We start from the raw sequence: 72,089 nt of genomic DNA, 5'->3' as shown, positions 1-72,089 counted from the left end.
TCCAGAGGCATCTTCCAGCCTCAGCTGGTCTGTGAGTCTGTGAAATTTCATCTGTTTATAGGCTGAGCAACAGTTTCTGGAAGCACTCCAAGACACACAGAACACCACTTAGGAACTCATAGCCTCGTCAAAAAAAGCCTCCATAGACTGACTTATTACACCAGGAAAAAATGAATTCCTTTGTTACTATTTAGGGCTAAGACATTTTTCACTTTCTAGATAAAAATTTACCAGATAAGAAGCAAATACATTTGGTGTCTAGAGTAGGCAGATTTAGGAAAAAAACTCTGTCCACATTTTGAACAAGTTCTTGTTCAAATCACATCCTTCCTTCAGTGAAGGGGAGGATTATTGGTCAAGTAAACTTCTGCCTGCAAAATCTCAAGAGTAAAATGAATCAATTCAGCAGTAGCAGCGGCTGGGAAGAATTGGGAAGCAACTGTTAAATCAGCTTAAGATAACATGCAAAAATTAGCAAGCCTTCTTGGGGAAGGAAAGGGCTTATTTAAAGTAGTATAAGCAGTACAGCAATGGACTTGCATGACTCAGAGAAATGGTAAAATGTCAAAAGGACTAAAGACAAAACAAGAGAGCTGACAACAGTATTGGTAGAAAGAGTCTGGGCTTCACAATTCAGCTGCTATTCCCTAAGAAAAATAGGCTTGTCCTTACAAGATTAAAGATTAAAGGGTGAATGTTCACTGTCATTCAGTTTCTTTCAAAATATAAAATGTTTCCAATTTTGGTGTCCAGCTGTAACAGTTGAAAAACATAATTAAGTTAACGCCTGTGCTAAAACCAGCAGTTATTCTGAATTGATTCTGTCAAGACATGCCTTGTTTTGAACAGGAAATAGAGATGGACATCATAATCCAATAGATTCCTTTCCCAAGGCAAAAATGTGCCCCGACTTACGTTCTCTAAAACTTTACATCAATCAGGTAATCAAGACAGAAATACCATTTCACTGTAGATAACTTCTAATAGAGGAATTTGATATAACTAAGTACAGGTCTACTTATCTGCTTTCTAAAAAGCGTCTTGATTCAAGCAACATCTTTCAAAGCTACACTATTATCACTGAGCCATACTGTATGCACGGATACAGGGTATCATGGAACTTTAAACAGTTATGAAAAAACCCCTAGATTTATGATAATTTCTTATATTTATAAAGCTTTTTGTTTACAATAAATGTCATACATTCTAGTGTTAGATAACTGCTCCTGGAATCCACCATTTATTTCACAGTTTTAAGTTTCCCTCCATGCTCTTGTTAGAGCTTTCAGAGCTGATATATTTAATTATTAGGAAAAACAGAAAGGTCAGAATCAAGCTTACAACATGCTTGTCCTTTAGAGACTACTATAAAAGGAACTGTTCTCATGCTGGCGAGAAAACAAGAATTCCTTTTTGTGAAAAGTTACTTGGCTTCACCTTTGGTTTGCATTCAACATCCAATGCAACTGAAACTTTCTCCTCTGTAAACAGAGTATAAGCAGAGCAAACACTTTAATCTGGATCTTCTGCATTTTTGGAGAGTGAGTAATCATCAGTCAATCAAGCATTTATAAATGTGACCTTAGAATTTGGTGTAAAAATATACTGATCTCTATTTTCAGCATCGTTTGCTGGGCTTGGAAGGGTGGGGCAGGGAGTAAATAGCAAATATGTACTAAATCACGATAGGAAAAGGTCCGCAGTAAATAAAGTCAAATGAATAAAAGAAATACTGTTGTATTCCTGAAATCTAGTGGAAAATAATTTGGGGTTTCTAACAATCTTCACTTAAAGCAGCACAGAAAGCCACTAAACTGAGGTTTTTTGAATTAATAAGCCTGTACACACCACATCCGCAAGCTCACCATCAGACCATCACAGGTTAGTAAATTCTCAGTTTCCTCTTCTTCATTTTTATGAGCAGTTCCCCTTTTTAGTTGGGCAGGATCATGAGGTAGTCCCACCTGGATCTCTCTGAAGCAAGGAGTACCTCTGTCCTTCTCGCTTCCCTCAGACCCAAAGAGACTTTCTCATGTTTTCCTTTCTTATGAGTTCATCAGCTTTGGGATGAGTTAGGCAGCCAGGAAGGGTGGGGGACTCATACCTTCTAAGCACAGGAATGTGACAGGATGGCTTTATGTCTAACAGCATTTTTCCCCGTATTGAAGAAATGAGCACAAATGTTTTGAGTTATTCCTATCCTCAGCATCAACCATTTACATCAGAACGTGTCAAGGGATCCTATCCATATATCTACAGAACCCACCATCCAGGAACTTCATAAGGTGCTCTTTAGCACCTCCAATAATGCTACCTATATAATGTTATTAACTTTTTAGAAAATACAGTGCCTGCATTAATCTTGCACAAACTCAGCAACAGCTAAGAAGATTTGAGGTTTGTTCAGAGAGAAATAATTCATGAACAGTCTTTTCCAAATAATAACTTTGAAATACTGGGGGAAAAAACCCAAACATTGAGAGAACAAGGTGAAGGGAATCATCGAAGTATTTGTGTGTAATGAGCACGGAGAGGCTTAGGAGAGAGGAGGACCTTTTTGTTATACACACCATCAGCAGAGTGCAGGCTGTGTCAAAGTAGTAAGAGGTCTCACCGCAGAAATGTTTCTTATGAGAAGCTTGTACCTGGCTAAGACCAATAAAGAAATCTTTTTTTCTTTCATTCTTTTCTTTCTTCTCCCCCCTCCCGCCCCTTGGTTTTTCTCCCCCTCTCCTGCCACTGCAGTACATGACCTTCACAAGAAAGCACTTCTTCTTTGACAACAGGCTACAAGCCTCCAAGGACTAGCACTGCTTTCTGAGAGAGAAAACTGTTGCCTCATTCAGAATCCAATCAAAACCTGAAAGTACCAAGTGAAAAATAAACCAAGGACATCATTATTCTGTTTCACTGTGATTTGGCTTGCCTTCAAATCTCATACCCTGTGTATCTGAAATAGCAGCAATGCCTCCATTATCTGGGCCTTCCAACACTTTAATCAAAGTATCTTTCGGAAAAAAAAGGCAGAGATGTCAAATTCCAATCACCCCTTAAATTCCTTCAATTCCCTGTGCTACACAACATTAAACCCCATGGATAATTTCATGTAAAAACCAGTGTGCATGTGTGCAGACACTCGACCACGCGGGCGGGCGCCAATTTTAGAACGAGCAAGCACCAGGGGGGTGAGACAGGGAGGCTCCCCCACAGACATCAGTGCTCACGGCCATGCTCCTGCAGCCAGTGGAGCTGATTTTCACAAGTGACAACAACCTGTACACTTTATAAGAAATACAGGTTATTGTGCATCCAGCAGAGCAATGCCATGTGCCTAGTCCAGTGCATATTACTAAATTTTTGCCCCTCTTCTTTCAAAGTGTATATAAAAAATATCAGATGCTGATGTTCCTTTTTTTACTGGCACACTTCTGGAGGACAAGAAATGTACAGTTTTCTCAGACTTTATTGACAGCCAGAGGAATTAAGTGGTTAAAAGAAATAGGCACAAAAGGTTTAATTAGCCTGACTAAAACTCACTCTCTCTCTTATTCTGGGGTGCTCATAATACCACTAGGCCCCCGGGACCTTTCAGAATCTATTAGCAAAGGCAAGGTAAGCAAAATGTGATATTCTGGATTCACTTTTAGGTCATCTCTACACACTGAAGATTATTTAGCTTTTTTTTTTTTCCAAACCAATTCTCAAAACATTATGTTAATTCATAGAAAAATACTGTAGGGGAAGAAAAAAAACCAAAAAAACCCCCACCCTTGGGTCTAACATACTTCTATAATGCTTTCTATGAGGAAATTTTTACAATTGTATCTTTTTTTATTATTAAACTATGCTACTTTGTTCCTGCTGAAGATTATTATCTTTTAAAAGTGTTTCAAGAAAGAAATTCAGTATAAATGTGACAACTGTTATCTTGTATGAACATATGCAAAATTACAAGAACATAGGTTTTTGCTCACATAAAACCATTTCTTTCTCCTATTTTGCCTTTCAGAGTAAAAGTCTGCATATAACTGAAAAAATTATATAGATACCCATTATTTTAAAAATATAGAATGAGAGACAGAAAGGACCAGAAAATCTGCCAAATATCAGTCTCATGCTCTAAATAATACCCTAAAATTAAAATATGTCTTGCAAGAAGGACCAAGAAAGATTACGACTTTCTTAAGATGCAGTCTATCTCTGCCTCAAAACACGCTATTAAGAATGTTCTGACTTGTTACACATGTGGCAAGTAACCTAGAAGGGAAGTTTCTGTGGTCTCTGGGAAGTTTCTGTGGTCTCTACAGCAAAGAGCAACTCCTTTGCTCCACATGTGCTTTTCTGGGAAGATGAAGGAGCTTGTTCCCTTGTGTGGCTCAGTTGGCAAGACATTCTGCAAAGCCACACTCCACTAACCATTATTTCTGCTTTCCACAAAGCTCAGTCTTTGATAAGGCACAATAATTTAAAATTCCCAATGCTGTTCTGCTTCCCCTGACAGTGATACAGTATTATCACAAGTGCATCCTCCTCGACAGCAATGTGATGCTATAAAGTTCCGCTAAATTTATTGAGGAGCCTTTTTCCAGCAGTTAGCTATAACACAGTACAATGGTTATGCTCCTAAATGATAATTAAGCTTTGGGGTAACATTTAATTGAAAATGTACTGTGAAAATCAACAAGTCAGCTTTTTCAAGTCAAGGCTGCTTGGTTCACAATACCTTTCAATGTGATTTTGTTTAACAGTAATCCATGACAAAAATATATGGATCTAATCCTGTTTCCTCTGGAGATCATTTGAAAACACTTAACCCTCTGGACAGTTCTGTGGTTTGAATAATTTCACAGTATTAGTCAAGGGTTAACCTTTTTCTACAAATATTGTACCTTTTCAGTAAGAAATAACATGATCTGATCAGTAACTATATTCTATTAGTAACATAATTGACTTGTTTCCTTAAAAAAAAAAATTAAAAAATGAAAAAATCAAGAGGATTTTCACAGGATCACCAATTATGTATGTAACATGCCCTGTTCCTTGAATATAGTCCCTTGATCAATAATCATGTTGAAAAGAGCCATGGGCAGCCTGGGGATGAGGGGGGATGGAGCAGACACTACACAGGAGCAGACAGGATGAAGCACCCACTTGCAATAGCAAGGGAGTAACTTTCCAAGCAGTTCTGTCCTCCCATCCAAGATCTAAAGAAATTTGTTGCCATCTTTTTCCTATCTCACTATCTTGAGCATCAGCAAATCATACAGCCCGACGGCAGCAGGTGCCAACCCAGTGCTCCCCCCCAAGGTGTGTGGGGGTGTGTGTGTGTGTGTCACTGAGCTCATTTTGGAGGAGCTTCAGTGTGACTCCAGTGCCCCACACACCTACTGAGAGTTTGTGACCAACAGCCGAACCCAGAGTGTATCTTTGAGTTCAGGTTCCTCCCAAAGGGATGCAGGGCACATCCTCTGGCACATGGACTGATACACAGTTGTAAGAAAGGAATCTGACATCTGAGAATTCGCCTCAGAAATGCACTTCTGATCCGAGCTAAAACATGAACCTGGATGGACCTCTGCTACAGTACACCCATGGCATCCTGTAAGAGACCCCTTGTGGCCACCAACTTTCAGGCAGGATTAGTTTCTTTTCCATGCTGGATGATTAATTCTATTTTTAGTCGCTACTTTGTGCAAATCCAAGCAGAGAAAGAGGATGCCTGTGTGTGACTGAAAGCTGAATTTGGTTCCATGTCAAAATAAGGATGCAGAAAGAGGATTATATCTACTAGAAGGAAGAAATAGAGCATATGATACTGAATCCCCTAGGGAGACTGGTTTCTGAGCTGAAGTTAGCAGTAATCTCATCATAATTAAAACAAAATGAAATTTATGATACCTCATTTCCCTGCCACTTTATTGTTTAGGTGTCATTGTCAAAGACTCTGCAGAAATCTAGGAAGAGACAGCCTCTGCCCCAAGGAGTTTTCAGTCTAACTCAGGAAGAAGTAAACACTGAATAGCTCAGGAAAGAAAGTAAAGCCTTCGGCAGTGAATAAATACCTTTATGTTTTCACAAAGGTCATTCTCAGCAAAAGTGAGACAAAATAGGGAGTGGAGAACCTGTCTTTACTGCTGTGGTATGGAAGAGAACAGAACAGAAAAGGGAAAAGGTGAATGCAGAGGTGGATTGAGGGTTGAAGAGGGGACTTGAAGAGAAAGGATGTATTTAAAGAATAATGCAAAGGTGACCACTGTCACCTCCAAGAGCAAAAAAGTTTTCATCCAATAATAGAGAAAGAAGGAAAGGAAGCACAGGCAACAAGTAGGAGAAGTGACACATACTGAATGAAGGCTGTGGATAAATTTGAGAGCATTATTTTGGGCACACTTTGTCACAAAGTGCAGATATAGATTTTCCTTTTTTATTGAAATACAACTATAAAAATCCTTGACAATGTTATACAAAATTATGTAAAGAAAAATGTCATTTTAGAAGAGTGAGGATACAGGTGAGGAAATCAATTCAACTAAATAATTCCAAAGAAGTGCTAGGACATCACCCTTTCATTTTAGATATGAACATAGTTACGTAACATGTAACTATGCAAGTGATAGCAAGTTAACATAACATGTAACATAGCAAGTGATTTAAAGGCTCTTGTCATGAATGCTATTTATCTACTAGATGCAACTTTGGTTTTCCATTCATATTTTATAGAAGCTCCAACAGAACTATTTTTTTTTTCTTTCTTTCATCTGCTACATCTTCAGAGTGCAATTACAACTTTTATACTAAGCAGCAAATATCTTTCCTCCTTACTTAGTAAGCACCTGCCCAGCTGTCCTTGCAGCACTGTCTCTTTCTCAAGGCTGACGACTAGAAATCTAGGCTGACATTGTGATTAGCTTGGAAATGGAGTATATAGAAAAATTAAGAACACAAATTCTCCTTATTTCTCTCCAAAGAGGACTTGTGAAAATGGTTGGGCACTGTGTGGGTTGCTCTAGAGTACATGATCTTCCTCTTGCTAACCAGGAGTAAAATCCCTCAGGAGAAACCCACAACATTTCTTCTTCCCAACTGCATCCCCAATATTTTCAGAAGTCTAGTAAACTGCCTCATAATGATTTAATAGGTGATAATGGCGATCTAGTTATTCTACCTTACTTGAACTGCCAGAATGTGTCCAATAAGTAAAGGGTGCTATCACTGCAGGAGCTCTCTTAGGAGGACAAAACTGTCTAGAAAATTTTTAGCTTATCCAAGTCTTATTTATGGCACAAGAAAACACAGTTTGAGTTCATCTTGCATAAAGGGAAAGCGTATGGCAAAAGGTCACACCTGCACCTTGAAATTTTCTGGTTTAAGCTTCTTTCCTGTCAAACATAACAAAATCTAACATTATTTTTAGACTGTCTTCACTGCATGTTAGGGACCATGCAGTCCATTATATGTTATGGGGGTAAATGACAGTGTGTATAGATTTCTCTGCCTCTTATGATCAGAAAATAGAGAAAAACAGACATTCTATTATTATAAAGACGCAAGACTAGGCTGAAAGTGCAAGAGCCAAAACAGATTATAAACCAGGGGTCAGGGACCATCATAGATTATGTACAGACAACACTGACACTTCTTTTTTCACCAGCACAGTCTGTTCTGAGAGCCTGTGTGGGGAAGGAAGAAAGATCATCTGTGAGCATGGTAGATGGATTTTTGAGCTCTCTGTCATTCTTTTATTCTTGGCTCTCTTCAGTCTCCTACTCTTGTCATCCTCTGTTTTATTTCTTATTGCCCAGAAAGAGTAGTTCTAAACCAACAAACAAGTGCAAGTCTGGAAAAGGTGCCTGTTTTTCTTCTGGGAAGTGCATGGGAGAGCTCAGCTGCTGCTCCCTTTGAACAAAACTGACAGCCCCTCATTTGGTTGATCCCAGACAGCTCAGCAGCCAGAGAAGAACTCTCTTACTCTGTAAGTTAATATTAGGCAATGAAACTGCGTATGCCATTTCAGTTCAAAGAAACTGATTACTCCTCTGATGTGTTGCCAAATTATTAGAATAATGACACTATTTTTTTTCCAAGTGTACTGGTGTGTCTTCTCAATTCTTTCTTTTTTAACCCTATGCTTTAATAACTGTTGAACTTCAGAAAGAAATGTTTTATTTTTATTCAAAGGCGATCTGGGTGCTGTTTCAGGAGGACTTCTTTTATATATATATAATGTACAGGATATTAGCCCCCTAACAGAGACAAAATAAAATCTCTTTATTTTCCCCCTCTGGTGTTATCCTCCTTTAGACTTGGAAAGTAAACATTTAAAAATGCATGCTGTTAGTGGGCTGTGTAGCACTACACTGCTCTGTCAAAGTGAATATTGTGATAAATTATGTCAGTCTGTTCATACTTACAATCATCTTCCACTTCCTCATACCAAAGCATGTGAGCAGACATGAAATCTCTCCACAAAACAGAGGAAAAAGAAAACAACAGCAAAATATTTCTTGGCAAAGTGTATCCCAACTTTGCTGCTCCAGTGGCTTTTGCTGAATTAGGCTTGTCCCTGCATAATGCCAGATGTGTCCCCGCACAAGCCCCAGCAGCTCTGCAGAGGAGAGGGCAGGAATCCCCCGGGTGGGATGCCGCTCTGGGCTGGCTGCCGGCAGGGTCTGCGGCGTCCCGAGCAGGGAGAGGCAGGGATCCTCACTTCCACCCGGCCGGCATGGTAACTAATGCCAGTGCTCTTTGGAGGCCCCTAAATGTTTCAAATTCCAGGACCTGCGCAGAAGCAATGCTCTGTGCTTCCCTCAAAACAAAGTTGATTTCCCATAATAGGACAGCCCATGCACTCGACATATAAGGCTCTGCTTCCAGGGTGGCATGTGCAATGGATTTAAATTATGTGTTGCGGCTTCCCAAGGAACATTTAGGCTACAAAGCGGGGGCAAAGAAAAGGAAAATTCTACTGCTTCCTTTGTGTAGTTCCCCTGAGATCCCTATGGAGCAGATTTGCTCCCTTCCCAGCAAATGACCCCCAACCCATCCCCAGAGAGGATCCTCCCTTTCTGGGAGAGGAGCAGTAACCGTCCCTGACTCTGGGGATTTCAGCATTGCTCCCAAGCAGAGGAAAAAATAAACAAACCCAAAAATAGTGCTGTCACCAAACTGAGTGTGTAAATGCTAACACAATCTGTGATGTCAGCAGCTGATTTAAAAAAAAAAAAAAAAGGGCAAAACCTATTGACTTACAATTGACCTTTCCACTCCCAACAAAACCACGCAGTACTGCAGCCCAGAAGCTGCAGAGGAAGCAGAGGAGGGAGTGTACTCAAGCTGCCTGTTACTTTAACAGTGGGAACATCACTCCCAAATCCCAAAAGCTGCTGGACCCAAACAGGTGGAAGCTGGGCTGATGCTTTCCCCGTACATTCAGTTCCAGGCCTCTTTAGTCTATGCAGGAAGGAATAATAGGCCTTCACACAATACATGGGAACAGGACTGTGGCATCCTCCACCCAAACCCAGATTTTATAGGGCTGCTTTCTACAATATATACTTTGTACAGTATGTATGGCTTTTAGAGACAGGCCGTATTAAATCATGGTTTTATTCGAAAAGTCATTTGAAAAAATACTCTTACACTGTTCATTACTTTTAAAAATCGACACCTAAAAGCCTCAATTTTTTTCAATTTTAAAGCTTAAGTGTTTAGTCATGGTGATTACAAATTTATAAGTAAATTTCTGAATTATACAGACACAAACATTATAAACACAAACATGAAACATGTAATATAACTTTACAGCCAGTGGCATTTTCTACACTGATAGTCAAATTAATACACTGAAGAACCTGGATGTACAGTACACACCAACAGACTCCTAAGGATTAATTTGCAGCCCACGGGAACTGCGAGTCATGAACTGATGTAGAAAATAATCTGAAGCAGAGCAGAGCATGCTGTGACAGCAGCAGCATTTTGATTATTTGAGGGAAAAGGAGACTGAGAAAATTCAGGAAAGGAAGTGCTTATTGTGCAAAATTTCTGTTTTAAAATACCTAAGGTCACCCTTAATAGCACACGCTGTCAATAACTGAGACTCAGTAATGTACTTACAGTCTACAAGTGAAAGTTATCTGGAAGGTAGGTGTCTGATGCTAGAACTGTGATTCTCCTGGCTTCTACTCATTTCAAGGTGACAAACTTTTCCTTCAAAACTTTTCAGGTGCCTGAATCTCTGTTTCTAAATATGACCAGAGTGCCTTCATCTCAACAGAGATCTGCAGCCTGTTTTTACACCTAACTCTAGTCATAATCCACAAGAATTCATGTGGATTATCCATCCTCTCAGATAATGGCTTTGAGACCATCAGAGAATATTTGGATCAGGCTCTGCAAGAAAAAGAGTGCTACTCAACACTTTCTTCTAAAACATGGTCCAAAGAAGCGTCTAGTGGTAATATTTACAATAAATTACAAATTAAACAATCTTCCAGATGAAGGAAATTCAGATTTGCTTCCTCTCTTCTTGCCAGGGGAGTTCAAAACTCTGCTTCCTCAAAAGAACACCTGGGTCATTCACTGGAGGGCAGAAACCTTCAGCCTAGAAAAAATTTCCTTCCTCCTATTGAAGGTCCTCCAGTTAATGGGGAAGGAGTCATAATTTGTTAGGCCATAGAGAAATAACAAAAGTGAGTGTTCATATCTACTGAATATTTACCTGGATTTGAATTTCTAGCTTTGTTGGTTTTTTGGGGAGGACTGTAACAGAATTGAGAGGCTCTCAAAAAACAATACTATCTTCAGCAGCTATGAATGCTGTGACTGGCTAACTCTGACAAACATCAAGTCAACTGAAAAGAGGTTTAATATGCATCTCTTAGTCCCTACCAGCCAGCATCGTATGCACTTTTATTTCATGGATAATGTGGAACAGGTTCATCATTTTGACACATCAAGTTTTCTTATTTATAGAGGGCTTTTTTGTCTGAACCAGCGTTAAAAGCTCTGTCTATCTTCAAAAACAGAGAGCAAGTCAAAGCCACTTTAGCTTTATGTCAAGTAATTACTGTACACTCAATAAATGCTGGTAGTCAGAGACTGCCTGCCTCACCCTTCCTTCTAGATGCTGCAAGTAGCAGGCTCTGACCTGCAGCAGCTCTGCTCAGTGCTCTGAGACTACAGTGCCTGTGCTACAAGGCAGGGAAGAAACAAGCTTCAAAGTTACAAATAATTTGGAAAATGTAGAAAATCTGGAATGATAAAAATGGATTTTTTTTTTTAATGATTGTTGTCAGCTTTACTTTAATGTTGCCTTCCTCTTTCACAATCCGTAATGGGTTAAATGAAAGAAAATTGTCATCTTCACAGAAATGGTTCGGGTGACTTCCAGCCTCCCATTAACAAATGCTTTATACAGAGGCTGTTTATTTCCCTGCTTGAGAAGTCCTTTCAAAGCCCAAGTATTGATAAAGACGAAAATATCTCCTTTCTGATGGCATGAGCGTGACAGCAATGCAGAGTTGGAGAAAATGCCGAAGAGGCCAGCAGCTATCTGAAAACAAGACCCAACAATAAACTGCCTGTTCAGTCACTATGCAGGGGATTGGGTTCAGCATATGTCAGCATGGCTATAGAAAAGAAATGGATTTCAACATCCAAATTTGGCAGCCACATTTATTGTCTCAGTAAGCTAAACCAGAGGGAGGTTAGGACTTGAGGATAATGGTCAAACATCAGGCTGGACGTGGGAACCAAGTTCTTAGTTCTCCTACTCTTCTTCTCCTGTACCTTAATAAAGGGCTACATTGAAATTCAGGACTTCTCTGTCAGAGGAAAAAAAAAGACACAGTTGGAAAATTACGCTTTTGACATAATTGATATGGGAGGAGAGGTCCCCAGTTCAACATAAATAAATCAAATAACTTCATGTTAACAACCTCCATAGAGTAACAAATCTTCTATCACACTGTAATTTACTATGATACAAGCACCTAACAAACCCCCAACAGAGCAAAGCACACCATATTGCCATTTGTAGCGTCTATCTCCTTTCCTGTTGACAGATAAAACAGGAAAATAACAAACAGGTAGAATGCCACACAGAACTGATTTACAAACCTCTTATGACTTTTTAAACATCCCAGTGGCATGTGTTGTTTGCCAATACAACTCAACATCAGGCAGAGTGCTTACAGCATAAACCTAAGACAGATGATATTTTGATTATAATTTCAGAAAGCATTTCAACCTTTATTCCACCCTGTTTTTAACTCCCTGCCAATGTTGACCCCAAAAAAAAAAAAAAAAGGCAATCCAAGCCTGTCGCTCAGTTCAGCCATTAAGTTCATAACAAGATGTCTCTGTGCTCTTGCCAGTATTTGCAAATCTATCACACATATCTGTGTGGGAAGAAGTGCTGAGCTGTAGGGACTATTGGACTGATGTAAAGGAAGAACTGGGATGGGATTCTTTAAAGCACTAATGTGCAGAGTGGGGTTTTGCCCTGGTGGTATATTGGCTCGGAGCCTTTTTATTATTCACTTCCTGTTATGAAAAAAAGACAACTACATGCGTGTCAGCAACAGAGGAAAACAAATATTTGGCAGCTTTATGACAACAGAAGTAAAAAAGCAGCTCCCGATTTTCCTGTGAAATAGGCAAGAAAAGAAAAGAAAAAAAAGAAAATCTTTCCAATGCGAGTCACTGAAGGAGTTTTTTCTTTTGTTTCTTAGCCTATTTTTACTTCAAAAAGGAATATATTGCAGAGATTTTTAGTACAGGTTGCAAGGGGGTTCTTTTTTCTTTATATGTTTATTTGATCTGCAGACCAGAAAATAAAAGAGGAGAAAAAAAAAAAAAGCCCACCAAAATCTTGCTCTTAATTCTGAAGGAAGTAGTAGGTTTTGGCTTCCAAAGTGGAGTATATAAATATAAGTTTATAGTCAGAATATTGGTAGTCAATACAATGATAAAGACAAAGCCCTCTCATGGGCAAGGTATGTATGTTACAACAATTCACTGTATTTTTGTATCATGAAACACTTCTGTTTGAAAACATGCTCTAGCATACAAACCAGCATATCGGTTTGTTATCGTGTTTGTGCTATCCCCAGGAAAGCTATCTCCTTCATGTCATGAGCACTGTGAAATAGAGGTTACTCTTTTTTGGAGGCCATCTAGCAAAAAGAAGGGCTGGGCTACCTTGTTGCTCGTTCAACATAACAAGTAACTCTCAGAAAACAAGCAGTAATCACTGTCCATTTGGAAAGCTTCAGCTAAAGAACAACCAGTCCTTTTTACCTAGTGGAACTCTCCTGAGTGAGAGGTCTCGAGCAGATTTAGAAGGGAAGCATGTCCGTGCTTTGTAGATCTTTATTCTCAAACCCTGTCAATTCTCCAACTTTCAGAAACTTTCACCTCAACAGAAAAGAAATCATTCTTTACTGGAGTCAGTTGGACTTGAGTACTCAGGAGATATACTGAGCCATCAAAAGGAAAGTGTAAAAAAGGATAGCAAATTATTTAAAAACTAATATTAAGAGTACAAAGAAGAGAAGAGGAAGAAGATTTTAATTACTGATATATATATGGTAGGAACCAAAGTAATAAAGAGGAATTAGAATTACTCATTTATGCTTATACAATGTCTGGTCTTGATCACTCTAGAGAGGCTGATACAACCAGAAGGGAGAACATCTTATTAACTAATATTCCTTTCTCTAGATTTAGGCATGTAACTCAGTCCAATCACCATAAGCATCCCACGTAATCTACAGAGAGGATTCTCCTCTGGAAAGTGCCTGCGTATCTAAAATAGGCTCCTGCCCCAAAATGCCCTTAGTGGAGCAAGGGGGTGTCTTTCTCTGGCTTTCTGTTGTGTTGGTCCACTGTTGGTTTTGTGTCCAGACTATGAAAGGCCAGTGTCAGGCTGTCCTTCTCTTCCCTGTCTTCTCAACATCCACAGGAAGAAAATCTGAGCCCACAGACCAGAAATGAGAAATATCACATGAGGTCCTCCAGTTCAACAGAAAAGTCACTGGCGCAGTTATTTTCTCAGGTTGGGTACGAACTACTACATGTGAAATTCACACAATTCTGAAAGCCATTGCAACTCACCCAAGGGAATTCTGTATTCAGTGTCACCAACATTACAGAGGAACTCTTCCCAGACTCCACAGTACTTAAATGAAACTGATAATAACTTGATAACTTGCATCACATCTAAATGGTGAAATACTAACCAATTTTTATGCACTCACACACATTCACATGCACGTATGTCACGGAGAGAGCGAGTGCACTCACAGGGAAGCTACTGGCGATGGTAATGTGTGAGTGTGCATATTTAGTACTTCTTTTAAGAGGACCCAATTTCACAAAGTTGAAGACAATTATAGAACCTCATCAGTGAGGAGACAGAAGTTAAACAGAGAAATGTGAACGATAATTGGAAGGTGTTCGAAAACACTGCTCAGGCCTACAATGTCATTGCTAAGAAAATAAGTTTCTCTAGTTGAAAACAAACAACTGCAAACAAAAACAAATTTAGTCTAGAAGACACGCAGATATTTAAAAAAACAAAAGCAAACACAATATGTAAGGAGCAGAGGAAAAATGCCAAGCTGATTGCAAAGAATATCAATAAGGAACTAAGAGGTAATTATGAATTAGAGTCAACAATCCATACGTACGATAGAGAGAATTCACCTAGGTCTGCAGGCAAGCTGCATCAGCTCTGCCAAAGACAACTCAAGGTCACCTGGCATAGCAAAAGTGCTAGCTGCTCACATATACACAGTTTGCTTTAGGGAAACACAACTCTAACACCAGCTGCCTATGCAGTATCCTGGTCACCCCATCATGTAATCCCTCGGCTTTATTCTCCTCCAGTCAACGTTTCAACTGCGTCCAGTTTTGACACAACAGTTTATGAAAGCCGTAGATAAATTGGAGAGCACTTCGCATCACAAATATCCAAACAGTCTTCTTTGTGAAAAAAGACTGAGGGAACACTACATGTTTAGTCAGGAAAGAAAAGGCAAAGAACATAGCTGCTGCCTTTCAGCATCTAAAGATCACAACACTCCATTATTTTTCACATGTGCCAAGGAAAGGGACATCACTAGTGTAGATTTGATATTACGAGAAAACTCTAGGAGTACCAAATTACTTGCATATATGAGAACATATACACACAGAGGTCAAAAAAACTTTTACACTGAAACTTGTAAGGAAAAGTTTAACAAATTGTTCCAGGGTAACAAAGTCTATTTGATCTATCTCAACCCTTGCAGTAGATGAAATCTAATGCCTTTCAGCTCTGTATTTCTGTAACTCTCTGAAACAAGAATTGCAGAGTAGCTAATATGACCGGTCATATACAGTTCAAGTTTGTGTTAATCTCTTAAACAAAATAATTGTGTTGTGAAAGGAGAGCAGCCCAATGGATACAGGAGTACACACTGACAACCTGGAGACCTAAATTTGATTAGCAGTTCTGCCAGTCACTCATTACTCAACTTCTGCCTTTTTTTTCCCCTTTCCCACATAGAAAACAAACACAAACTAAACAAGTGCTAAGCATTAGCCTGATTAATTATTGTTTAAGATAGGTGACAAATTGCTTAATATATAGGACTATTAAAGGTCTATGTTTTAATTACATTGATTTCACCCTAAGTCTCCCTAGATGACAATTGCTCAAAGCCTTAGTTACAGTGGCAAAAGACTGTCACATTAAATCTGTGAAGACTGGGCTATTATGACAGCAAATTATGATGACAAAATTCTGTTAGTTCAAGTCTAATGAGACATCACTGCACACACTAGGATGAATGTTAAATTATTTCTGTGTGGGTCTATATGCAGGTTACTACATCAAGATGATAGCAAACTGAAGTTAATGCAAGTCTGCAGAGCTCACATTACAAATGTCAAGATGATTGCAAAATGATACCACTGCAAGTGAACTATGATTAAAAAATAGGCTCCTAAACACAAAAATGTATTAGGAGAATGTAAAAATAAAACCACAGAAAATAAAAGCAAACAAAATTTTACTTAAAGCAAAAAACATACTGGATACCACTAGTGCTCCAAATCCCATGGCTGGGCTTCGCGAACGAAGATTTGGGAAGGCTTTATCCACATTTGTTACAGGCACGAGCTGCAAATCAATTCCTTGCCAAACTGGCCAACATTGATCAGGAGGACACAAAGCCAGGATGAGACTGCCTTACAACTAACTGTCAGTAAATTCTGAGTAATGGCATCACTAGGATATTTTTTCCACTAAAAAGAGGTAATTGACTCTGTAGAACTATAAATAATTTTTGAAAACGTGCTTAAGATTATTGTCCTATGACAGAATTCAGTTTGGTCAAGAAATTCCTTCCTAAATTTAATCATATTGATGTTTTCTTTCTTGTATTCTGGCAGGGTTAGTAGCAAATGTCTAGTATGAGATTATTCATTAGACCCCAAAGAAATTAATCCAGTCTCAGGTAAATTCAAATACATAGGATCCATGGCATTATAAGATTAGGAAGATTAGACATTTAATATGCAGAGTGTTCATAATATTTTAATGTGATTAAGTCAGTAACACCAAAGATCTGGCAGTATATTTCCTAAGTGCAATGTTTAATTATTACTTCTAACATATGAAGAAAAAAAAAAAACTAATTCAAAACCTGAAAAAGTATTTTTTTTTCTGCATTTGAAGTCCTTTCTTCTCATTATAATTTTTCTATCTACTGCTAAATATAAGAGGTACACTGCATTTCCAGTTTGGCAACAGCAGATACTTTGTGTCTTTTCAAAAGACTGGCACATCTATCTATCTGTTTGACTTTCTACCTGTAATGTTTTCCATCTTCTTATCACCCAAAATATGTTATACTCAGTTCCTGATGAATTACACTGGTGAACTGAAGTGCTTTGGTTAAATAACAGCCTTTGTCAAGTAGTTTAGGTAGTGCCTGACCTTTAGATGGAAAGCATGCATAATTTTCTCCCATCTAGTAGAGAAGAAAATGAAAAAATTTATTTTATTGAAAATTTATACATTTTTGTTGGGCAAATTACACATCCTATTCAGCAAAATATCAGAATGGCAAAATCTCACTTAACCCACCCAAATCTTAAAAAGGTAACTTATTTCAGAGATAACTACAGAGTGGTTTGTGCATTTGTCAGAATTTTCAAAATAGTTCCTTGGCTAATAAATTAGTAGTTGGAGTACAGAAAAGGAGATCAAAACGATGGGTCCAGGGCTCCAAGTAACTCAGATTACAGACTGAAATTTGTAAGAGTCATTATCACTGCATACATTATTTTAAAATTCATGTAGCTTTTCTAGAGACACACACATAGCACCTGAAGGCATGGATTTTTAGAAGACTGGGAGATCAGTACATCCAGCTACTCACTAAGTCCTCTGTTTGCATGGAAGCTCTGCCAGCTGAAGCTACCTGTGAATCTGAACCAAACATAGGAAAGAAAACAGACTGAAAGCTCTAAAGGATGAACCATACAGTGGTCCCTCATTCTGCCTGCTGAGTTTAAACTTACTAAATATATTCCAGTGAAGACATATGCTCTGATGGCAATGATATAAGATTTGTAGAATTCACTGAATTCAGCGATGTTCTATAACACAGACAAAGAATAGATGAGGGGAAAAATTACTGATTGTTTTTTAAATTATTAATTATAAGCAAAGGCATCTAATTATTATAATGATATAGAGGAAGTCCAGCTAAGGAGTTTTGAAACTTACAAAGTCTCTTCTCTAAGGAATTATTTCAAATCTTAATTGCTTTAGAATATTTAATTCCATCAGCGCACCTTGAATTACAGGCTGGTTTTTTTGAGGTTTTGTAGCCTGTTAGTTGCTTATGCAATATGTATACAAATGCTTACCACATTTGACCTGTGGGATGACAACAGTCCAAAGGGATTATAAATTGTGTATAAAGAAATGCTTCCTTTACAAACACTTAATGTAAGTTTAAAAATTTAATGGAGATCAGAACTAGAGCAGTTTTGCTACCAATATGGAAACTAGGAATTTTTGCAGCCTTTTCTGTTATGGATCCACTAACATACAGACTGAGTGCCTGTATGTTATGACTAAAATGCACCTCAAACTATTTTTATGCAATAAATTGCATATGCAATGTTACATAAGTAAAACGAGATGATATATTAACATTGGAGAAAGTGGTCAGCATTTAAAATTCTCTAAAATTAATCAATCCATGGAAGATAGAGTAACATGTCCTCTATGGAGGACAACAGCAGCACAGGCATTTAGAGAACAAAGTACTGGTCACAACCTCTGTAGACTTTATGAGAGCAACAGATGACTAAATTTATCCAATGCTATTTTAGGTGCTTCATGGTAATTTGTCTGGTCTATACTCACTTCTTCTGAAAGGCACAGGTCTTCTATAGACTTTGTTTGAGAACCACCAGCCCCAGCTAGAAATTCCAGTCACTGTCAAACATTTTAAATGGCCTGTGTATAAACACCTGATTTATTCCCTACCAATGCAGCACAAGTATGACTTCTTCTTTCTTTTTCACAAACAGAAAAATTACTTCAGATTAAAGTACTATGTCACTCTTCAATCATTCCAATTGCTTATTTTCCCTGTTTGATAAATATATCCATATAAAACTTCTCATGAGTGTATGCTTGACCAGAATACAGATGCATCAAAGACTACTATTACAATTGAAATAAATATTTTTAAGCCAAAATATACAAATAGATTTAAAATGATTTAATGTTGATACATTTTTCAAGTACAAAATTCATCAAAACCCACAATAAGTACTGTAGCTACTGTGCAAAGCTGTTTCAACATCAGCTTGATAAAAACTACCAAATGCAATGCCCATTTTTTAAAACCCTCTTCTAGAACTAAAAACCAGTGTATCTAATCACGGTACTGATCTAATTTTGAGAAATTGCAATAAGAATAGAACTAAGAGACACAGATATGAATTAATAGAGAAATATAGTTTACAGGGGGAAACCACACTTCATGTGTCTGGTGGGCTTTTTTGAAGAAGTCAGTGAGCACACCATCAAGAGAAACCTAATTTATACAATTTAAAGAACTCTCAATACTCATTAAAGACCTTAAAGAAACAAAGATATCATGGAATAAGAGATCTTCTTTCTCTCATGAACAAATGAATCATTAAACCACAAAAGTGCCAAAAGCATTCAGCTTTCTCAAATGTGTATGTCACAACACATGTATCACAGATCAGTGCCAGGACTGGTCAACATCTAAAGTACAATGATTATCTTTACGTGGATCTCAAAAAAGAAGGCAACTTTCAAGTTTCCTGATAGTGCTAAGGTATTCAGGGAAATAAAATGAAAGTTGGCTCCAGAGAGATGCAGAAGAGTCTCAGAGTGTCAACTGGGCAATAAAAAAAGACATATGAAATTCAGTATTGAGAATATGTGGAGAAAAAGAAATCTCAAATTTACATACTCAGCATAGGCTCTGAACTAGTTATTACCACTCAGGAAACAGATCTTGGAGTTATAAAAGGTCTATGAAAATATCAAGTCCATCTTAGAGGCTGTCAAAAAGCAAATCAAATGCTGGCCATTACTATGACAGAAATGGAGAGCACCATACCAAATATGATAATGGTATTATTTAAAGTCTTCAGGTGTTCATACTCTGAATACTGTGGGCTGTTTTACTTCCCCTATCACTGAAAAGATATAGGAGGAATAGTAAGGACAACAGAAATGATTGAAAACTAGCGAGAAATGGCTTCCATATAAAGCATGACTAAAGAACAGTCTTCAAGGCAATGTGAGGGGACTGTGAATGAGCATGGAAGTTAGGTCCTCTGAGCCTGACCAGGAGGACAAGATCACCCAGAGGATGCACATGAACTAAAGGAGCACAGAATTCTGCATTGAGGGACTAATCATCTAAACCATGCTAGAAAGGGCCTGAGGCCCAAATAGGCAGGTACAAGTCCAGGAAGAGGTCCTGGCACCATCACTGACAGTTCTCCAAAATCATCTGCTCAATGTGCAGGGTGGACAAAAAGAGTTGACCCAATGCTGGGCCTCCCCACAAGTGCTGGGAACAAATCAGAAGGGTTGGCTTTGCTGCTACAGAAGCCTGTGGTGTGTCCATACCTGAAGGGCTGTGTGCAGTGCTGGTCTCCAGGAGGATGCAGTGCAGTTAGAGAAGAGCAACTGGAAAGAATCAAGGAGCTGTAGGTCCTGCCTTAGGAGCAGACTCAAAGAGCTGGGAGGCTTCGGTTTCTAGAGGAGAAGGCTCAGAGGAGATAGGACAGATAGGACTGAGGCTTGAAAACCATGAAGGGGGCGAACAAGCTGCATAAATTATTTACTGAATCTTCTAATACAATAGATTTGAAAGACAAAAAAGAAAGTATTTCTTCAGCCAGTGGGCTATCAGCTTCTGGATTTTGCTGCACAAGGAGGTTATGGAGGCAGATGTTTATTAACTGGTTTAAAACAGAGTTAGATAAATTCATGGACAACAGGTCTGTAAACAGGCACTAAAAAGAAATGGGGCCAGAATGCAACCTCTAGCATTTTCAATACTGTAATTGCACGTGCTGGGGGAAGAGGAGAAAATGGACCTTCAGGCTCCTGTGTTCTCCCAGACTATCATCTCCTATTGCCATTCTCTAGAGAAATAGCCCTGGGCTTGATGCACTATTGTTCTGACCCAGCAGGACATTTTGTATGAACTTAAGTTACACAGAAAAGTAGACTGCAACTGAACATAACTGAGGTGCACTAAATCATGAGTCTTTAGAGAAGATGAACAGAGAACAATTTTTCAGTGTCTCTCTTAGCACAAGAGCTGGATACAAGAGAGGAAAAAAAAAAAAAAGAAGGGAAATCAGCAGGTGGTTGGTTCAAAACAAGCAAAAAGAGGTACCTCTTCACACTGTGTGTAGCTAAGTGATAGGACTCTGCTACTGGATGTTGTGGATGCCAAGGGTTCATGTCACTCAGCCACCCTGAGAGCTCAGCCTTCACCCCAGCCTGCTCCCCGGCACCAGCAGAAACAGTGTGAAAATCAGGTCTCCTTGAACACTCCTCTCAGGTGCTCAGTCATTTCTTAAAGCAAAAAAGGAACTGGACACATCTACTACCTGTGCCTCACTTCAAGTACAAAACAACACTCTGCAGAAAACATTATACCAGCTTTCTTCACCCCCACAGATCAGTCATTTCTTTATTTCCTCTGCCCCAGCGCCTCTCAGGCAAAATGCTGCTGGTAAACTTTGATGAGAACAGTGCAACACAGGTTAAATCACTGGTATTATTCTCATCTTTTGTAGTTACAACCACCTCTGAATTTAATAGTGCTGTGTGTTTTAATACAGAAATGTTTGCATGACAAAATATTAAAAGGCTCTCCATGTTTTTACCATATATTCTGCTTTCAAGGGTTTATAATTTAGCTGGAAAAATGCTCACAGCTGAAGATCAGCATTCAAAGTCTCAGTGTGGAGGCATCATTTCACTTCAGTTGTGAGAGGGAAAACAGTATGTCACTTTTATAACTATCAGTAGAAGGCTTCTGCAGGGTTTTTACATTCTGGATTTTTTGCCTAAGACATTTTCATGTTTCAAGTTAAGCAACCGGATGTATTAATAAGTGACAACCACTGATGACAGTAAGAACAAGAAAAGATGTCAGTTTAAAAAAAAAAAGCTTCAAAATTAGTGTACCTTTTCCACAGTTTCCAGGAAACACAAAGATCCAGTTCTGTAAAGCAATGTAGTCATTACTAAAGGATGCAGAGTTGACAAAACTGTAACAGATTTTAAATGTTGGGTTCATACCTTTACATTCAGGAGAAAAGAGAGATATTAACAGTAGAGACGTGTAAAACAGAGCAATTCTTAGTTTATAATTTCTAAAATTTTCAAGGAATCAAAAACCTGTTTTTTACTTTAGAAAATTCATGGATTAAAAGAGGATACCAGCCTTTGCTTCCCAATTCTCAAGTTGTATTGGTTGTTTCCACTGATATTACTTCAGAAATATTTACTAATTATGTGTTCATTATATCAAAGTATCTTCTTTATTAATATAACGTTTTAATTTCTTCACCTGTCTTACTATGTGCAAACATACAGAGAATTATATTTGTCTGCAGTCCCAAAACATGAATCACATACGTATACATCTCTGTGGAATTCAATTCATGGCATGGGAGAATAAGAAGTTAATTCATTTCCAACATCCATCACCAGCAGAACTGAAATAATAAAATATTCTACTTTATTTGAGACTGTGTGACACTCCCTTCTCTCAAGAGCTTCATTAGAAACAGAGAAAATGCGAGAAAGCAGAAGGAAATAGCCAGAAATTAGAAATAATTATCCCTACACATTGAAAAATTCACATGGAATAGAAAAAAACCAATAAATACATGTGGGTGCATATATACATACACAATATATACATATACACAAAAACAAATATATACACACAACCAAAAATACACAGCTATAGTATTATTTTAGAGTAGATATATGGATATGGAGTATGGATATGTCCAGGACTCTTTGTATATTGAGTTTGACAGAAATGGGAGAATTGCTACATGTGGTGCCAGAATGGGCTTGTAGGCACCTTAGTTTAAACATATCTGGAAATATGGGAAAGCTTAAGACCACTGAATTCTTCCATGTAGCCACAGTACACAAAAATACTCCAGTGCTTATTCCACTAAAGGGTAAACATGTCTCCTTCCTGGCTGACAAACTGCATGAAGCAGTGCAGAGCTTCCTAATGCAGAGCCATCAGCCCAGGCATGACTCAGTGATGGATAATGTGAGTCATGAACCACCGTATGTGCTCCTTGTGATGACAGTTCCTAATTTCATTTCTAGGGAAACTCCTCACCTATCAATCTTTGAACATTGTCTGTGTCTAATCCTTGTTCAGGAAATATGTCTTGACATAATCAACTTTATCAATTATGCACAATAGCTAATCTCTTGCTACAGAAGAAAACACTGAGAAGGCGTAATGGCATTACTATGAGAATACCTCACCTGTCCTCTAAATCATTCCTACACTGTTAAGCCTCAGAGCTCAGTATAGTTCAGAAAATTTCACTGATGGGTTCCTCCAGGGCATTACTACCAGATTACTCCCATGATTTGATGACAGGATATGTTATAAACATACAAAATTGCTTGAAAGATATTAATTGCAATGTATGCTCTTCTGCTAAGCTCTTGCCAGCAGCAATATCAAAATTAAATCCCTTCAATGCTGTTTTCGTATGCATGGATATCATTAGAATATTCTCATGGCAGCCTGCATCGATGGCTGTGTGCTCATCTTCCAAGTGAATCTTGTGGTCTGTTCCAGTTATCTTGGTGGTTGCCTACATGAGGGAATTTGGGCAAAGTAAGGCTGTGTTTGAATTTACTGCTCAGTAATTACTTCAGACAACTCTGCATGTGGACCACTTAGTATGAGGAAGTTCCTCTGCCTTAACTCCAAAATCGGTGTTTTCTTACACAAGGTTACTTTTGGGGCTCAATTAAAAATAGTAGATGAGGGTTAAGCTGTTTTCTCATTGTAAAATCACACTAGTGTTCTGTTTGCCTTTTTCCACTCGTGGAAAAAGGATAGATTACCTCTCTTTCTATGTCCTTAAACTGCTTTTTCCTTCAGCCTCACCTCCACTATTTAAAAATAAATTGCCTGCCATTGTAAGGTAAAGATTTATTGGCTCCACCAAAAATATCCTAAGTTTCAAGTTCAAGAGAGGCCGAGGTTGCGATGCATGAAGCTTGGTTTTGCTTGCCTGAGCCACTCTGCAAAAAGTCTATCCTAACAATTTCTTTTCATAACAACATTCTTAGAAAACAGCTGTAAGCCTTCAGTGTGTTAAAGGCATCATTTAAAAATATTTCCCTCAAAAAGTAAAGTATTGCCAAAAATACATCCTCTTATGTACTAATAGCAGTCAGTTCATTCAAATGCTGTTTAAGAACTTCTATGAAAGAGATGCATCCTTGAGACAAACAGGACATGAGATTCTGGAACTCTGAAAATACATACTTTGGGGGTAATTTTTAACAAAGGTGCCTCTATTTGAACAGGCTTTCTTTTATTAACTGAGAGTTAAAACATTTCTCCAAGCTCCAGAATGAACAAAAAGCATTTGAATTTTTATTACATATGTGTCTTTAATAGGATGTGGAAGCACTGAAAAAAGGGAGACCCCTCTGCTCCCCTCTTCTCCCCCCCCGCATACACACATGCTAATACACACACACAGAGACTGGAATACCAGTTTCAAATATACAGAGAGACCTTAGAGAGTCAACATTAATAGAACTTAAAAAAGCATGTAAAAACACAACAGAGAAAACCAAAAACATTAAAAACCATGCCCAGGGGTTGAAAGAATAATAGTAAGAGACTCTACGCTCAGTTATGCTGTCAGAAGCACTCTTCTTAGATGGGGCTGATTTAATCACGCAGGGTCTGACTGCAGCAGAGGTGGAGGTGTGCGTGCCCAGCTGCCCACCAGCCTCATAACACATCCAGGCTCACTCTCCTTTGTAATAAAGACTTCTGGAAGACTTTTGAGGCTTTGTGAAAGCAGAAAGGGGAATAAATGCTGCATGGTGGGTGTTGGGGGCTGGGTGTTAATAGGAGCATTCCTCTGGGGGGCCCTCCAGGGTCCAAGCCTCTTGTTATATGCACTTCTGTAAAACCAGTGTGTTACTATGTGTGAAAAGAACCATTTTTGGCCCAGGAGCATGAGTGCAGGGTGATGCCCATAGTCCCCGGGCTATAAATCCCTCGGGAGCAGCAGCTCTTCTCATCAGACTTGTGCAGTTTGGGTAAAACCAATTTTAAGGGTAATAATGAGCCACCAGACAGCACATTTGTAAAACCAAGTTACTTAGAGCAAATTGAAATGTGATTAAGGGTCACAGAATAAGGTGTAGAGCGAGGCAGTACAGATGCCAAAGTGACCCCACACGCTCCATCCTGGAATAAGGAAGAAGAAACCATTAACAGCAACCTCACCCCCCTTGGAGCAAAGGACTTAAGGGTGAAGGGGGAGGGCAAAATGACTCCCTGAATTCACTCTCTCCAGGCTGAAACCTTCCACCTTGAGATGCAAAGGGGTAACAGGAAAGTGAGCTCACATCAGAGAAAAAGGTGTACACTAGTAAGTTGGTCTATAATTAACAACTCAACTTATGACTATAAAGTATTCATAGCATTGTAACTGAGCAAAAGATTCTTTTATTAGAGTGAAAAAAATTTAATTAGACTAAGAAAACATCACAGATTTGCCCAGCAGCTCTGCTCCTTCCACCCACATAAACATTTTGAGTGTATCACACTGGTGAGAATTCAATATGCATCTTGGGTGCAACAAAACTGTAACAGACTTATTACAGACCAAACCAGACAGAAGTTCTACACATAAACCTGAAACAAGATCATTTAAGAATAATGTATCACAAAAATGGGGGAAAAAAAAAATCTGGGCTCCTAAGTGTGACTGATTTGAGCCAATGTTTTGCCATAAAGACTGAACTGGTTCCTCTTAGGAATGGAAACTTGAATTTATTCTGTGCTTAAGCACACTTATGACATTGTGCAGAGAAATCTAAATTATCATTAACAATATTGACAGGACCAGTGCCACAGAAAACCAGTGACATCCCCAGGGTCTAGAACAGAGCTCCAGTGATTTTTCTAGTATACTGAAAAAATGCTACATGGGTAAAATAAGTTACCTCTAGAAAAATGTAAGGGCAAGATGCAGAGAACAGGGATTTAACTGGAGGGAAAGATAATAGGGCACTAATACCTGCTGGGCTACCTGCCCATGAATGGGAGAGGCTTAGCAGAAACACACCAAAACATAAACCTGTAACTTCTGGTCAAGAATATGCAAGATCATCCTTAAAACAAAAGTGACCCAATACAAAGCAACGGTAAAAGAAACAAGAAATAAGACTCTCTTAAAAAAATAATGTTCCCCTGATTCCTCTTCATTATGCAAAAATGAAGACAGGGCTCATTTCCATTATCTAACCAAATGCAAACTGGGAAACAAAAGAGATTTTATTTTTTTTTCCCAAACCACCAAGAGCCGTGCATTGTAAATATCCTCCCCCTTCTTCCAATCACATAATTGGAAGGTTATTTGCATTTTTTATAAAGTACCTGGTATGCATTACAGTAATTGGGCAGAGATTTATTCAGAAAGGAGGAAGCACACTGGAGCTTGCAGTACCAGATGATGAACCTCTGTCACATGTTGTGGCTCAGGCGTCCCTATCGGGTCAGAGCTGCACTTTGCCATGTAATGAAGCAACTCAGAACTACTTATTCAAAGCCTCGAACTTAATTAGCAGTAGAGGGAGGCAACTAACTTGCAGTGAATAAATTGTCAACTTTGCTTCTTTCTATTCATGAACCTTCTATGATTAGCACAAATTATTCTTATAATTATTCAAATTTAATTCACCATATTATTAAAATAATATTTAGTCTACAGCTCATTCACCAGGAGCACGAATGTTATAAATGAGTTTATTAATTTTGAATATCTGAGTAGATCACATGGTTCAAGGTGTAAAGCTCAGAATCAGTGTCCGGGCAATTACCTGCAGCACTGAGTTTTACATTAACTTCCCTGCTTTAGACTCTGAATACCAAATAAATGTTGGATAAATTAATTGCTATTGGTCCACTTATTCGCTAAGCACTTTTGGAAGAGAAATATAAGTGAGGTAAAAGTAGTGCACGCAAGGATTTGTAAGGGGAAGGGATCCTTCACTCAAAAATTTATTTGGTAGAATGCTGATAAATCTGAGTTGGCATTTAATAACCCAGCCCATCCAGTGCAACTCCTGCACGGGTACATTCATAGTCCCTAAAGTATCTAAACCAAGAGCTTGCTGCCTTGCTTCTTGTACTGCCCTTAAACCTTTCCAAGACCTCTGTCCTTAAATTTTTTTCCTCTTTCCTCTGAAAGTTTAGATTGGACAAGAGGAAGAAATTTTTCATAATAAGAGTGATGAGACACTGGAACAGTGGAGAAGTTGTGGATGCTCCATCCATGAAAGTGTTCAAGGCAAGGCTGGATGGAAATTTTATCTGGAGATTTTTAAAGGCCCCTTCCAACTCAAACCATTCTGTGATTCTGTTAAAAAAAGCAGAGAGGTGAGAGAGAAAGATAAGTAGAGGTAGGAAACCATTTGCATACTAAGGGGGAAAAAAAATAGACTGGGAGTCTGTGCTGAGGGGAAAAAAAAAAGTTGTTTGCAAGCAACTAAGCAGGACTCCTTTAGCAGAGGGGAGGGAGCTATGTCCTGTCCACCATACCAAAGCCCTTGCCCCCTGGGGAAGCCAGTGGCCTGAACCACTCTTCTGCAGCAACCGTCCTACGAAAAACCTGCAAGCACGGGGTGCTCATACAGCTTGAACTTGGCCACCAGGACTGTGGTACCTGGCAAATATCCACTACATGGGAAGAGTGCTTTAAGCTCAGCCACAGATGTTGAAAAAAATCAATGAAGAACACAGAGTAGTGAATGGGTTTTATCAGCTGAAACAGTGGAAATGGGGAATTATTGACCAGCGGATCCGTAACAAGGGGAATTTGGGGCTTGTTTTCTCTGTGATCTTTTTACCTGAGAAAGCAAAGCAAAGATGTCATTTAAGGCATGAAAGAGTACCTCCAGGTTAGTCCTTGATAACCAGGAGGCTGAATAGTGCACCAGCCCAGCCCTGGTGCAGCTCCCATCCCAGTGCACTCCTCTCTGAGCACAGGTAGGGTACACATGGGGATCTCCCCATGTCGTGATGGTGCCTACTGCCCACAGTGATTGATTTGAAATGAAAATTTTCTACAGATAATTGTCAAAGAGACAGCACTGTATGACAAAAAAGCTGCTGATCTGACTCAGTAAGCAGTGTCTGGAGTCTTTGTTAATTCCTACCAATTTTTATGCTATATATTTACATGTTGTAGATACCATTTGCAGCGTTTTTCTAGCTCAAAACTAACTAATGGAAGCACCATAAGATGTCTTAAAAGAGATTTCCTCTAGCTGGAAATTGAAACATTTTTTACAAAAGCATGAACACACTTGGACATATTCTCCTTTAAAAATCCAGACAGTAGGCAGAGCACGTATGAGATTATATAATGAGAAGTGAGAGGAATAAATGTCTTCTTGTTTATAAATGGAAACCATACCTTTCCCCCCTGCCCCAAGCACAGAACAGGTCAGAAGAATGAAAAGGTGCTTCTATTATGATGGACTCAATCTTCTAGAGGACAGGCCCTTTTGTTTGAAGGGACAGGCACATAGACATCCTCACTCTGCTACTGTGGTCCAGAGGGCATCTGCCTCTAAAACCTTTGCAACATCTCTTGACAACAGTATGTTACCATCACTTTAATAATCTATTATGATCAGTCCGCCCCAAAATTCAATGTCGAGCTGAAGCTTTAGCACCACCACCCTGTGAAAATTCCCCATAACTTGAGTTACGATTTCAGTTAGCACAGTTAGCACTTGTCAAATTTCAGATTTCTGTGAGCTCAAGTCATGCTCTGTTCCAATCAACTAGCTGCACATATTGAACTGTATCTAATTATTTATGCTCAAACGTACCATGAAAATACTGTTTCTGCTAATATAATTACGCAGGATGGCTGTTCAGATGCCTTTGCAAAATGAGCTGATGGTTATGATTTAATTTACAGTGGACAAGAGACAATACTGTAAGGAATCATAATTGTTCTTTTTTATTGGTGTAACCTGAATAGAAATGAAAAGTAATGTGCCCTACACTTCTTTGGTTCAGGAAATAATCCACAAGAAAGCCTACTTCTGAAAAAAAAATATCAAAAAGGGAAAGAGAAAGGAGGATGTCAACTATAGATGAATAATATACAGACATGTCCACAGTGATCTGAATAATTCAGCACACAAAATTAAAGCATGTTTCACATCTGCCACCACAAAAGATAAAGCTATCCAGTCTGCTTTAAAAGTATAATGATTACAAGAGAACACTTCTGATTCACACTCAGGTCCTGTTTGAGTGCCAACCTTGTGGTACGCACAAAAGAACACCTCAGAGCTCTGGGCTGAAAGAGCTCCACCTACAGAGTTTTAATTAACTTCAAACAAGCACCAAACTTTTAAAAGTGCCACCTGTTACCAATAAACCCCAGTGGTGCTGAGCAATTGGTCAAGACCCCTGCACCCCTGGGACACCTTCACTGAGATGCACAAAACTGACCAGTGCAGTGGCCTCTCCAGCTGCTTGCCAGTGAGAACAGCCCCAGCCTCACTCACCCTCCCTACCCCCCATCCTACTGCACTGCTAAGCCTTCTTCTGCACATGAGTTTGGGATGCCAGCCTAAAAAGCATCCAGACTCCTCGACTTTCTATGTGCAAAGTTGCAACAACACACAATCTGAGACACCAACTGGTTCCAAATGCACTGATTTTCCAACAAATGCTGCTCTTCCAAGTGGAGAATGACCGGCGGATAAACACCAAATGGTTCCAGTAGGTCCATATGTCTTTCAAATTTTCACCAAGATGCAATGAGAAAGAAAATACACTAAGCAGAAAATTCCCTCCTACCATGTGGATGATAAGTGCCAGCCATGGCTTTACTCTACCATGACACCTTACGTACTCCACCTGATGTAAACGTGGGTCCATCTCTTTTGGGGAGCCAAGGAGGGAATGTGGGGAATTGCGGCTTCTGCTGCAAAGCGACACTTTGATCCCAGTCACAGTTAAACAGCCCCTCATTCCCACTGCTGAGAGGTGCCAGCCCGTGCCACTGGCAGGGACCCACTTGCTGTGGGCCAGGCACTGCCTCCGTGCCAGCCACCCACGAGCCAGCTGGGGAGAAATGGCTCAGCACCTCTCTCTGGACGAGCACCAGGAGTGTTCCCTGGAACCTCTGAAACACTTCTCATAAAGTAACAGTATGGTTTTACATGTCACTGCTTTGGTATTTTATGTTAAGAGACCTCTTGCAAACAATACTTTTTAACTAAATTATTGTTTTTAAAAATGCAGCAAGGTGCGTATTTCTTCAATAGGGAAGTGTTGCTGCAGATAGTTTTTCAATGTAAATTCTCTACAGCCTTAAATGGACCTTTGGGAAAAACAACTCGGATTTCCTCTAAATAAACCCCCACAAAATCTGCTGCATTGTTTTCATTTTAGAAAGTTACTTATACTTGAAAAAAAAAAACACAAAAAACCAAAAAAACCCCCCAACCTCCCTCTTTAATCAGAATACAGAACTCACTGTATTTTTCATCAGTGAACAAAGAAATCCTTTCTTCTCTGGTCCTCTGGAGTATTAACAGGTGGTCATAGCCCCTAGCTGCATGAAACTACCATATGCTACAGAGATCAAAATTAATAAACTAACAGTACAATGTGCCAGTTTATTGTGCTTGCATTTAATTTTAATTTTATTCTTGTGTTGTTATTACTAAAAAGACATGTTTGGTGATTTTTTTAGCTTTAATATCAATATCTCGAATTTTAAATTGCTTTTTTTAGACTCATATCAGGTAAGCAGATGTACAGAAATATATTTCTGACACTACATTTCAAAATACTACTTCATTTTTACTCCTCTATGAAACTGTATGCTAAAACTTAGCAGTTCCATACACTTTAAATGCTTTAACAGTGGAAAAGTTAAAAAATTTCCTCTGACATATGATTATGTGCACAATAAAACATGATCTGAATCTCATTTAACTGTACAAATTCAGTTCTTGTTAAATACTAATAAGCCAGAACAAAGCATCACATCCAACCTTCTGCTCCCTCCTCCACTTGGCACTTTTAACGGTTCTTTAAAAAAAATTATCTTTTTTTCCTCCATAAAAACTCTTAATAATTGACAAAGAAACCCCCTGATGCAAATACTAGATGAATATGGAAATCACAAAGCATATCTTCATGTGGAGTAAATGAGCAGAGGTGCCTCCAAATATAAATAGGCAATTCTTATCCTACTCTTCAGTGAGCCTCAGTGTTGGCTCCTAAATTGAAGCATATGCCAAAAACTACACAAAATTCTGTGTCCAAGATCAGGAGGAAAACATTATCCATATTGTAAACCACGTGCATGACAATTACAGTCTTGAATTAGTAACCTTCTATTCATGTGAGTAATCAGTACTCCAGTGAGTAGTTTCACTGGCTCCTCAGCCACTGCTTGTATACAGATGATGAACTGTAGAAGGGTTTTGTCCTACTGAGTGGGGTGACTGCCAAGACTTACAGGGCTCAGCACAAGTTCTATGTTGAAGTTATACCAGCTCTTGACCCCTCTATTTAGAGCATTTTCCAAGAGCAGCCCCAGCTGTCCTCTCTCCAGACATTTCTGGGAGGACCTGTGCTTTATTGTCTAATCCCCCTTCAGCTGCTCCCGGGCTATGCTGCTTTTAGCAAGAAGTTCTGGAAACGTTGTGTACATCCTTATTGCCTCACCCTCAGGGGTGGTGCACATGGGTCTTGGGAAGAGCAGTCAGAGTGCAAGGCAGTGGCAGGGAGAGCTAAGGTTTGTCATGTGGGTTCAGGCCCATTCCCTCTTCTGTACATCACCGAAACAATGGAAGAAAACAGCAGAGTTCACTGATTTTTTTTTCCTACCTTATTCCTACAACCTCCCAACCACTAAGAAAAACAAAGAGCTCTCTTTGACAAGCTTCTTCCCCCAAACCTATTTCAGTTTTTCTTCCCATTCTCAAAGGTTAAGGGAGAAGGACCAGAGGTATTAATCCTTCCTTGAAGTACTAACTCAAACCCACAGAAATCAATGGAAAAACTTCCAGTGATTTTAATAGACTCAGATCACAGCCCTCAGCAGCCATGAGCTGTCTCCAGCACACCATTCTGGAGAAAAAAGATAGGCAGACATGCCTTCTGCTTCCAGCTCAGGTAGGGTTGGTGTCAGCTGAGTCAAAACTGCTCAGTAGCAGGGACCCCAGGACACACTGGCAACTTCAAAGACACAACAGAAAACAAAGGAAAAAAGCCCACATACTAATCTGGTTTGTCAATATGCATGGACCTCACTGAATTTTGTGTTTCATGCCTCCAAACACAGGAGTTGTTTTTTTTTTTCCCCTGAAAGAGATTGTTTTGATGTTTTCTAAATAAAGCATCTTCATGTTTAATTTCCAAATGACACTTCAAAGCTAGATGAATTATATCACTGGAAAGCTTTTCCATAAGGAGCTTTTCAAAGGATGCCAATTCTTGATTTTTGCAGGAAGAGAAAAAAATTGACCTTGTTTTTCACTTATTTTTTTTTTATTTCATGTTGCAGCTGGCATACAGTTTTGAGTAAATTTTTTATACAGATCTCATCCCAAACATTTGGTTAAAATGGTGGAAAGACATCTTTTCACCTATGACACACCAAAACTTTTAAGATAACACTAAAATAGGAATCTAATCCCCTAATCATTACTCAGGAAAAAGTCTGTGAAAATCAAACACAAGTTTTACCCTAGAGTTGGCAGAAGAATGAGGCTATAAACTATATATGGTTTTTCCTCCATCAAGACACTCTTTTAATTTTTATCCTTTGTTTTCATTTTGCTTTATTCTTAATTCCATGGTAGCTCAGTGTAAGCTTTATTACCATTGATATACACCAGAATGCTCTTATGAATTTATAAGATCATAATATAATTCTGTTAATCTAAACATTTCTTATTTAGAACCAAATTAATGCTCAGTCTGTGAAATAATACAGGTACTAATGGTTAATACAATCCTAATAGGCAAAATACAATAAAGAAACCCAAACTAAGATAATATGTTGCAGAGAAAGCATCTTCCAATACCTCAGCCTTGCAGATCTATTTCAATTAACATTTAAGGAGATCTGAGACATCATAAAATAAATGTAAATACTAAGTTTCCCAGAAACATAAACTGAACTGTAATTCCATTGCACGCAAACATATTCCATCTTCTAAAAGAGCTGAACTGTGGTTTCCAGGATTGGCAGAAGGCCCTCTTATAATAACATTACACGTATACTGCAGTTCCCTTGATGTCTTTCATATTTTTTCATAAACAAAATTACAGTGACAGTGCAGTTCATTACAGGAGGTTTCATTAAAGAACTAGTTTATTTTAAGAGAACACCAGCAGAGAACTGTCTTTAGGGATGGAACCGAGTAAAAAGTCTGATTATGCCTCCATGAAAATCAGGCAGAAATTATGCAGGATTTTGACACTGTAACACAGGAAAATCCTCTTAACAGACACAGGGAACAAATTGTTCCACTGTGACAATGCATTAATAAGCAGGTGAAGCCCTGTCAAGTTGCTGCAAGGTGACAAGTTTGGCCCTCATGAGACCTGGCCTACTGTTCTTTCCCAGGGCAGGCAATGTCCTGGCTCCAGCCCCCAGTGCTGGAAGAGGGACCCCAAGGGGGATCACAGAGTCATAGAATGGTTTGGGTTGGAAAGGACCTTAAAGATCATCCAGTTCCAAACACCCTACTATGGGTAGGGATGCCATTCACTAGATCAGGTTGCTCAAAGCCCCATCCAGCCTGGTCTTGAACACTTCCAGGGGTGGGGCACAGCTTCTCTATACAACCTGTTCAGTGCCTTACCACACTTAGTAAAGAATTTCTTCCTCATATCTAATCTAAATCTACCCTCTTTCCATTTAAAGCCATTCCACCTTGTCCTATCACTACATGCTCTTGTAAAAAGTCCCTCTCCATCTGTCTTGTAGGCCCTTTTTAGGTACTGGAAAAGACTCTAAGGTCTCCCCGGAACTTCTGCTTCTCCAGGCTGAACAACCCCAACCCTCTCATCCTGTCTCCATAGCAAAGTGGCTCCAGCCTTATGACCATCTTCATGACCTTCCTCTATACTCACTCCAACAGGTCCATGTCCTTCTTATGCCTTCGGGCCTCAGACCTGGACACAGTACTCCAGGTGGGGTCTCATGAGAACAAAATGAGGGGGAGAAGTTGTGTCAAGGTGCAGCAACTGGGAAACAGGAGCTTTTCCCTTGCTACAGCCGACTACCATGGTGGGTGAAAACCATGCAACTCATCCATTTTTTGCTATTAGGGCTGAACCTGGCTCTGCAAAGAGCAGTAAAGTGGGGTCTCTCAGCAATTTCTTTTGTTTCTCCTTCCCTTGCCAATAAGGCCAGCTCCTAAAAATACCACTGACTTCTGAGTGACTGGCTATTTTTTTCTTTTTTTTTTCTTTTTTTTTTTTTTCTTTTGAGTCTGCTGCTTCTCTTTCACAAAAAAATAATCTCCAGTTTGGGATTAATCAACAGAAAGGTCACCTCACTGCTCAGAGTTTTCAAAAACTTAATCCAAGTAAATGTGATATGGTAGTTTTTTTAACCGTGTTTCTCAGTTGAATCAGATATGTTGTCTCCTATTGTTACTGCAATTTACCTCCCTAGTATATGCTGCTAAGACAAGACACAATCAACACCATCTATGACTTCAGGCAATGGGTTTGATGGAAGAGTAATTTCTCATTTCATTTTGTTGTTGACACTATTTTCACTCTGCTCTCTGGCATGACAGCTTTGAGGTATCTGTGATAAAGATATGCAGCCAAGAGCATTACTGGTTCAAAAATACTCTCCTCCCAGAAAAATTGGATCCAGGATTCCAAAAATCCTATTTTTAATCTTCTTCCAGAAGGCAAACGTAATTGCCCTTTTCTATCTGGGTCCCGACAAAGTACTCGAAGTCACACACAAAAAACCATTTCTCTGCTATCATTTCCCCTTAAGAGAGGGGCAGTGGTTGAGTACAGTGACCTATCTTCTTGCACACTGAAATCCAGACACTGTGGGCTATGTCTGTAACCCAGCCTGCAGCACAAAGCATCAAGCTATTACCTCTGACTTATGACCACAACACTTTTTAAATGTGAAGTCCTTCCAGGTTGTTATGTTTCCTTTTAACAACTTTCATGAAAAAGAATAGAGAGGGGCCATAGGATAGATTTTCATCACTCCATGTGGTTGTCAGACTGCTTTCCTTTAATGACACTATGAATACATAACTCACTGTGGTTTCTGAAACATGTTTAATGCATGATATATTAAGAGCTGTAGAAAACACAATATTAAAATTCTAACATGAAAAATAATAGCGTTATGGCTTATTACATTCTCTGTTGCAGCCATCTGAACTGTGAGTAACGTACTGTCATCCTGTCATCTAATTCTATAAGACCTGTGATCGTGTTGTACATGATTTCACAGAGGATAAAGTCTTCAAGTTCTGAAGTAGACCATAAGTGTTTGCTACTGGTCACCTGAGAAGTACACTCAAATCTAGATCTGCATAATCAAAAGGAACCAAAGAAAGTAAAGTAAAAAGTGGAAAATAACCTAATCAAAGCCTTACGTATATGGTGGGATTTCTATTTCCAATAACAGTAGCAAATCTTGTTCATTTACTCAAAATATTTATACATTCACATCATCTTTTAAAAAAGGAATTTATCTACAGTTAGTGTTCTCTTTATAAAAAACAAACAAACCCCACCCTTTCAGAACCATAATATACATATTTCAACCCATAAGGAAAGAGCCACCTGTGAAGACATGGCTCCGGGGAGACCTCATTATGACTTTCCAGAATGTAAAGAGGACTTATAAAAAGGAGGAAGAGGGACTTTTTATATGGACAGACAGGACAAGGGGCAATGGTTTTAAAGTGAAAGATGGCAGAGGGTTTAGATTAGATGTTAGGAATAAATTTTTTACTCAGAGGGTGGTGAAGCAATGGCACATGTTGCCCAGAGAAGCTGTGGATGCCCCATCCCTGAAGTTTCAAGGCCAAGCAGGATGGAGCCCTGAGTAACCTCATCCAGTGAGTTACATCCCTACTCAGGGCAGGGGGGTTGGAATGAGATGATCTTTAACGTCTCTTCCAACCCAAGTCATTCTATGATTCAGCAGGTAACTACTAGGTTTTAGGGTCCACAAAAAAACCCAAAACATAAAACTTTGTTGAAAATAGTGAGTTCTGTAGATAATGTTTTTTCTAGCTCCTACAATGGATACAACAGTGAATGTCAGCAGCACCATGCTCATTTTGGTTTTGCACTATTTTTGCTATCTGTTGAATTTGTTTGTGGAGGGTGAGCAATTTTCAGGTAAACCCACGAGCTTTTGATGAGGACATGTGGCCAGAGCTTCCAGTGGGCAACCCTAGGAAGGCCACAGCAGCCCATAGCAGCCAGGGAAAAGCAGTGACTCAGGAACAATTCTGCACATTTGGGCTTCCAGGCTGCCAGTCCTGGCCCATTTTTTCACTGTATTAGCAGTATCTTCTCTTAAAACATCACAAGCTTTGAAAACAGTTAAAATTAAATTCCAAATTGAGTTTCTTTAAGTTATTCTTTCCCTGAAACCAACAAATGTTCAGATCTGGAGGGCAAACACACAGCACCAGTACGTTTCTGACTCATTAGTTTGCTTTTCTCCATAGGATTTAGATTGACATCTATTGGCCTAACTTGTGACACAACGGCCCAGTTCTTCAAATGTCAGCTTCATCGTCCCTGCTTTGTAAAGCTTCCCCTGGTATAGCAGCTTCAGACTCAATGTTTTAAAGCAAAATAGCCCAGTCTAGCCTCCAAAGTAGAGCCTACGGATGTGAAAGCAGTGTTCACATTATTTCTCACTTTTTATTCGTAACACAAAAAAGATCAAAGCCAAGGATTAGAATGTCAATCTTTTAAAAAAAGAAAACAAAAAAGAAAGAGCACTAAACATGCATTGTTGGTTAACTGATTCAGTCCAAAGAATTACTGGCATGGGCACTATTAACACATTTATTTACAGCAAATTATTCAGAACATGTTTTTAATGCAAGTGAAATTAATTATATTTCCCTATGCTTAGATGTGTACAGATTATGTCCACGTACACAGAATACAATTGTATGTCTTTATTCAACTACCTTTTCTTCCATTTTTTTCCCCCATAAAATTCCTGTATGCAAACTGCAAATATTAAAGCTCCAGGCTATCATAACTATAGGAACATACACATCCCTTCAATCTCTGGATAATAGATGGCTATCTCGAAATGATTTTTGGGTAAAATGTGAACACAGGGGTTTGAGGTTTGGTGGGGTTTTTTATTGGGTGCTTTAGGCTATAAAATGCAAATAAACAGTCCCCAGGACTGCCAGAGGTTTGGAACATACTAATTAATTATTCAAGGCTTAATGTTTAGGAAGAGGCTGTAGATAGATCAATAGTTTATTTATTAGAATAGATCAATAGGCATAGAAGACATATTCATATAGTTTGCCTTTTCTCAGGCAGTATAAAGTGTATATCTCAAAAAACTTTGCTACTACTAAAATTAGTTTTCCTTTTCCTAAAGCTCAGGGTCATTCAAATTTCATTTGGGTCATGTGAAAGGAGCAAGAGGAAATTCAGAAGATTATGCAGAAACAGAGATCTTCCTTCTTAGCCACTAGCAAACTAGTGGCAAACATGTTTTCTGGCTTTGTTTCATTTCTAGAGGAGACAAAAGTAATTCTTCTTTAGCCTGACCAGCTTTCTTTGGATTCTGAATTCATCTTAAACAAAACAAAACAAAACAAACCTTTAAATGTTAAGGTAAACAAAACAATACATCATTAGTTCACACTATTTTACAGCTTCTTATGGATGAAGAACTTTTTTCACTCCTTTTGTTTTGGGCACAGACTGGTCACATGTTTGCAGTAACATCAGCTTCAGATAAGATTGGGTTCATTAAATAAAAATTGCCCCAAAATACATTAACTTTCTCCTAGAATAGCAACTACTTCAATCCTCTGATTGTTGCCAGAAAACAAAGGGTTTATTATTGCTGTATTTTGCTCCCTTCATGGTATCCATTGTGCCACACTGTCAAAGGCTGAGGTGTTGTACTAAAAAATCTTACAGCCCTTCAAATTAAGGTGACTTGATGGGGCTTTTACAGTCTTTGAGCAGAATATGGCAGCTCCTAATTCAACAACTTTGGACCTCACTAATTCTAGAATCAGAGATATCCCAGAACAGGCTGACCTCATTAATACAATTGACTTAGTCAATTTGTCACAAACCAGGGAGTACAGCTGCAAGAAGTGGTTCATTGTTCAATTTAAATTAATTAATTGCTTTCAGATGCAGGTAACACTTTGTGAACTGTTGTCTTTGTGCTCTTAAAACTGTAGAGTCAGATCTGTCAGATGTGAAACCCTTCCAGCAGTGACTTTTTTGGCCGTCCGAAGTTATTTTGCAACAGGCTGCTCGTTCTGTACATCTGCACAGCTCAGCATTTTAAGCCAGTACCTCAAACATATGAAAATCAACATGCAGGTGCCACATTGCTTTTGCTCCTGATTGACCTCAACCACGTTTGCCCCAGGTGCCAGGGAGAGCCATACATCAGCTGGGTCTTCCTAGATGGGATGGACAGAGGAATCTAAAGGGGGAAGGGTTGACTCTTTGTCTCCAAGTTGAACCTCCTGAGGACCTTGGATGAGATGTCAATTTTCTCCTGACTTCAGTTTTCTCCTGACTTCACTTTGTCTGAAAATCTTATTTACATCAGCTTTAACAGGTGTTTAAAACCCACAACATTTACAAAAAAAACCCATTGATACATGTTTTCAAGTAGTAGTACAGAACCAGAGGCTTTTTTTTTCCCCAACAATATTATTGTTTCATATGTAAAAATGTACTTCAACTCGAGGCTTTTGTTTGCTTGCTTTTCGTTGTTATTTAATCTTCCTCCCACATCTGTTGCATCTCACCATCTTTAATGAAAATAAATACATCTTAACACAGGCCTAACCACCCAGAATAAAACGACTGTAGCAGTACAAACTGTAACTACTTTTATCAAAGATGCATTAACTAAGGTGATACAAGGTGCAGTCATCATCACCTTGTATAAGAAGAAAGGAATTAAATCAGACTGTTCAAATTACTGTGGTATCACTCTGCTCTCCATTGCTGGCAAAATCCTGGCAAGAATACTCTTGAACAGAATAATACCCACTATAACAGAAGGAATCCTACCTGAAAGCCAGTGTGGTTTCAGAGCCAACAGGAGCACCACAGACATGGTATTTGTTCTCAGACAACTGCAAGAGAAGTGTAGGGAACAGAACAAAGGTCTTTATGTAACCTTTGTTGACCTCACCAAGGCTTTTGATACTGTGAGCAGGAAAGGTCTATGGCAGATTTTGGAACGTTTAGGTTGTCCCCCCAAGTTCCTTAAAATGATCATCTCACTCCATGAGGATCAGCACGGCCAAGTCAGATATGGCAACACACTTTCTGAGCCCTTTCTAATAACCAATGGTGTGAAACAAGGCTGCGTTCTCGCACCAACCCTATTCACAATCTTTTTCAGCATGATGCTCCAAAGGGCCACAGCAGACCTCGATGATCAGGACGGTATCTACATTCGATACCGTACTGATGGAAGTCTATTCAATCTAAGGCGACTGAAGGCCCACACCAAGACCTTAAACCATCTTGTCCGGGAGCTGCTTTATGCTGATGGCGCCGCCCTTGTTGCCCACACAGAAGCAGCTCTGCAGCGTTTAACATCCTGCTTTGCAGATGCTGCTGAGCTCTTTGGGCTGGAAGTCAGCTTAAAGAAGACAGAGGTTCTCTATCAATCAGCACCTCAGGAAGTCTTCCATCATCCCCACATCACCATTGGCCAATCAGAGCTCAAATCAGTTCAGCAGTTTAATTACCTAGACAGCCTCATCTCCTCGGATGGTAAGATTGATGGGGAGATAGACAACAGGTTAGCAAAGGCATATAGTGTTTTCAGAAAACTCCATAAAAGAGTTTGGCAAAATAAACACCTGAAGAAAAGTACAAAGATCAGTGTTTAGAGAGCCATAGTGCTGTCTACTCTCTTATATGGATCTGAATCATGGGTCATCTACTGCCACCACCTGCGTCTCCTAGAATGCTTCCATCAACGCTGCCTCCGCACAATCCTAAACATCCACTGGTCAGATTATGTGACCAATACATCTGTTCTAGAACAAGCAGCTGTCACAAGCATTGAGGCCATGTTGCTGAGAACACAGTTGTGCTGGGCAGGGCACGTCTCCAGGATGAAGGACCAACCACCGCCTCCCTAAGATCCTGCTTTATGGTGAACTTGCCACCAGCTGCCGCATGAGAGGGGCCCGAAGAGAAGATACAAGGACTCCCTGAAACAACATCTCAGCCTTGGCCATGTTGATCAACATAACTGGTGTACTCTGGCCTCCAATCAGGATGTCTGGAGACACACCATCTGTAACGCTGCTGATGCTTTAGAGAACGCACGCAGGATCACTCTTGAGAAGAAAAGACAATGCAGAAAGAATCGTGCCTTGCAGAATTTACCAACTAAGAAGTCCTTCTGCTGTGCCTTTTGCAACCGGACGTGCCTATCTCTTATTGGCCTTTTTAGCCACCAGCGCACTTGTAACAAACGTGGGTAGAGCCCTTCCCAAATCTTCGTTTGCGAAGTCTAGCCATGATGATGATTAACTAAGGGGTTTTTTTACCTCTCATTAGCAAGAAACATGTTTCTCCTTTTCTACCCAAGTATTCCTATATGACACTTTCTATCCTTAAGGTCAAAATATGTTGAACTGGTGTGAGCGGTGGGAGAGCTAGAAACAGGGGGCATAAACAGACACGGGGGAGGCTCAGGCTGGATTTCAGGAGGAACATCCCTGGGAGCTGCCCCACAAGGCTGCAGGCTCCCTGGGTGCAAGTCTCCATAGCATCCAACCCTGGGCAGCCACTGACCCCTTCTGTGAGGCCCAAACTACCCCAGCTGCCCTTCTGGGCTATGATCTTGCCACCACATGGCACCCATGACTTCATTTCTCAAAGAGAAATAACCTTGAGTTGTGAAGCTGTCACATCCATGCTAAAACTCTGCAGTACCCTCCTCCCTGAAGACACAAGTGAGATTGATTGCGCTTGTGATTTGTTCATTTCCACAACTATCTTACCATTAATATCCCTCTCTCATCCATTTGCAACACCTGATAAGCACACAAAATTGATTATAATGTCCAATTCATCAGGTAAAATCTTCTGGGATAGTTGGGTTGGTTTTGTTGGCTTTTTCTTTTTTCCTTTCAGACTGCATATGGAGAGGAAAAAACAATAAAAACTAGCAACAAATGGGGTTTCAAAAATTAATTAGCTTAACAAGAGGTAGAAAAATATCTAACCTCATCAGGGCTGCCTTGTGCCACTGTAAGAAATTACATGGTTGCCTTAGTTCAGATTCTAATTGATGTATCCAAAAGCACTATATCTCAGAGTAGATTAAGATAGCTACATGTTTCAGCTTTAAGTGCTCATCAAGCTGAGAGATAACAGAACTGATGAATGGGACATTTCAGATCCTCAGAGAAATGAGCACTATTACATAAAAAGTGTCATTTGAATTTGTCTTTCTGCTTAGGCTGTGCCTTCCTAACAGAATTTATAAATAGAAACAGAACTTTAAAAATCAAGAGCTGCCAGAGTGCTTTTTTCTTCATCATCTGATCACTGAAGTATAGGACTCACACAAATCCATATACTTGCATTGAAATAATCTGCATGTTGTATCCTCCCCAAATCAATTTATTACTAATGGTAAATGAAGTTATTGTTTCAATGTGACAAAAGTGAGTCTCATGGTCATTACCCTATAAAAACTGAGAGAAACTAAATTCCTTTAACTGTTGAGAAGCTTGAACATAAAATAACTGTGCTCCGGAGGATGGTTCTGATATGGCATTAGTTTTTAATAAAGCAGTTTCCATATTCTTGCTAGATTTACAGGCTCAGAAATCAACTACTGATGAATGAATCTGTTTTCCCCTGCCAAGATGTCAGAACAGACAGGGCCACTGTAATTGCAAAACCAGGCCAGCAGTGGCTCTGTTAAGGGAAAGGCTGTATCAGGCATTAGAGAATATGCCTTCATTCAGCCCTGTATTAAAGTTCGGTTGAACAGTTGTCGACAATTCAGTTTAAAAGTACATCCTGAGTCTCTAAAAGGCAAGAGGGAATAAAAAGCAAGTCTGCCTAAAGTTTTGGAATTGCAGAAAATGACCACTGAAAACATGAAAACTGCTCATGGATTTTTTTTCCTTTTGTAAAATACTAACATACTGCATGCGACAGCCCTGATGGATGAGGATAACAAGGTGACACCTGGCAAGTCCTTCCCTCTGCACTTTTTAATCCTGTACTTTGGTTCACCTGTGCCTGTGCTACAACTATAGGGCCCCACGCTGGTCCAGTTGCTGGCCAGGGCACAAAACAATGAGGGAGAGGAGTGTGCTGATCCTCTCATTGTGACTGATGGCTGGCTCAGTTTACAGGGACAAATGCCTGCTCCCCTCATTGTGTTATTACACAGCAAATTGTTTTATTACTAGTCTGTCAAATTTTGTTCTTGTTTAGGCATTGCCTAGTCACAAGCAAGGTGACAAACCTATGTTTTTATTTCCAGCATGGGAATCTCAGCTTTAACACCTGGAGGACCTTCTCCCTCTCTGTCTTCACTGACCTTGGTGTCTGCAGGGCTGTTGCTCTCACATATCCTAACTCCTCTCTTCTCTGGTTTCAGTTGCTTCAGCACAACAACTTTTTTACCCTCTTAACTATTTTGTCCCCGGGTTGCTACTGATGGGCTTGGCCTTGGACAGTGGCAGATCCACCTCAGAGCTGTCTGGGTGTGGCTTTGTCAGATATGGGCTGCTTCTTGCAGCTTCTCACAGAATCCACCTCTGCAGCTCATCTGCTACCAGAACTCTGCCACACAAACCCAGTGCAAGAGACAAGGAAAAATCTGGAGTGAGTTCCGGGCAGCTCCAGTTCCTGTGAGGAACTGCTGGGGGATCCAGACTTGCTTAGCCCAGAGAAGGGACCAAAATCAGCAAGAAACATGTTCAAAATGGCAAAGTAAACAGAACCATGTCCATGGTGTGAGGTCTGAATTGACTTCATATTACTGTGTTGAAACATGTATGGCAGACGCACTATGCCTAACTACTGCAAAATCACTCACAAACTCAAATACTAATCTCTCAAATACTATTTCAGATCAAAATGTATGGAAATTATCTGCTATTTTAAGTATGCTTGTCATAGGCAATTATAACAGTCTCTCAAGGTCAGTGTTTTCAGACTTTATGAGAAGTTCTCGGGTACAACTTGTAGAAGAAAATGTACGCTACAACTGTTTCTCTGGATGACCTCTAACTACCCTAGCTTGTAGAATCTATTCTGCACAGAAATAGTTTTAGACAACCTATTTGTGTACTTCAAATAGAAAAGATAACACTTCCATCTACAAAATTAATCTTACAGGTACAAAAGGTTCTGATCTCAGATAAACCACAGGACCAGTGTTGTATATGTGCAGTTATTCAGAATGCTGGCTAAGTTTTACTTGAAGTTTTAGCTCTCGTTACCAAGATGAAAAAGGTCTTTCAGAAAAAAACCCCAAACAAACAAAACAAGCGCAAATCAAAACCTAACAACACGTAAAACAAACAAAACCCCATAAAACCAACCAACTAAAGGAACCCAAACAAAACCACACACCCAAGCCTCCCCCCCCCAAAAAAAATTACAAAACAAGAAAAACCTCAATATACAACCTCTCCCAAGAATAAACAAAAAAGCCCACACCACCAAAACCTTTCCTTTACCACTCCTTAGTACTTCCAGGGTTAAAAATACTACAAGCTTAGTCTTATGTGGTACTACTTGGCCATGTGGAATTTCAGGTCTGCCAGAAGTAAAAAATATTTCAAGACCTCAAGAGCTGAACTTGATTTCAGTTCTAAAAATAAGGAATTTGTCCAGGTTCAGAATAGGTGTAATACAGATCCTTATCAAGTCTGCTCAGCACTAAAACGAACTAATATGAAAGCTTTAATTTACTATCATATTTGTCTGAAAAGCACTCTGTAAATTTGCCCGGAATTCTGCCAGGGATAGTACAGAATTTCTGAATGACAGATTGAGGGTGCTTCTCCATTATATGAACTTTTTAGGACCATAAATACACACAGAAACCCATGTTTTCAACCTAATAAATTCACTAACTTAGTGCTTACTAGAGCGGCCAGATTTTATGATTGAAAGCAAATTATTTTCTTTCACTCAATTTACCTCAGCATAATTAAAAGACCTTAAATAGTTACAAGTGATGATAGGGAATTATTTCCCTGGAAGACACTTGGGCTTAAAGTTTGAATGCTTCTCCACATAAATAGCTACCTAAAACTTCCACTCAACCTAGAAGGGATGTTTCTGAGACCTGTTCTCAGGGTGCAGGACACCAGCATTGCAGCAGCTACTAACAGGAAAAGGCAATATACTATTGAGCCCTAGTGGAACTAACTAAAAGGATAAATAAAGCCAGGAGCAGCACCTTAGACAGGAATGTGAGCCAAATTAAGTCTCTCATGATAACTCAATGAAACTTTAATACTTCATTCTTACTGTTCCACTGAAACTAATTCTCCTGTGTTTAGGAATTAGTCAGAAATTGCAGCAAAACAAATACAGTACCCACAGCATATAAACTTACCATAAAAAGAATATCCAACAGTCAGTAATGCACAAATAAATCTTTTTAATTAAATTTTTTCATAGAGAGCTCAGTGTGGGTACTGCTGTGTTTTTGTTGCAAACATTATTTTTCAAATATTTATTGTTAGCCTACACTTTTTAAATATCACTTTTAAAGTGTCTGTCCGTAATCGACTTTCATTTTAAATGTTTTACTTTTAGTTTGCTTTTTTATTGCTTGCTCTCTAGACAGTGTAACACGTTCCTCAAAACATTTATAAAGTACTCAACTGAAGGCTGGGAGAAAAACTAACAGAGCAAAAGAGTCAAAAGTTTTTACATTTTTGGATTCACTTTGAAACACTACCAGTTCCAACCACCTATGGAGATATTTACTCACAAAAAGCATCAAAACCAGGTTACAAGTCCTTTATCACTCAGGGAATATTTCACATTTATGCAAAAGTAAATAACACTCTTGCTTTTTTGAGATTCACTGGTCGTTTCAGACATCCAAATTCCCTGTTAGCCCCTAGATACATGTCTGAAAATCAATTTTAGATATTTTACAAAACCTGCTATTTAGTGGTTAGTTTTTTTTTTTTCATTTAGATGAACTGAATTCTCAAAATAGTTGCTTGGCAAAATATTCTTTCAATTTAGCTATAGCTTCAGAAATAATGGTTGCTTTATTCTGGGAACACTTGGGGCAGCATTCCAGGAATAAGAAAATTAGGTGCACATATTGGAAGCTTGTTCATTTTTACTGCATTTAGAAGTCTTTTCTTCTTTCTCTGCAATTACAGTAATCCGGTGCAACAGTCTTACCAGATATTTATTCAAAGCACACTAAATGAGCTCAGTTTACACAGAAGTCAAGCCTAAAATTTCAATCTCACTTACAAAAAATGTAAAGAAGATTTAGTAAACTGCCTTTTTTCTGAATTTTGGTACCTCTGCTGTGAAAGCCACTGGAGGGAGAGGTGATGATATTGCTGCTGCAGCCCTCAGCCTTCATCCTCCCCTTCCCCGTTTTTCCTTCACCTTCACAAACCCAGCCCTAATTACCTAGTGAGAAACTGCATGTGTTTACACAGGGGGAATGATGCTGTTGTCTCAGGCAGATTTATATGCAGGTCAAGTAATAACTGCACACATGGCTCCTTCTGGGACTCAGGGTTGGTCTGCTGCCTTACAGCACAGAGAGCATCTTCACACGTTCTTTAGAACTGATGCTTAAAATGATACTACACTCTGTTATGTTCACCACAGTAAATTTGCAGGGAAGAAAAGGCTCAATACTCCTTGAAAGTGCTGAGAATGCCAGTGATTCAGGTTGGAAGGGACTTCTTCAAAGTAGCATAAAGGACAGCAGATTGCACAGGGCCAAGGATCCCACAACCTCTCTGAGTTTCTGCTCCACTGTCTGGCCACCTTCACAGTGAAAAGCATTTTCTTTACCCCTGATCTGGATCTCCTGCATTGTAGCTCATGTCTGTTGCCTCTCCTTCTTTTTTTGTATAGCTCTGGGAATAGCCTGTCTTAGTTTGTTCTACACCTACCCACGAAGCACGGTAACGGGATGTCCCCCAATCCCTCTCAGCAATTTCTCACCTATCTTTTAATCCAGCTCATATTTCATGGATCTCTCTTCATGGAAACTATGGAAGACATGGTCAGAGGCCTTGCTAAAGTCAGAGGTAGGGACCATCACCTGCTCTCCCCTTACCCACACAGCCAGCCAATCCATCAGAGAAGGCAACCCAGAAGGTCAGGTTCATCTTGCCCATGGTAACTCCATGCTGGCTGTTCACAATCACTTTCTTGATCTTTATGTATTTGGACATGGTTTTTAGGAGGATCTGCTGTATAACCTTCCCTAGATCCTCCTCCTTGTCCTTGAGGCTGGGAGCAATGTTTGCCTCTTTCCTGTCATTGTGAACCTCTTTGGAGATGACAGAGAGTAGCCTCTCAATGACCTCTGTCATCCTCTCCTGCGGCACTCTCTGGTGCAGCCTGCCTGGTCCATCAGACTTGTGTATGTTCAATTGGCCTAAAAGCCATCAGTCTTGATCTTTCTCTGCTCTAGGTAACTCTTCACTCCCCTGAACTCTGCCACATGGCTCAGAGGCTGAGCTAAGGGCAGAATTTACCAGGAAAAAACAGGAAGACACAGGAAAAGCTGAGGTAACTTATCAGTTGGCATATTCCCTGCTCCTTTGTGGAGTGGGCTCCCATTTTTCTTAGCCTTTCTTTTGCTGAAAGGTATGTAAAGAGACTTTTACTTTGGCCTTCTCATACTTCCCAATTTCAGCTTCAGCTAACTTGTGGCTTTCCTACACCCCTTTTCCATCCATGTAAGCTTGGACAATCTGCCTGTGTTCCTACTGGGTAGCCCATCCCTGCCACCCCCTTTGGTGCACTCAGTTTTATTTGCTAGCTCTCCTTGTGCTGATCTCCTGCCACACCTGCTTACTTCCTGCAGCTTGGAAAGGACTGTCCTTGTGCTCTGAGCCCCTCTGCCCTTCAGAGCAGCCTCCCATGGGATCCTGCCAAGCTGAAACCTGCTCTCCTAGATATCTTTTGACTATTAACTGGATTTTACAGAATTCTTTACGTTAAACTACTGCAGTACTAATTTAACAAAAAATGTTGTTTATCGTTGAAAACCCAAACCTCTACAAATAGATTAACTACACTACCCAAGTGTTTTTGTTGCATGTGTTACACTGCCTTGACTTTCTCAGAATCTCAAACAAACCAGGAATCAGCATTTGTTAGTCACTCGGTAAACAGTACAGTTTCAAGCAATGAGTGCAAAAGGACATATGTGTGGAAAAGAAAAAAAGAGAAAAAACAATATTATCCTAAGGCTGCTATTTTTGTAACAACAATGTGGACATGTCAGTTTATTCTGAACCTTTGACCAGTTGATTTAATATAAAATCAATTACATGAGACTGTGCCAAAGTCATTAGTGAGGCTAGGTTCTAAAGTCAGGATGAAATACAAGTTTGTCTGGGAAGAAAGTCCAAAGCTTTAAGTCATTCTAATGCTTACAAACTAGTCAATATTTTCATTGGTTTTTCTTTGACCAATCTTCAGTGACTGATATCCAATTACAAAATTTTGTGTCTACAAACATTAAATTGTGCTAAATAAGTGGTTTTTTTAAAACTTGACTGGAAGTACAGAAGGAAAATAAGTCAATTTATATATTGGTGTTGTCTCTTACGGTGTAATATTTACATGTATCACACAAGCAGATACAGTTTATATTAAATGTAGTCACAGAAAATAGTATTTTATAAAGATATAAAAGAGGCCAGAAGACTTATCACCACTTTCTAGTTAACTATCTGCTTTTAAAGATAAACTTGTGTTTGAGATCACTTCTGGGCAGAGGCTGCAGGTGGCAAACAAAGGACTCCCAGAGAGTCAGGAGTATAACAGGGACACTGTGGCACTGCATGATTGGGCAATTTTGTTGTTACCAATATCACCTGTTGTTACTATTACTAAGGAAGATAACTTGCACATCTGGAAGCAAAGTGGGAAAGTTTTTCTGGGTAATTTGATTCATTATTTTTGTTTCAAGGTTCTACTCCTACAGATAGAATCACAGTACGTAAACTGGTGATGATCTGAATTTTAGCGTCTCTGAAAATTAAGGTTCCCTTTTCAGTACTTCCTGCATCCACTGTAATGGGAAGTTCTGAAGGATTCAATGTTCAATCTTTCAGATAGATTTTACATGGCTTACTTGGAGTTGCACACAGATACAGTTGGAGCTCTGTAATCTTTCTATCACACCCAGCTGGAAGCTGCCTGATACATCAATCTAATGCAGTTGGAGCCTGCTGCTTTCAGCCCTTCCCTATATCCATCTATCAGTTGTATGTCCAGATCAATGAGAAAGTGATTACTCTGCTGGGGAAAAAAAAAAAAAAAAAGTGATAAAATAATTGTAATAGGCTTCTGATGACTAAAACTCACTGATCTACTCTAATGGAAATGCCAGCTTTACAAGAACTCCAGTATATAGTAAAATGCTGTGGATGGCACATAATATCTTGCCAAGTATCCTGAATACAGCTGTTACTTAAAGTGAGAAACCACACAACACTGTCTAATTTCTACAGAAATATCCAGAGGAAAGGAAACATAAGAAACATGAAATCCTTGCTTTTTCAATAAAAAATCAAGTCTCATTGAAAGAATCTACTATTAACTAATGTTTAAATTAATGTCTTTAATATAAAAAATATTATTAATTTTTTTAATAGTAGATTAAAACTTAATATCTAATTTTATTTAGTGCAACCTGAAACACTCTTAAAAATAATTAAGCTGAAGAAGAATAAAATATCTCAGATAATCTGCACATCTGAGCAAAGAGTTGCATGAGTCATAGGGGAGAATGACAAAGGCACAGAATATCAGGAGGAAAACTGAGCCAAAATTGAGAGCAGCTTCAGAACCAGAGGACAGAGGAAGAATTACAAGGAGAATCAAGTCACAGGATATGCACGAAGGATCAGTTTGCTTTTCTGTCCACAAGCCTAGAGCAAGCATGTAACAAAAAATTATTTACAGACATGATAAGTAAAAGGTTAATTACAATGTGTTAGGGGAATCACGCAAAACACAGTAATAGGTTAATCTCATAAAGCATTGTAGAATTAGACAAACAAGGAACTAAAGTTATATTTATTCCTACTCATCCTAGGGTTTCTATGGAGTCAGTTTGTTTTGCACTTGCTGGGTATTAAACTGGGTTTGTTAATGTGCATGGTTTCTTCGTGTTGCCCTGCAGGACTTCTATAAATACCGCATTCATTAACTCATATGTACTCTTCTCCTGTCATGATTTATCCATTACAGAACGAAACTATATCAGCAATTTATTAATTACTTCAATGACTTCTGTAGTGCAAAAAGCTCAAAACATAGATTTGTCAGATGTCAGGTGTTGTCATTGTCAGATATTTTGGGTACAGGAAGAGAAAAAGTAGTAGTTTTTCTGACCAACTTCTGTAAGTTTGTGTTAGTTGTATGCTAGTTGTATATGTTCTACCCAGCACCTGCAAATTAATTGTTTTAAAAGTTGTTGCTTCTTTAAGTCACTTTCTCTGAATCCTTTGATGATCCCATTTTCTCAATACAGGCAGAGTGTTTGAGTGGCACAATTTTTTTTCCTCTAATTGCAAATTAGCTTTTGTGTGCACCAGACCAATTTCTATTCTTCCTTCTAATGCCACCTTTTTCCTTCATGCTGTTTAAAAGGGTAAACAAGGTTACAGAATTACTTAATCATCACACCTAATTGCCCATCCATCCCTTGCCTTTATGTGGGAAAATTCATTAACTCTTCTGTGAACTGAGTCAGACTCAGCAATGCAAGGCTTTGCCTTCTGTCTGAATATGGACTACTGGTGATAATGTCTGGGTTTGTTCGCCTCAGAAGCAAAGTCTACACCAAGATGAAGCAGAAACCACATATGTAACTTGGGTGCTCGTGCTGCGTGGCCACAGCACAGCACAGTCCCCTCACCACACACCGTACCCGCCCTTGCAGTGTGACAGCCCAGGTGCCACCGGTGCCACTGGCTTCATGCGCTGTTACAACTTGCATGACAAACAGTCTCTTAAACATCCTCATGTCCTTCCTGTCTGTGATTCAACTGAACAATTCCAAAAACGAATTTCAGGCCAGAGCAGTAAGTTTATACTATAAACATGGATTCTTGTGAAGAAGGGGACTTGTGTCATCTGTTAAATTAAAATCAACTTGAGCACAGCAAATGACATGCACCCCTTTGACAGAGCTACTCATAACAGCTTAGACAATAAGACTTTGATTCTGTGTTGCTGGAGGATTCAGAAGTGTTCATTAAATAGCAGAGAGGTGTTCACAGAGCATCAGAGCCTCCAGCGTCTTCTAAATAGAACTAATCAAACAGTTGGGTTTCAGATAAAAGAACATCTAAACAAGTTGCGGCTGGATGTTTGTGTTCTCAGCTACTAATGCAAAAAAGGTTTATTTCTAACCATCTTTGACACATGGCAACAAAAAATGTATTATTTATAATGATGCTTATGTGGCAAGGAAATAAAAATTGGGGAAAAAACCCCACATAGTTAATATTTAAGCATCCGGATACAGCTGGAAAGAGGCAACAAATCATGAATAAGCAAATCATCACAAATTACACAACACATGTATTAGGTATGTATGATGCTTATATTTGGAATATTTAAGATAAAAAAGGGAGAATATCATTGGAACACAAGTAAAGAACAGCACTTCATCACGAGGCCTTCTGTAATCGCATATAAAAGCAAAGCGATATTTTTTAATATCTATTTATTCTTTTATGAAAACTATTCTGCTGCCTGTAAATTAGTAATATCTGCAGGATCTACATAATTCATGATTTGATAAATATTTTATTTTTTCTGTTTATATTAACTATTCTTACACAACTACATTGAAAACTATAGTTTGCTATGCATTTTGGCCCTATTGTAACTATAACTTAAAAAAGTCCTTCTGGACAGGCTCTGTGCTCTGCAGGTCTTCTGAAGGCAGACCTCCAATGAGTGGCAGTGACATGGGCTCAGATAAAGCATCCTCGGCCACATGCTCAGTGACAGCGACCAACTATCTGGTTGATTTGGGGGGTTGGGTGGCATGGGAGGTGTTTTTACATAATAAACACTAATGACTAAGTTGTTTCATATATTGGAGTCTAAGTAAGCTCCCAGTGAACTTATATTCTTCAGCCACAAGCTGTCTGTTGGTGCCAAAACTGTTTAAACTCGTCATCATCACAGGTATCTTAAAATACTTATTTTGACCATAGTCACAAGACACTGCACTAGCCAAGTGAAATCCTGCTCAAGCCACTAAAGTCCTCTTCTATGCAAGCAACTACAAACCTTCAGGGGAAATGGATACCCTACCTTGCTCCCAGCAGAGAACAATCTCATCTCACAACAGGAAAGATAAAGAGCAAATCAAGTTTCGATAATTCCAGTTCGCATCAGTTTCAGCTCTCACTCACCAGACTCTACAGTTTTCCTAAATACAAACTTTATGTCTGATTATTTACAGAAGATAAGCTACATGCACACATATATATCTAAAGAGTGTGTGTGTGGGTGTGATATATAGATAAACATATAAAAGAAAAGCATGACATTACCTCAGCTACTCAAATAATAACCTCTTGTGCCCCCCCCTGCATAAATAGTAATGGTTCAAAATCTGTAACACGTCAGTTTTTAGGTCACTGGACAACAGCCCACATATAGAAAATTAATGCTGCTGCTGAAGAGAAAAAATACAAAAAAAGCCAAGAAATTATCATGCTATAAAGACATGTAATATTATTAAACAACATTTCTTAACAGATATTTTATGTATTCATTTTTGACTGAACATTTCAATTTTCTCAAATGTACAATATGCAAAAAGAAAATTAAATAGCTTGTCATTCGAAAAAAAACCCTCAAACCCTGTTTCTATGGTGTTTTTTTGAAGGCAGCATTCACTTACATGCTAAGTAAAACTAATGCTAGCTTGTATCACAGTCATTATCACTCATTCCCTGCTGCAAGGGAGGGGCATTTATATTAATGAAAACCAAGAACTACCAGCCTTAGCTGGTAGAGTGTAACTGTTCAATGCAGTAGTTGTGAATTGCTGTTTTGGGGATGGATTTTTTTCTTCTTGTCTCAAGCAGCTATTGAAAGATTATGCCTGGAAAACAACCAGCTGTTACTAGATTCAATGTTTGTTTTCATTCTGGTTATTTTTGGTTTGGTGGGTTTTTTTCGGGAGGTGAGGGTGCTCATGTCTAGAATAACTTCCAACCTCCAGTTAAATACTTCCCTTTCTGCTCATGAGCTTCTAAGTAGTTCTTTGAAAACAGGGGTCCTAAATAATATGCCATTTAAGTGCTTAAATTGTAATTACCTACTAAAACATTTTGTTTTCCCCACATAGGCACAGTGCTTGTGTGAACACACCCATTTTCCCCAAAGCCATTCTAACTGCCACATCATCCATTCTCTTTTTTCTCTCATTTTCCCCCTCTTATGCAGTACTGAGATTTCGAGAGACACAGAATAATACAGTGGATGATTTTATAGGAGTTTAGAAGCTAAGTGGAAACTTCTCTGGGAAAGCCATTTGTCCTGACTCATCCTGTCCCAAGGAGTTTTCTGTCAGGCAGTGGCAGTGCTCCTGCTCCCAGGGGAGAGAGGGATGAGCTCCTGGAGGTGGTCCTGGTGTCACCTCCTGTTCCTGACCGCTGTTTGGAAGCACCAAAGCCAAGAGGGATCCATCTCTCCCTCTGGTGTTTTCTGTGTTACTATGGCAGTACTCCCCTTCCTCCCTCCTGAGCAGAGGGTGGTTTGAGCTCCACTGGAGGAGGATCGTCATGGACCTCAGCCCCATTTTTCCAGATGTGATGAGCTCCTGTAACACCCGGTCACCAGGCTGAGAGGAAGTCATGACCAGAGAGAACTGCAATACCCCCCCAAGACAAGAGGTTAACATGAGTTCTCCCTCACAGACACATCACAGCTCACACACCAAAATACCAGTCAACTAAAACAACGTACTGCAGCCCCCCGCTGTCTCCCCTCCAGGCACTGCAATAGGTGCAGTAGCCAAACACACCAGGTAAGTGTGAGGCTTCAGTGCTGCCACAGCTGCCTGCATCCTAGACAGATAAAATGGTGGGAAAGGGCAGAAATCAGGCAGTTGCTGCTTGCTGGCCTGGTATTAAACTAAAAATCAACCTCTCATTACTAGCACTTTTAGAGCAGTGTTCACGACCTCTGCAGGGTGCCGTTTTCATCTCTTCTTTGATGTGAGAGAGGTGGTGCATTAGAAACAGGAATGAAAGGGGCAGGTTTGAAATCATTAAGTAAACTCCCTGTCTCTTAAAAAGGAAATGTTCTTGAATTTATTCAGTCGTTCGCCGCATCTGGACAAGTTAAAGCAAAGTATCTAGGAAGAGGAAGAAGTCCTGTGTGTTTCAGTCTCACTTCACTTTCAGATATACACCCAATATTTCAGTAGGCTCCAGGTTTGACCGACTGCAGTAAGAGCTATAGTTTAATTAACCATTACAGCTTTTACAGGGTGTAATTGGTCTCACAGCTAGTTCATTAAAGCCACAGCAGAATCATTATGACAGTCCAGCCATGAGCAAGTTCATATAGAGCATTAGCAGTTCAGCTTCCCACACATTAAGCTGGTGAATGTTTTCTGAACAGAGGAGATGAAATGGTGCCAGCTAGACCCTGTCAAGTGTGTATCCAGAAAAATATTCTAAAGAGAGATGACCAGGAGCAAATAGACAGTCTCCAACCTCATTACTCCCTATGCAGCTCAACATATGTCAAGTGTTTGCACTAGGCAAACTGACATTTTAGCGTACCATTGGTCTACCCTGGAAACTTGATCTTTATAATGTAATAATTCTATATCTAACCCCTGTAGCAGCTGCAGTTAAAGGAAGATGAGTTATTAAAGAGAAATTCTCCATTTGGTGGCATTTTGTAGGTGGAAGTCTTTTGAGACATTCCTATTACCTGAAATATTCCCTAAATAGTTTTACTCTGCTGAGACTTTGCAGTAAACTGAAACAGAATACTTTTCCCTCTGCCTTACAAGTGCTTGAAATTCACATACTTTACCAAGGTGTGGGCTTCTGCGTGGCTCTCAACATTCCTGGAAGCAGATTTTCCAGAAGCACATTCTGCCTATGGCTGGAAAAACAACCCTTGGCTGCGGCCAACTGTCTACCACTGTCACCTTCTTCTTCTCTGTATTCTTAGCTTTTCTTCACCCACCTTCACCTCTCCATCTTCTGTCTTCTTTGGGCCATTTTCTCTCTTTAACTCACTTTCATTAGGAGAAATATCTAGTTCCCTTCTCCGACAAGAACTAATTTTCAGGAGTAACCTCCACAGGCCTCCACAGTCAGTGGACCATCTTCGTATTAATCCGCTTTTTCCTTAGTGCTGACAGGCAAAGCTCAAGGAAATTCACTTTTTTGAGGTATATTGGCATGGTCTTCCCAAGGCAAACACAAACCCCTGTGACCTGCTCTCCAGGTGCATGCAAACATGCTCTGCCAATAGCCTCAGCCAAATAAAACTTGTATGGCCCTGGTGGGTAGCTGAGCTACTAAACTACAAAGACAGTTAAAAAAAAAAAAAAGTTGTTAAAGCCAAGCTACTAAGCCTAGTAAGATCTATTTATCACAGTGTTAGCATGCCCATGTTTTAGTGCATCTGGAGCTTGGTCAGAGTAAACAAATTTTCACTCAGAGTACTGACAAAAGGAGCTTGTATCTGCCTACAAAAGACAACACAGGAAGAGGCTGATGTTATTAATAATAACCACACTGAAGCTCAACAGGGCTCTCGAAAGGCTATGGGGAACAGAGAGGCTTGATGGCATATTAATAGTTTTTTTCTAAGTTCCTCCCAAATAATATTTGCCTTCAGCAGTGTCTTCAGCAGCAGAGGCTTATGTCCTGAAAAATTTCCAACCTTTTACAAAGGCTGCTGCATAACAACACTCCTATTCTTTCTCCAAAAATAAAACAATTCAAAAACCCCCACTTGATTAGTCTTGCTAAAAGCGGATAACCTGTCAGCTTCAATATCACACAATACCTGCACTAATAGGATTTAAATCGCTTCTAGGAACTTGATGAGCTGTTTCTGTATTAATGTGGCCCAACTCTGCACTGAGCTTCATAGCTGAAACCTTGCTGAGGTGACACTCTCATTACCAAGAACATAATTTGGACAAGTATTTTTAAAACAGAAGCACTTCCCGCACACATACTGCAAGAGATGCACAAAGGGCTCTGTTAACACTTTCAAACATCTTGAATGCTTAAATAATTATTGAGCACATTTTGACCATTGTATCTAATATAAAAGGCATGAAAATTATTTGGATAATTGAGAGCATGAATAAAAAATGATTGCTGAATTGGATGCCATACAGTTTATAGCTGAGAATAAAGCCTCTGTTGTGTAGGTTTTACAAACTCCATGAGACTAACTTCCTCAGCACAAGGATTTCTTCTTAAAAAAAAAAAAAGTATGCACTTAAAGCTCAGGGCACACACAGAGTTTTCATATAGTCAGGAGTTTTACTGAACTCTGAGCAGCAGCAAGTAAATTTGGTCTCCAAAGTCTGTTCAAGGCAGTATCCAGGATCAAAACACATTCTAAGAGAAGGAAAACAATAGTGCAATCTAGAGCAAATTCTAGTAGTCCCTCAGCTCTCAAAAATCAGTGAAATAATTTACCAGTCTTCTTCTTAAATTTAGTGCCCAATCATTAGAATAAGCACTCGTCAACAAAGCTGTGTGTTATAGCAACAGTAAGGGAGGCTTTTAATTGTTGATAAAATATTTGTTAATTACTAATAAAACTCTGTTAATACATTTACCTACTTGAAACATGTACGCTAAGATGCTAAAATAAGCTTAAAGATTCATGACTCAAATCTATCTCCAAACCAGACCACCCACATACCTCCCATCTTTCACTTTCCATTGTGATGTGAGAGAAACAATGAACTGAAAGAAAAATGCAGAGCACGCAGTGGCCATCAGTAGTGAATGAACACACACAGAGCTTCAGATCATCTTCTAGAGCTGAAGGAAACTATTTCAAAAATCCATTCTTCTACAATGAGTGGTAGCAGTAAGAAATTAAATAAGCAATGTGCAATGCATAGAATGGTGAAAAATCCCAGTATAAGAGATTTGTCAGATTTGTCTATGTGTGCATGAATGGAGTTCAAAAGCATAATAAATTGGTTATAGCTCAAGAGGTGGAGGAAGCCTTAGGTTGACGTGCAGACAGTTGCAGGAGGCCAGGAACACAACTAGGATGTTAATGACCCACACCTCAAATGTAACTTTCTGAAACTAACATTTGTTTGTCCTTTTAGGAAAATTGTAACCCTCATTAGGGAATAGGATGATTTAGATTTTCTGTCGTGATAAACCCTTCCATTCTCCCCTCAAAAGAAAATACAGCCATTGAAAGGAGTTGTTTCTAATCACTTCAATCAGTTACAGGTCACAGTTTTTTGATGAAAAATTATGTTTAAGTACCGGTTACAAAAGCATGTCTCAAATACGAGGTCTTTAATTTTATTATAATTAGAAGTGTTGGTATGCCACCACAGGGCCAAGTTCAAGAGCAGCAGAGTAGTGCATTTATGCACAGCTGAAGAGGAAGTGTAAGGCACTACTCATTGTGTAGCTGATACACAATGAATGCAAGAGGAGGAGAAGTAATCCACTGTTAAATGGATGGAAACCAGGGAAATACACATTTATGAAATGAAGACACTTGGGAAACGTACCCATGGAGAGATTACAGAAAAATGTTGGCCGAGAACCTGCAGAAATCACAGTCCTCAACCAACACATCCACTGACAAAGTCAATGAACAGACGAAGCCAAGCAAAGTCAAGCTAAAAATTAAGAATGAGAAGTTTTGTAGTGACTGTGCCAGCTGACTGAGCTGAAAGACTGAGGCAAGGTTTCAGCTACGAAAGGCATATTTGTTTAGAAAGGGTGATTAACCAGTGCAACCACACTGCCAAGAGCAGTAATGTACATTGTGTTTGTTGCTGTCTTTCTGGGTGTCTTTCTGAGAGCTACACTTCAGCCAAACAGAAGTTACTGAGATCAACCATGTGGTATGTATGTAAAATGTAATGATCTGGTTTTAATAGGAGGTCAGGTGGAATGATCTAAGAGTTATCCCTGGTCTTAAATTCTCTGCCTTACACAGAAAGAGGCTGACAGAGCTCAAGAAAAGAACACAGTGCTGCTGTGAGCCCCCTTCTTGTACTTATAATTCAGATCTGTGTGCCTCAACTCAGAAGAAAAGTGAAGAGTGTACTACAGAACACAATTCCAGTATCAGAGATTCTCTGCAAATATTGGTGACTGGACACTGATGACTCGAAGCAAAGAGTCCAGAACTTACTGAAATTACTGAAGGCATCCCTTGAAGGGGAACCTATTGAAAGGCTTTTATTTGGTTAAGAAAATGAGTAAACATCACTGTGAAACTTCTCTCCATGCATAGAGGACATAACTGGAAACTGAGAGCAGATATTTGTCAATAATACTTTGGTGAAACAGAGAACCCAGACCAGTAAATATTTAGTAACTGCTCTGTCTTCTCCACCATCATATCATATTACTTAACCCACAATTTAGGGAGAAGATAACAGTATTTTTTTTCACAAATTATATACATCCAGCCTGTATTTTTGGTAGTCAACCACAGCTCAGAAAAATTTGATCTTCCCCCCTAGAAGAACTTTTTTTCCTAAAAGAGAGAATGTTATATAGTACCGATGCAACTCAATTATTTAGACAGGCAGACATGGAACACATGGCCTTTGTGAGAGGTCTAATTCACACTTAAGACAAAAACAGCGTTCTACAGCTCAAGCAAGTCTCTTTCTCTTTTTCAGCATCTTTAAAAGATTTTTACCTATTTTCAGCATTAAAAGTATAGTCTTTTCCCATAAAATATTATAAGAGAATAACTACCCATGCTACAAAGACAACACAAGGTTCTCAGGACATTTAGACTCAACAAATATTACAGAGGCCTGTTGTGAGCTATGTATAGCTAGAAAAATCAAATTTAATCTGCCACTCTGTCAGGCTGCATTCCAAAGCCATTTTATCACTGCAACGAGTACCAAGATATTTATCTTTCCTGGCTAGGTTAATCTTGTGTTCCATAATTATCATGACTGCCATAAACACATTCAGTTCTGTTCCTGTATTTGTGAATGTTGCCAATCTGAGGAGAAACTGAGCTTAAAGGGAGTCACTTCTATTTACTTTCAACTTAAAGGCAACAGCAGAAATCAAGAAGTATATTGCATTGGAGATTGTGTTTATCATTAGTCCTGTGATAATAGCTTTCCAGTTAATTTTTTACCCTCAAACTAATATGAAATCATTACAAGGCTACCACATTTACAGAATTCTAGAGAAAATAGTTAGAGAGTACTATGAATATAGTTAGTTGGCAGTATCTGTTTGTTTGTGAACCTGTGGTACACACACACACACACACACAAACATAAGTTTTGATGAATTTTCCAGAGTGCTCTCTTGGGATTCCACACACACATATCCCATTTCCTTTGATCATATGATAAATCTCTAAGATGCAGCATGTTTCAGGAGTCTGTAGGCCTGGCAACTTCACCATCCTCCTGTGAAACACAGCCATAAAGAGTTTCCAGTTCCAGATTTGGCTCGTTTGGAGTTGGCATGGCTCTCTTCACTGTACACTGTAGTTGTGCCCTAAAGCAGTGGAAAACATGGTCAGCCAGGGATCTTTCCTCCTAGACGTACTGCCATTCCTATTGCAGATTATTAGCACCATTCCTACTAACATCTGCTCTCCTGCTGTTTTGAGTAGGAGAAGACAAACAGCACCTCTGTCTCTGCTTTCAATGACAACAACCATGCAAAATTCAAGTCTCAGAAAAACTGAGAAGAGAGAGAAAACAGGGAAAGAACATGACTATGCCTGGGGACCCTGAAGGCTTCTATGTACTTGTGAAAGGCAAGTACATAGATTAAACCTTAAACTGTTCCTTGTCAAAACTCAGTGTATGATGTGTGGAGCTCTAATAAAAGAGTGAAAGGTTTTACTTAGAGGGTTGAGCATATCCTTTAATTCAGAGGATGCAAAAGCTGGAGCAAAAACCAGACTGCAAGAAGCCTTAGGTTTCGATTGCCTTTAGCTTACAGGAACTTGGCATCTCTCACTGCATCACTTTAGAAGAATGAAGGTGAAGACAAGAGGCTTTATCTAAACTTAGCAGAAATGAGCTACTTTAATGCAACCCAAGCACAGGCAAAAGCTAAATAAATTAGTAAGGCTATAGCCAATTTGTATTCACAGGGTCAGCAAAGGCATTTGGAGTAGCAGAGAAGCAGCAGACTTTCCAGATCTTTCCTCTCTCCCTTTTTAACTCAATATTCTAGAAGGACGTGAGAAAATACAAAACCAGACAGAAATTCTGTTTCTCTGGCTTTCTTCTACAATCACTGGCTTATTGAACTTCCTTGTGCTGTTTCCATTTCTAGAACAGGGATAATAACGTTCCTACCCATCTCTGTATTGTTACGTTCAAAATTCACCCATGATTGCAAATCACCGAGAGTCCTTCAGAGGTGAAATTCTGACATAATAAGAAATACAATTGTCTCATTAGAAGAGGGAATACATGTACTTATAATAGCTTTGTACATATCAATGTTTCTTTATTTCAGTTTCCCCATATTCCCAAAATCTCCATAAAAGTCTACACGTCCGTGGAAGTGTTTAAGGCCATGTTATATTGGGCTTTGAACAACCTGTTCTAGTGGAAGGTGTCTCTGTCCATGGTGGGACAGTTGGAACTAGATGATCTTCAAGGTCCCTTCCAACCCAAAGCATTCTATGATCCTATAAAAGAGAAATTTCTACTCTTCTAGCAAGTTGAGACAAGCTTCACAGAACTTCACATGAGGAGAATAAATTGGAGGCTGTAAATCCATGCTCCTAGGAGGAGACTGAGATAGTCTAACTCGCAGATTTCTGGGGCTACATCACTGGAAAAGCAAAATGTACTTAAAGAGCATCACAGGTGAAGTGGATAAAGTCACTTTTTGCTTCTGCTGCAGAAGTGACAATACGCCAAAGTGAAGCAAAAACCCAGAGCCCCAAGCTTCATTAGCATATAACAGCAGATTAAGCTGGGAGAATATGCCACGATGACCCACAAGTTCCCCAGCTGTACTAAAAGTATCTACACAGAAGTAGACAAGGCATCCTCCAAATGTAGGGAAAAAACCCTCACTAAGTCTTAGGGAATATAAATCCAAGGAAACCTTCTTTCTCTTTTTAAAAACTGTTCTTTGTAACTTGAGAATTCATAATAAAATGAATACTTCTATATGTGACAACATGCAAGAAAGCTCAAAATACTGGAGGGCCAAAGAATATGCTTTGCTAGAGAAGGTCCTCTTGGAGGGGTAATTCTAGCCAGGTTTCCAGCAACTGTGGCAAGGGCTGATGAGCAGGACAAGGTGGTTCAGTATGCAATACAAATTACACAAACCTGAAACAAATTCAAGATCTAAGGAATGATTGATTTTCAACAATTGTATTAATAACAAAGTGGGTGGGCTGGAGAGACTGGCCAATTTTACATAGTGTTAAACACTACCACAGCTATTGAGTAAGGCTGGGAGGTGAACAAGACCACATACACTGGTTATTTTTCAGTTTAAGCATATCTGACAGAAGAGTCAATGTGATACACACAGTTCAAAGTGGCAGCAACATACTTGTCCTGTTTGTTTTGCATGGTTTGAATCTGATCTTGCACAACTTCAGGCAGGATGTAAAACAGGTTGATGTGATGCATGAAATAGGTATGTAACTTCAGTTTTTACCTGAGAGCTTCAACTGCCAAACAATTTCTTTTACATCTCTGGAGAATGATATGCATTAAATTTAATGTAATTATTAACTACTGGCACCTTCAGTCTTGAATATTACCTACAGGCATCATAAAATACAATGCATAAAACAAATAAAAAAAGGAGTCAAAGTGCATGGAAGACGTAGCAAATTGTAAATATTAAAAATTAAAAATAGGTGAAAAGAAAATAACAAGAAAGACAAGAACAAAAGAAATACATTACTTTAAAAAATGTTAAGCAATTATTAATAAAATTAAAACATAAGATAATTGTACCAAATAAAGAAAACTGATTTAATTTAATAATTTTATAAAGACCATGGGACCATTAAATAACTATGTTAGACAAGCCCTAGAAAGAAAGTGTTCCTAAGGTTAAGAATGGTTCTCCTTTCTCTAGGAACTGCTTTTCAGTTTCCCTGGATATATTTCTTTTCTTGTATTCCTGGAGAACTGATAAAGGAAGAAGCCTACTTGTCCTATCGCATTCATTATAACATTAATTCACTGAAAAGCCAAGTATTCCACCAGTCATGTCTATAAATCTTCGAGACAGAGGATGTAGGAAGTGAATTTAATAGTTCTAACACTGTTAGGTTACAGCCAATCAAGGTTACAACTCGGGATGAAATTTGGGATGGGGGCTCTTCCCCTGTAAACCCCAATCTCTTTTATGCTCCCAAAGAGACCTGAGCAGAGAGCACAGTTTTCCAGTGATGTACCTGATGACCTTCAGACTCTGAGCATGAGAGGCAAGGCTGCTTCACACAGTGCTCTGTATATAGAGCTCTGTAACGTTTTCAGCAATCATATGCACGTGTTTCAGTGTGGTGCAGCATCTCCCTGTCTAGGAATGGCTTCCTGTCAATATTCTTTCTCTGTTCAACTCCCCTCATATAATCATGCAGTGTTTTCCAACACTATAAAATCTGAATTCTGAGGACTGTTCCCCTGGAGGACATGTAATGCTCAGCGTTCAGAAACACAGAATAAAATACTTGAGTAGGTAAAAAGGAAACAATTAGTTCTCTTAATTATTTTACTCAAGGTTTTTCTCTCTCTTCTTATCCACTCTCTGGAGGGGGAAAAGCTCAATTACTCTCATGCTGTTTACTTTCCAGGGTTAACAACATTTCCTGTAATATTAAAGTTCAGACTTGATCTTAAATGACTGTAAATAGGATTACAAAGGAGCAAATCTTTGAGGGTTCAAATCTTCATTTTTTTCTCTGAGCTGAACGCACGCACCATGGAGCACCATTGTGTGAATCACTTGAAATGCATGGAGAAAAACAGACATTTTCTAAAAATACACAAGAAAGTGTCCTTTGATGTGTTATTTAGACTCAAGTAACTTTTCTCTCCCTCTGTACTCTTAAGGGACTCGTTGTTTTTTAACCACTGCTTACAAAAAGAAATAAAACCTTTTTATTTTTTAGGTGTGTCTACTCCACCCTTACTTCTTCTGCCAAGAAAAAAAATATCTCACTGCTTCAGACCTTTTCTGGCTTAATCAAGAAGGTCTTTAAAGCCCTACTCTACTCTTGAAATAGTAGTAGTATCAATATTAGCAAACAAAGTGTTCAATACCACAACCTAGTAGGAATACAGTATCAAAAAACCTGAAAGAACAAGCCAAAGTTTAGGAAACTACAATAATGTGAGAATGTAATTAATGAAATTAATCCTGCTTCAAGTATAGATGAGCTTTCTCTTGCTGAATTTTTAAGTTTTGTAACAATTCACTACAAATCTTTCACATTGTTCTTGAACAATGGAGATCATTACTTACTACAAGGATTTGGACTATTCCAGACTACTTGCAAGCACTATTAGCAAGACAAATTACTTACAGGTGCAAAGCAACATGCCAGAATGTGGAAAGAAACACCATAAATCTAATCTAAAAATGCATCTGCAACGAAGATGAACATTTTATTCCAGTAATGGGTTGGGGTAATTTCATTTTTTTGGTTACAAGGAGAGAAAGTACTGCCAGGCTTCCATAAATACGCTTTGACTGACCTCCAGAAGCAACAGATGAAGACATGAACCTTGTCCTTCCTAACTGGTTTGCTACATCCTTCCCAACTCCATTTTACTGAAGATACGAGAGATATCCAAGAAAAGCCAGATTTCCATGGGTGTCTCCACTCAACCCTAACATTCAGCTTGATGTCTAACCCTGTTCTTTAACTTATGCATAAAGAAGCCAGAAATGACAACCCCCTCACAAATTTTGACAAGAAGTGGACCAAAACCCCTAGTGACTTGCTCTACAATCCAAAGACCAACAAATAAATAAAAATAAATAACAAAACCTGCCTTGCTCCCAACAAAAGATTTGTGGCTCCTTACATTTCTGAACTCCTTTACATTTCTGTTAAGACTTCCTTTTGAAGGTCTACAACTCCAATGATTAAAATGAGGCTTTTCCTATTTTTCAGTGAAATCTTGGAACTCCAGCAGTTTTCCACACAGAAAGGAGACTGGTGCTGTTAGATTGTCAACGTCTGAAGCTTAGATGGCCAATAGTGGGAAACAAAGCTTTTTAATTCTAAGTCACGGGGTTGAAATCAATAATGAATAAGATGGTGCCGAGGCAATGCCCCTGTACATTTTTCATTTTCTTTTCAAGTTTAAATGAGTTTGTCTTGAGATGTCATTGACACAAGACTCCAGCTGGGTGCTCAAAAGTGGCTCCTTACATAACATACCTCTGAGCAGACTCCATCTCACCTCCACTCACTCTTCCAGCTTACAACCTTCCTTTTACAGACAACACTTTTACTGAACAACTGTATTGGCTCAAACTTAGATTATGTTACCAATGGCAGAAGAGGAATCCAACCTCCAGAATACAGCCTGTTACTTCAGACAGCTTCCAACATCTCGCTTTTCCTCAATTTGATTTCAGCCCAATATGACATTTCTTGACACCTTCTCCACTTGAAGACACAACCTATTTTTCCTTCACTGATTATCTCAGAATGATGAAACAACTCAAATGCTGTAATAGCTTCTTTTTTTCCCCTCCAAACTCCACTAGGAACAACAGATAACATCTGTACAAGCAATGTGTTGTGAAATGCCACAGACACCCATTTGAGTAGCACTTTTTTTAAGGACATAACCTATGGTTTTTGTCATTATTTTTATGGCATATCTTTTTAATAAAACCTTCTCTTTTTTTTTTTTTAACCCTTTTGAATGAATAGCCTGTCACAGCCACAGCACTATATTTCTTTCTTTTTTAAGTAGTTAAAAGCAAAGAAACATTTTTGGAATTGGTTAAACTCAAGTTTTGACCATGTATTATGAGGACAGCCAAGGAAAAATTCTAATACATACAATCCCTCTCTAGTACACAAAAACATTAGCAAAGCCAGGCACTCTTGATGTTGCTCAAATATAATTCCTCATGCTCTTAATCTTATCTCAGGTGTGCACAACTGACAGCAGCTTTAAACTACTAATACTGCCTTTTGCATATTTTAATCTGCCTTTTTAGGGCAAGTTCAGGATAAATACCTCTATAATGACTCATTGCTTCGAACAGAGGGAGGTTTAATTTTACATACTTTCTTGTTTTACCAAATATCAGCTGTGGTTCACACCCATCCATTCTAATATCCGTTATCCCTAAAAATGACCAAACATGAGTCTTTATGTCCTCTCAATTTGGAAAGATAGGTGGAATAATCCTGTCTGATCTCACTATAGTAAATCAATCTTGGCCAGCAGCTAGACACCCACACAGCCATAGCAGAACAGGGGGAGAAAACAGGATGCAAATTCTTGTGTTAAGATAAAGACAGAGAGATGACTTACCAGTCACTGACATGGGCAAGACAGAGTGAACTTGGGGAAAATTTATTTAAATTATTGCAAATTAATATAGATTTGGACAGAAAAAAGAACAAAGACAAAATGATTGAAATTGCCTGCCCCCCATGTCCCTTTTTTCCCCAGGCTCTACTTCACTCCCAGCTCCTTCCTCATCACTCTCACTATGTGGGACACAGGGTGATGGGCAATGGGGACTGTGCTCAGTCCATAACAACTCCTCTCTGCTGCTCCATCCTCTTCACACTTTTCCCCTGATCCAACTTGGGTCCTCCCATAGGTTGTAGCTCTTCAGGAACTATCCACTCCTGTGTAGGCTCTTCACAGGCTGCAACTTACTTTAGGGCACATCCACCTGCTCTGACATGGTGTCCTACATGGACTGCTCCAGCATGGTCTGCTCCAAGGGCTGAAGAGGAATCTCTGCTCCAGCACCTGAAGCACCTAGTCCCCTCCTTCTCTGACCTTGATGTTTTACAGTGTTTTCCCCTCAGTTGCTGTAGGGCAGTGTTTCTTCCTTTCTTAAACAGGCTTTTCCTGAGGCACCACCATCTGGGCTGTGGGACTCGGCTGTGCCCTGCAGTGGATCCACTGGAGCTGGCTGGAATCAGATGTCAGAGGACAGCCCCCCTTTTCTCATGGAGGCCACCCCTACAGCCCTTCCTCTGGAGTCCATCAACCTCACCACCTATACCTTTAGAAAAGAGGCATCAGCACCCTCAAAACGTCTCTCCATTGTTCTCTCTCTGCCTCTCCATCCAGGGGAATCTGATGTGGGTGAGCCTAATGCTTCCCAGTCCCATACTTATGCTGGGGGCACACAGACTTTCTTTTCCCATCTTGTCAATGCAGCTCTGTCCAGCACTATTAACATGGATTTATTTTTCCTTTAAACTAACTTGAGGCAACTGGGACCTAATAAAATCCCAGAGAAAGAAATAAAACTGACAATTTCAGCATTGATACACCTCTCTTCAATGGTTTCATTGTGTTTTCTCATATTTCTACAACTCTAGAAAACTACTCTGCAACACAAACCACATATCTTGAGTTTTCTCTCCTGAATTATAATAATGCTTACAGCTGTTTCGAGATGGTTGTTTGCTCATGCAAAAGCTATTCTCTCTAACTACTATTGACCTGGCAGATACCAACAAGTTACATGAAACAACAGCAGAATAAGTTGTTATTCTGAACTGACACCTCTGTGCTTCCCACATCTAATTGACTAGCTGATATTTTCTGTCTTTCAGTGTAGATGCATCTTCTCACTCTCAGTTTCAGTGTTTCTATTGATGTACAGGCTGTGGAGGATTCCCAATAACATACCTATCTCTGGCTCACACACCAAGTGCAACAACTAATACAGTACCTCTGTGTTTCCATGGTGTCTCAGAATCATCCATGGGTGGTTTGTCTCTGTGCAATACAATTATCATTCAGTGCAAAATCCTCAAGATGTGTCTCAGTAACAAGAAGGCCACAAAATGCAATTCCATTTCTGCTTGGGATATGTAACAGCTTCACAGCTGGCCAAGGCTTACAGCCATCGTTCTGTGACTGGTTTTCAGGATACAAAGCAGACCTTTCACACTGATTACATATTGTTCCCTAGAGCAAAGAAGTCCCCTTTCTCTACGCTTTGTCACTTGCCACATACACTGATATCACAAAGTAAATAATAAAGCGTTCACATTAAATAATAATAAATTAATAAGTGTTCTGCTCCCTAGGCTTAGGCAGATTTATAGAACTGTGAGATACATGTAGCCTGACAGAGCTGCTTGGGCTGCTGTTTATTTGATGGGTCAGCCAGGTCACACAGAATCTCATACTGAATACCAGTTTCACTAAGGACTCGTTAAGGAAAAATTCATTTGCTTATTGCCAGAGGAATAACCGTAATTGGTACTCTTCAGCAGCATACCATTTCCCTCCAGTTACAGGACCTTTATTATCTGCACTAACAACTGGCTAATGCTGATGATTCAAAGTCACATTTAGGCTCACACAGTTTAACAAACAGTGCCTGTAAGAAAAGTGTAGGATTAGATATTATGACAGACAATGAGGTATTACTGCTTAAAGCATTTTTAACTTGTAAAAAGTACTTAACAGAAGACTAGGTTCTGTAAATGAAGCAAATCATATTTGACCTTGCACATTCTGAGGGCATATGATGGTGCTGGTTTTACTTTGCATATGGATCCCAGGTATGTCAAGAATACTGAATTCCTGCCTCCTCATTACATCCTTAAATTAGTAGCCTGAGAATCTCCTCGTAACCCTAAACTGTCTTAGTAGTTGTTTGATCTTTGTTCAGATTGCATCATAACTAATCGCTTACCTAATCCTCATTATTTCTGAAGTTTTAAAAAGTAACACAACCTGGGAATAAATATAATTAGTTACTGGGATTTACCAAAATCTGTAACATACTTTTTCTTCTTGGCTTCTGCAGAAGTATCTGAAGAGACACATGCATACAAAGATTTAATCACAGAATCAACTGGACTAGCAATTAATTTTGCTGTTTTTGCTAAGTACCAAATTCATTTGTAAGATAAAAATCCCTTGTGCCTTTCAGTAGTCTAAAACAAGGCCACTAAGAAATGAGAAGTCAGTAATTTTACTATTAGTTTGAGTCATCACAGACATTGAACCATAAGCACTCTAAATTTCTTAATTACCTTAACATCAAACTTCACTCAATATTTCAATGGCACCAAAACTATTTCACCAAATCATCCATCTTAAAAGATTCTTCCCATTATGGCTCAGAAAAATATAGATATAACATTTTTCATGTATAATGCAGTTGTTTAACACCTTTACTTTTCTGCCTTACCAAACCTGATTCAGTCACAATTAAGGGCCTGCAATAATTACTGAAGACAACAGATAAGGTTGACAAAGGATGCACTGATGAAGACATCAGTGTTTGCAGTCCTTACCAACACCAAAAGAAAAGCAGCCTGGGACTGCAAAATGAAAAGTCTGTTTTTTGACAAAAACCTTCATTTAAACAAATCATTGGAATTCCAGCTTGTCCTTTGAAAAAGTTGTCTTTGTACCCGGGGATATTTGTTAAGTACCATCTGGGACCATTAACATCTATCTTACAGGGGAATTCCCACTATTAATGGTATTTTGTACTAAGAGGAAATAAAGATGTGTTAAATATGAGCATATTGTGGAAATATAGAAATGATTTTTTTAAAAATAAAAAAAAAAGAGAAAATTATGAACCTCTTGCAAGCATTTGTGCTTTATTTGTTGCAAAAGTAAATGTGACCTGCATAATAGCTATAAAAAGATAGCAGGCTGCTCATAAAAAGTAAGTCTACAGAAAACAGCATGGGGTGGTTTTATTTAGTGTGGCTTTTAAATTTCAGGGAAACAGATCAATATAAGTGATCAGAAGTGAATGCTAAAAGAAGTTGACCCTATAAAAGGAATTCTGCATGCTCTTTATTCCTAAGCATCAGAAGGACACAAAAAGAGGTGAAGGGGAAACTAGATATAGGTTAAGACAACACAGGTTTCAAGTAGCTTCATTTTTGTACTAATTTTGCTTTAACTTTTTCTGATCTTTCTTTTTCCCCAGTTGTGACAAGTCATGGGCAAGAGGGAAGAGAATGGAAGGAAAAAAAGAAGAAAGAAAAAAAGAAGTCTTTTTAAGCTTTGGTCAAACCCAAAAGTATGTCTTGGACCATTTCAGTATCTTCAGTTTCTGTATCATCAAGCAAGTCAAAGTCCTGGTTGTGCTGTGTGCAGTATCTTCAGGGATATGTAAATGGAAGAGACACCTTGTAAAGAATGGTGTTGTAATGTAAAACATTCAGCTGGGTAACTCGAGGATACTAATGAAAAAAACTGTGTGACTAATCTTGATTTACTTCTCTGTTTTTCCTTTTTTTAAGACTAAGATACATTCCAAAGATAACAAAAGCTAAAGAAACTGCAGTGCAGATGGAGGTTCCTGATTTTTGTGAACAGGTGCATCTTGCATCCTTACTCTGATGAACAGATGCTCAGACCATAAATAAGAAGTTTAAAAAAAAAATGCAGGCAAAATTACTTCCGTTCTTCCATTTCTAGTACAGTCATGATTTCCCTTCTTTCACCTCTCCATTTTAGCTCCCCCCCCGTCATGATTCTATCACTTGGTCTACCATGTCCAGGACATTTCTGCAAGGACTTCACAACTATTGCACTCATAACCTCAGTGCTGCAGTGAATCTCTTGGACATTCAGGAACTAGTGACAGAGAGAAGATGCAAGACCAGCCATACTTTGCAGTTTAAGGAATCACAGAATAGTTTGAGTTGGAAGGGACCTTTTAAGGTCATCTATTCTAACCTCCCTGCCACATCTTCAACTAGATCAGGTTGTTTAGAGTGCTGTCCAACTCAACCTCAAATGTTGCCAAGGATGGGACATCCACCACCTTTCTGGAAAACCTGTTCCCGTGTTTTACCACCCTCACTGTAAAAAACTCCTTTCTTATATTTAATCTAAACATTCCCTCCTTTAGTTTAAAACCATTCCCTCTTGTCCTATCACTTACATAGTCTTGTCAAATGTCTCTTGTAAGGCCCCTTTAAGTACTGAAAGGCTTCTATATGGCCTCCCCAGTGTTCTCCTCTTCTGGTTGAACAATCCCAACTCTCTCAGCCCGTCCTTGTAGGAAAGGTGCTTCAACCCTTGGATCATCTTCATGGACCTCCTCTGGACCTGCTCCAACAGGCCCATGTCTTTTTTGTGTGGGGGCCCCAGACCTACACCCTGTACTCCAAGTGGGGTGTCACAAGGGCAAAATAGAGGGGGAGGATCACCTCCCTCAACCTGCTGGCCACGCTGCTTTTGTTGTGGCCCAGGATACAATTGGCTTTCTGGGCTGTGAGTGAACATTGCCAGGTTATGCCCAGCTTCTCATCCACCAGCACCCCAAGGCCCTCTTGGCAGGGTTGCTCTTGATCTGTTCATCCCCCAGCCTGGACTGACAGCTGACTCAGGCACATTTGGCTTTGCTGGAGCACACCAAGTTCCCATGGGCCCACTTCTCAAGCTTGTCCACATCCCTCTGGAAGGCATCCTGTCCTTCAGCCGTATCAACTGCGCCGCTCGGCTTGGTGTTGTCACCAAGGAGATGGGCTGTGAGATTCAGCGGAGCAGGAAGCTGAAGGATTTCTTGTTATTTCCAATTCAAACACAGTAATATTCTGGTCTTATTTTTCCAGAGTGAGAAGGTGAAGCAAGAAAATACCAGCCTTCAGAAAATTCTCTAACATTTCTCTAGATGCCTTTCTGAACAAAAGACAGCAACTAGTAGTGTCTGCGTAGTTCAGATAGATCATCTTTCCCCTACCCTTTACTCCTTTGAGTATTTTACAGAAATTTAACACGGTACTTAGCAACAACCAGCAGCTCCTGGAAATCTCAACATTTCCTACAGAAGTTAAAACATGATTTCAGGGACAAGTGGTTTAATATTCTGAGAAAAAAACCCAACAGCTCCTATCTGGGATGAAGAAAAAGGATATCCTTCAGCATTTATTATCAAATATAATGACCCCAAATTTTTACCAATTTTAATTCTGTTACACAGTAGGAATAAATTAATAACCCACAGAATTTGAATTCTGGCTTTTGAAGGACAAAAATATTTCCTTCTTTGCTAACAGACTTAATTTATTAACACATTTTGCATATAAGTGATATATCTCTGTAGAATTTTCTGGCAGTACATAACCAAATGCTCAGTAATATCCCTTGGATAACTTGACTCCCATGTGTGCCTTTCCTTATGCTTTTTTTTCAAGGTGATTACCATTTACTCATCAAATGACTGTCTCACGGAACACATGAAGCCCCTCCATTCCCCACCTTATGTACTGTTTTCTCTCCTCCTGCCCTCTTCCTCATTCTAGTGGATTTTTAAATGGACGGATTTTAATGATAGAGAGAAGGAGGAGTACATCTCCTTTTTCCTCTGGCTGAGCTCCTCATGACCCTTACCCAAGATTGTCAGACACTTCCCCACACTGTGGGTATTTCTCAACTATAATTTTGACCTTGTTCAGGAGGAACCACAAACTGAGTGAAGCAGCAGGTGACCAGCATCAGAAAGGCAAGAGCTGCCACACTACACACATCTTCCTGTTGTCAGAAGGAACATTCAGGACACAGCAGGATGAGCTCATTCAAAGCAAGAGCCCTGGGGTGCTAGTTGACAAAACTGTATAGAAGCAGATATGGAAGTACTGACACCATAACACATTTTAAAAGCCTGGTTTCTGGCTGAGACTATCCATTAAAATAAAACATATTAAAAATTAATCATGGCCTAGCCTCAATAAAATATTAAACGATTTGTAAAACTAATAAAACTTTGTCTCCACCATAGCTGATCACCTCTCATGCTTGTGCTGTTGAGCTCATAATCAAAAAGGTCTCTTAAGGTTGACAGTGCGGCACTGCTTTCCTGCAAGACTCCTCCAACAAGCAATAGGTCCATACACAATTTGGTTTTGTGTAGAATAGGACCATTTTAATCATGTCAGTAATAAAATTTTAAGTTTCTAACATTAAAAAGGTCAGACTGCAGGCTTCTAGATTTTGTTACTCCTGGAGCATCAGGCTGCTGTCATTTCCCTCTTGTGTAAGTTTTTATCACTGACTTGAGTATCTCCCTACCCTAATTCCCTTTTACTGCTATAAGAACAAGACACTGATTGAACTTGCAGGTGCTTCAATCAACTGAGGTTGATGGGAATTGTTCTGCCAGTCTGCCCCAAGCCCATATCCTTAATCTCTGTGTTTGCCTGTCCCTTACCTTGTACTCATCTCATATTTCTTATTTATTCCCTGTTTTTTACTCTTCAGTTCCTGTACCTAAGTATGAGCATATATCCTGATTTCTGTCTTTTCTTTGCTGAATTAATATATGCACCATATCC

This window comes from Chiroxiphia lanceolata, chromosome 2, assembly GCF_009829145.1.
Source record: "Chiroxiphia lanceolata isolate bChiLan1 chromosome 2, bChiLan1.pri, whole genome shotgun sequence".
Taxonomy (NCBI): Eukaryota; Metazoa; Chordata; class Aves; order Passeriformes; family Pipridae; genus Chiroxiphia; species Chiroxiphia lanceolata.
The sequence above is the reverse complement of the archived record's forward strand: the minus strand, read 5'-3'. Positions refer to the sequence as shown.